The sequence below is a fragment of the Lottia gigantea genome (assembly GCF_000327385.1).
Source record: "Lottia gigantea unplaced genomic scaffold LOTGIsca_42, whole genome shotgun sequence".
NCBI lineage: Eukaryota > Metazoa > Mollusca > Gastropoda > Lottiidae > Lottia > Lottia gigantea.
Window position 1 is genome coordinate 571,275 of NW_008709463.1, and position 61,236 is coordinate 632,510.

At 35.0% G+C, this 61,236-nt stretch overlaps 3 protein-coding genes across 3 annotated transcripts; all 3 read right to left on the reverse strand.

Moving 5' to 3' along the window:
- Positions 1-29,192: 29,192 nt before the first annotated feature.
- LOTGIDRAFT_163820 (hypothetical protein) lies at positions 29,193-30,437 on the reverse strand (the record flags this gene model as incomplete). The annotated part of the gene is made up of 2 exons (XM_009060375.1): positions 29,193-29,672; positions 29,784-30,437. 2 exons carry the CDS (start codon positions 30,435-30,437, stop codon positions 29,193-29,195), a joined length of 1,134 nt encoding a protein of 377 aa, XP_009058623.1.
- Positions 30,438-34,161: 3,724 nt separating this feature from the next.
- LOTGIDRAFT_233624 (hypothetical protein) lies at positions 34,162-42,351 on the reverse strand. Its single transcript, XM_009060376.1, has 13 exons — positions 42,272-42,351; positions 41,310-41,621; positions 40,571-40,861; positions 39,053-39,334; positions 38,243-38,575; positions 37,476-37,637; positions 37,158-37,173; positions 36,787-36,821; positions 36,536-36,595; positions 36,068-36,124; positions 35,850-35,915; positions 35,394-35,471; positions 34,162-35,041 (listed from the first exon to the last, which is right to left on the reverse strand). The coding sequence occupies exons 1-13, from the start codon at positions 42,339-42,341 to the stop codon at positions 34,914-34,916; spliced, it is 1,890 nt and encodes a 629-aa protein (XP_009058624.1). The 5' UTR covers positions 42,342-42,351; the 3' UTR covers positions 34,162-34,913.
- A 2,002-nt stretch (positions 42,352-44,353) lies between these two features.
- LOTGIDRAFT_163822 (hypothetical protein) lies at positions 44,354-60,395 on the reverse strand (the record flags this gene model as incomplete). The annotated part of the gene is made up of 18 exons (XM_009060377.1): positions 44,354-44,503; positions 44,778-44,903; positions 45,296-45,424; positions 45,859-45,970; positions 46,616-46,860; positions 47,062-47,260; positions 47,522-47,874; positions 48,231-48,373; positions 48,647-48,719; positions 49,088-49,207; positions 49,683-49,790; positions 50,029-50,232; positions 50,907-51,068; positions 51,312-51,365; positions 57,505-57,698; positions 58,239-58,487; positions 59,711-59,742; positions 60,355-60,395. 18 exons carry the CDS (start codon positions 60,393-60,395, stop codon positions 44,354-44,356), a joined length of 2,694 nt encoding a protein of 897 aa, XP_009058625.1.
- Positions 60,396-61,236: the final 841 nt, after the last annotated feature.

Genomic DNA, 61,236 nt, shown 5'->3' on the forward strand with positions numbered 1-61,236 from the left:
TTTCACTCTCGATTTTGCCATGCTTTGAACGAGATTTTTGATTGACGGATTGTTATCGAATGCACAAAATATTCATTAACAGTAATGTTAACTCCCAGACATGATTACCAAGATGCAGTGTGAGGTAAGATATTCCAGGCGGGTGAGCCTCCTCGCTACCGACACCAGCCGCAGTACGGGACATGGTTCCAAAAACCTTTGAGCTCTAGATACCCCCGTTTCTCTGTCAAGGCGCCTGTGGAATCCCCTCATTAGCAAATTCATGAGAGAGAGAGAGAGAGAGAGAGAGAGAGAGGGGGAGGGTATTTTAACCACAAGCCCCGAATTGTCCGAACTATTCTCTAGATAATCCACATCAGATATTACGGTGGTTACTTTCGCGAAGACCTCTGAGGTACATTGTTGGTGTTCGTTTGTACACCAAGGGGAGAATATAATACACTACAGGATGGAAACTCAAGGACCATTCATTTCATACCATGTCTCAATCAAATGTAATTAGCATTTAAAATCCATTGGCATCATAATAAACTGTGTAGAAATGAAATCACATCGTATAAAAAGCAAGAATCAAGAATCCATTGACAAACGGCAATGGTTTGCAGCCTTACTCAAACATAATAACGAACCATATTAGTGCTGGAGCATGTTTCGAACGTGATTCTCAATACATTAATTCTATTTAGCGGTATAGAGAACTTCTTCAGTTTAGTGTAACATTTAAATAGTAAATTACCAACAATGAAAATAATAGGATCAAATGTTAAATAGTCTTCTACATTACTTGGAAATGTTAACGTATTAAAAATTCCAAATCCAATTTGGTTTGGAAATGATTAGCATTTCGCATTAAAGTTCATAGAAGTAATGTGTCATATGTAGAAATGAAGTGGGATCAAATGAAGTTCGATCATGATTTTTAAGATGGTATTAAAAGTTTATGTTTTGCTCCATCGTAAATTGTTTCGAAAGCAGTTCGCAAAAGAAAAGGCATAAATGGTTACCCAGTCTTCAAATGAATTCGGTAACTGAAATGGCTAAAAGTTATTAAGTCACGTGGTTGTGTCCCTTTTCCGAATGAAATTCCCACGTTATACCGCAGATATTTGCTTGTGATAATAATAATAATTTATTGTATCACGTCTGATGGGCATATACTCTACAAATTATCGCGAAAAAAAGCACCACACTTTTTTCAGAAATGCGAGCAGACTATTAACTAAATTCCTTGAAGATTCTCAACTTGTGAGAGATTACATTCTTTCTCACATCGTTTGGAAATAGAAAACCTAATTAAGTTCGATTATTGGTAGCGTATACGTTTCATTTAAACCCCCCTTTTATAAACGGGAATGAGATAGTGTTGGTGGTTTTTCTTCCTATTTGCCGGAAGCTATTCGTTCAGATTTGTCATCGATTCACACACTCTTGTAATAATTATTTGATTTACTCCTTTTGATTTGTGTATTTACGCTGGGGAAATGTTTATTTGAGTGTATAGATTTTTAAGAGGCAGTGGAAGTGTGTACAATGTGTGGGAAGACAGTTGTTGAAGCACCTAATTGTACAGAGTGTATCAGAAATGTCATGATGGGCCATCTCGCTGGTGGTTGTTTTAGACAGATGCAGCATGCAACGCCAAATTAGATGACATACTAAATATATTTAACCGTGTTTGCAAAAATTGCAAATTAGACTTGACCTTGACCAATTTTTCGCGATTACTATACAGTTTAAATGTAGTAAAAGAAGCTTCTCTTGTATCCATAGAGGGCGCCTCTTCCACAGTACAGTTGCTAGTCCGGACCTTAATTGGAGACAATTTGGCAATACATATCCACTGTCAACGTCAATAATAAAGGCAATTCCAATGTATGTTATTAGTATATTCCGGAGATAGCAAGACATAATTAGAATTTTTAATTTACTGATAAATCGTCGATATGTGTTTACTTAGTAAATGATATGATATTAGATATGTAAATGTTATTAGTTTTGAATAAATAAGGTTCGTATTACCAACTATCATACACGACAGTAAGTTTCTGATTGGACAGAATATAACGTGGGAATGAGGAATGTTATTGACGTTTATGATCAGCAAATAATATACAGACAGGGATTTATGGGCTCTTTAGATTCTTTATTACAAGTATATACATATAGATGGTAGTTATGTACTATTGGCTGCAAGGGCCAAAGTATCTTATTGTAAACTGCATGGCATGGCTCATTTTACATGAAATAAGAATTTACTATAGCCCCCCCCCCCCCTCCTTATGTTCCTCAGAAATGCAACTGGCTCCTTAAAACTATTATACAAAGAATATTTTGTCTTTATGGTAAATCTATTCACAGGGGGTTATGTGTTATTTACTGACAGATCAAAAAGACTCTTCATTGTTCATCTGCGTTGCTCTGCGTTGCTCCTGTTGCATTAAATGTACTGAAAAATAGGTTGTACACGTCATTCCTTCGTTTACTTATGAATGATATACTTTTCGTGTTAAAAGTTCATTAGCTGCTACCAATGTTTCGCCAAAATGTTGTTTTGAATTGCGGCTTTTGTTTTGCGGTTTAATACTTGATTTATTCATGTACAATATATTTTCATATATTCCAGACGTGCACACGTTCTTACACTTCAATCTAATTACATCAAATTATGATAATTATAAAAAGCACGACCCGTGATTATGACACTATTTTTAAAGATGTACTTTTATTTAATAGCACCTCGGAACATCTATTATCTTTTCGTGGAGAAGAATGATTGGATTTAATGAATGACGTGATAAATCACCTTTAGGCTACCAGGAACTATCACAAGCCGATACTTCATCATTTCTACATTCTACTTATGTATTTCAGGCTATTAATTCATAAAAATGCGGTCCATTATAGCCATAATTCACAATCCGGGGTACCAGTAACCTTTTGAGGGAGAAAAGTACAACAAACCATCATGGGGACACCAGTACCACATCAAACAACTCTCCTAACATCAATGCCATATTGGGTACCTTCTTACCCTAAAACAGGTGTACGTGGGAACTCCAAAGCAAGCTTAAAACATCAGCAAACAAAAAGCGGAACAATCTACCATACAACCGTGCTTGTCAGGACAAATGTCGACCTCACGGAATGTTCTGTATAGGAAGTGTTATCTTTATACCAAATCTAAAAGTACAAGATAATGTTCCTTTTTCCATGTTTTATGATCGGGTATAAAGAAGCTATACACTGAGAGACGGAAGTTGGAAGCACAGCGTATTGATTTGGAATTTATAATGCACGACTGCAACATAAGTTTTCAAAACCATCTTAAAAGGAATAAACGAGAGAGCATTTTTGAAAGGCGACAATAATCCATACCGTTTCTTTAAACCAAAATCGGGATCAAATAGGACGTAAGACTCTATTTCACTTGAAATATCATTAAATAAACCATGTACTAACCGCAAAACGAAACCCGAAATCCAAACGACATACTAACGAAACATTGGTAGCAGCTGAAATTTCACATGAAGAAGTATATCAATTATCAGTGAGTAAGTATTTCATAATGAAAAGTTATTTCAGGTGTCTAGAAGAGTACGAATACACACCAGAAATCTCAATCAATCAATGTGATACATCAGATCAGGTGCTAATATCACAACGTAATGAATGAGCTTCTTCCATGATCTACATGGAATAAAATCACCCGAGAAAAGTATATGTACGGGCATCAAATTTTGTGAATTTGCGTACCTGCAACACTGTGCTCTCAAAACCATATTAAACGGAATAATGAGTGTGTTGTGGATACCATACCGTTTTCATTGAAACATAATGAATGAGCTTCCAAGATCTATAAGGCGTTAAATAGAATTAATAACCTGAATATTATTGACAAACCAAGCAAATCATTAGCAGAAACATATTTCCGATTATCTGAATCTCGTGAAAGATCAATCATAGAATTCTGACAGTCAGAAACTGAAATCGGTTGGAAAGATACGGTGCACTATGGCACTACATGTGGCAGGTGATGGATGTTTTCGTGGCCTCTGTGCACTATGCTATGATTAAAAGAACCACCTTCAGATGGACTGTGATAAAACGAAATGGATGGATTAGAACTGTTCGTCATAATCTGAGCCGAGAGTAATAATTAGATATGGTTTGAAGCTGATAAAGAATGAAATATTTTAATGTCTAGGTAAGTTACAGCAGAGCAATTGTAAACAAGATGGTAGCAAGATGACCAAGAAGACATGAACTTAAGTATAATAGTTACCTATAGTTGGAAGCTGTTGTACGAACGAAGACGATTTCAAAAGTCGCAAGCTTTAATTTGTTGGTAACTTACTTACCATTTCACACACGAAGACAGAAGCTGACGAATACAGGTGGGGTAATATAATTCGGAATGATTTAAGTTACGTCAGAACAATTGGAAACAAGATGGTAGCCACCAAAGAAGACAACTTTAAACGAAAAAGACCGATCATTAAAGGTTGCAAGTTCTAACTCAGAATAATTGTCACCAAGAAGGCATGGGCTGATCGTTTTACTAACATGACCCTTTCTCACCAGCGCTAGAATCCTCTTAACTTCCAAACCAACAGCGTATAATCACCCAATTGAACCAATACTACTGCCAACTTCTACACAGTTTGCGATATCAACATCCGCTGGAAGCGAACGTTAACGTGCTTTCTACCAACTAAATCATGTCGGTATATTAGGCTTCAGTTTGGACAACCATTGAGAACAATGAATTACAATCAGTGTAATGAGAAACATCCATTTCAGATGTCTGCCACAGCTTGACAAGGACATGTTTATGTATCATTCGAGATCTATAATCATGATATATGTAGTTGATCATTCCATCTAAGATATTCACGAACTTCGGCTGTATCAAATGTTGGATTGTCATTTGAGATTTTGAGGCATGAACGTTTGAGACTTTCGCATTTAGTGTTGAATTCTAGAAACGCCCACTCACGTGGTCATTTATAGTAGGCAAATCTTCGAGAAACAATACTCTAAAACATAAATAAAACGGAATAATTATGCATTGCTTCTATCTTAATATTTTCTGGGCGTTTGCTAGTTTGATAACTTTCTTCTGGGCGAGTGAACGAAACTACCAAATCTTTGAAACATTACCAAAAAAAAAACCAAACACATAACCTTATAAAAGGGCCTTGAGATCCATATTATTTTCTGGACATCTCTTGATTCAGAACTTAATTTTATGTGAATGGAAGTAGCCATCTGGCAAGCATCCTATTTGTGAAAGTCAGAATCCGTCATATGATCGATCAGGTTGCTCTTTGGAAACGGAATGACGTAGGCGTTCGACTGTCAACATTTGAGGTCATGTTTCAATAATAGCATTCCTGCTTTGTGATTGATAGTCGTCATGATAGTACAGGTCGGTCATTAATGATTTTATGGATGATATTGGTCTGGTACAGAATCTCGGCATCAGCTACCGTATTCCTTCAAACCAATGATATTCATAATGGTGATGAGATGTAAAATATAGTGGTAGATTGTATATGGTCGCTTAAACCATGAATGATAATGATTCTTAACCATATTTGAATAGTTTAAAGTTGGATTTGAGCATCTCTATGGTATTCTGAACAAATATTGTACTGAATTGCTTTAAAAAATAATATAATATTTAAACAATATTTTGGTTGGTTTTCCCATAATTACTAAATGCCATTAGTCACAAATGTCGCGACAGGACCCCAGGCACAGCGACGAAATCCACAGCAGTGCTGCAATCATGTTGCCTCTCCCGTGCACTGTCTGCAACTGACCAAATTAAGTTAAATCATGTACTTTAACGACACTAAACAGAACTCAGATGTTCTCACAATAGATCTGATGCAATACATCAAAGACACCGACAGGATGTTATTACAACAATATAAAAATAATGTTGTAGACGAATTTAAAGAGGCAGAATGAGGTTGCTTGGTAACATATTTTGTATACATGTATATGAATTCAGGATTTGAAAAGTTATATGGTTATGTCGCTTAACTCATAGTTTATAACCACATATAAAGGTATAATGTAGAATCAGAAAATTCATACAACAATCGGAGAAAAATATTATACTCAATTGTTTCAAAATAATACAGAAAAAAACAAGTAATATATTTATATAATAGATTAAATATTGGTTGTTTGTATAGCTCGCTTATCTCATGTATGCCAAATGCTATTTGACTCATATGGAAAGACTGATATAGCATCGGAGAATCTATTATCATTGTGTTAGTCAGAACACCAACTGGCTTGATTCGTACAAATAATATGAAGTTTCGTAAAAAGATAATGAAACGAACTTGATATTATTTAATTGGACATGATAGCTAGGTCTGTGGACTGTAAAAAACATGATTACCAATTGCTTAAGAAATGATATTGGAATGCGTACCGTAAATAAAATAATTAGGCTATTTAAGAACCAGTTGCTTTTGAAATGATATTTAAGAAGAAGAATGAAATCGGGCAACAGAAATTCGACATAAATATAATGTTAGTAAACACAGCATATAGACAATACACGACATTGTTTTACTACAGGATATATATATACACATAGTAAGACGCTCAATTTGCCATGAGGACCATCGACTTAGAGTGATTTAAAAAGAAAAGAGGGAACATGAAAACGATAAATTATGTTGTTATCAGCCATGAGCTCGGGATTAGTTTGAGTTGTTACAAGTAGAAAAACGTTGATATATCGACGTCTTCATTCCCCTCTAACAAATCAACCGACGATTCAATTCCATCGGGGCTGTCACCGAACATGATCGATGCCACTTTCGTCCCACGATAGATAAGTTACTGTCGACTTGCTGTTTTTCTAACACTACTTTTCATTTTCAATTTTCGTCGCAGTGTAGATCGTTTTAAAAGCATGATTGGCAAATTAAGCGAAATTGCATTCAAAGGCGAGATATTAAGCAATCTTCAACTGCTCTTATCTGAGTGTATCTTCGACTGTTTTTTTATGAGCAGGATTCTTTTAAATCTATACCCATTCGAATCTCCATCACGAATCTGAGCAACCCCTCAATACTCACCAGCAAAAAGTATCCTATAGGAAGATATTCAGTGTGAAACTATGCCAATGGTTAACCTATTTTCAAGAGCCACGAATTAAATCCTCGACAGGGAGAACCCGGAATTTACCTCCAATTTCCTTCCAACCGGTTTAAATATCAAAGTGTTTTATTTTATTTTCACGTCAGGGACTCTTAATAAAACCAATAATTTCGAAAGTTTAATTTATAGCTACATCAGAATTGAGAAAAGTTAACACCCTGTAATTTGTGCATCTATACAAACAAAAACGCGTAAAAATTGCAACAGAAGAATAGTTACAGTTATTATTTTAGACATATGTCAATCGCAATCATTGTTTTCATTTGTTATCCTTTTTTTTTATTAAAATGTACCGAATAATACCGTTTCAATGAAAGTACTCTCGAATTTGTCATACTTTGGAAGAGGATTTGAATAACTGAATTGTCTTTCTTGTACGGACTTTTATTCACAGCACTTCTGTGGTGACAGTTTCTAGGAATCAGAGCAATTCGAATGAATTCGCTTTTTAGATACATGGACATGCAAAGATGACTGTTGGGTTACGTGCTTTAAGTATAGTCGTTGAGTTTGATAGTAGCCGTCGCCCATCTACATTCAAGACGTTTCGCTCCTTCGACTCTTCTCCGAGACGGACAGTGTACAGTGGGGGAAATGCTGCTAGGAATTTTATTCAATTCTCAACTGTCAGTGAAGCTATTAAGTGCTCAGCATGTAAAACGGAGCCTCGGTCGAATGACTAGACGCTTTTAACATGTCAGTCCCTCCAACCTGCATCACTGATATTGGAAAACCTGTTTGAAAAATTTGAGGGTATATCTCGACCTATAAACCCTGGACTCTCAGGTTATTAAACAAACGTCTAACATGGAAGAAAATTGCAGTAAATTTCATATATAATTGATATATTTTTCACGAATTTTCTCCCAAGCATGGAATTTAATCTGGAGAAACTGTAGCATATTTAATTCACCCGTTTTTTCTTCTAGATCGCTGAATGTTGTTCTAACTGTATTAAAATAACTCACTGAAACGTAAGCTTAGTCCCTCTCCAGAGAGGATGTTCTTTTTAATATAACGCCTCTATTACTGATTTTTGTTTCAATAATTATCAAAATATGTCAAATTAATGTGTCACTATTCTGTATACGTCCTATTGGGAATGCACCGTTCTTACATAATGGCCTGCTATTTACACTCGGTTTCATTGTAAAGATACCAAAACCCTTTGATCTTGCTAGAACTTTAATATGAAAGGAGTTTTTATTTCCACAAACATAAAGCATATATTTGAGTGTCGAGTCTGTAATTGCCATTTTAATTCAGCGATCCTTGCGTGATAGTTTTTCATCTTGCTATGTACATTCAAATAAAAATGACAATACAACATTTTTGAGTGGGTAGTAACCTTGTCAAAGTCAATACACGCCTTTTAGGATAATTATTAGATGAGTGTCATTTAAATCGTTAAAATGGCACAAAGTTAGCTCAATAATCAACTTTGGTCCTCATTGATTTCAGCGCATTCAACGATTATCCAATACTAATGAATTGTCACACTTCACGTCAATATTTACATAAGAACTAAATAAAAGTTAAAATTCCCCTATAGTACTTCCTTATGTTTGCTCAATCTCGTCTAACTTCCGGTGTTGGACAAACCTCGCCCTATATGAAGACCTAGTAGTACTTCCGGTTTATAATAATATCAAACTGTGGTCACCATGGGGATGTGTTTACCTTATTTGTGGAGTGTTGAAATAAGGACTGAGTAATTCCAGATCTTGACATACTACGAGCGACTCGTGAACTTTGATATTCCCGTGGCGATTACCTAATCTGATATACAGACATACCTGGTTGGTTGGTGTCAAGTTAGAGTTCGCTTCCAGCTAATGCTGATATCGCAAACTAGGTAGTTGTTGAACAGACATACATACCTGCCAAGCCAGTACTTTTATAGGCCTTGAACACCGATCTGTTTAGAAAATGAACCTCCCTTTCAAGAACATCCATTTATCTGAGATCTGCTTAACTTTAAGTTTCCTATGGACAAGGCAGTCTACGGAATCGAAAATATACGTTACCCTTTCGGAGCTTCCACATAGCTGGTATTTATAGGAACGGAAATATATGCCCATGAGTGCCAGATTGTCAAAAATGTGTATGAAATAATTAATATGTATTGCCACTTTCGATTGAGTATTGTATGTTAACCCGGGTCAAGGGAGTATTGCTGACATTTATAGACCAATACAATGAAATATTATACCACTCTAACACTGTCCACAGGGTAATTGATGACATTCTCAGATTGATGAATACTTACAATGTTTTATTGAATTATAATTGTTTCACTACGTTGTCGAAAGATTGATACGATAGGGAATGAAATGGACGTCCAAAAGTGTCCAATGGTGAAAATTGTGCCACAGGGGAAAGAATATTTTTGCCATTTCCAATTTAAAATACATAGCTTATAACAAACGTTGTCCTCTGACGCTCATTCCCAGTTAGCCTCATCCATATGCATCACCACCCACCACACAATATCTAAAACTAAATGTCAGAGTTTGGTAAAGAGCTGACCGTCTTGTGTCTTTCGTATTAGGCACTAGGTGTATCTTACCATCGAGAAATACATTTAACTATAAGTCGAAGAGCAAAATGAGTTAAAAGGAATGACAATGACTGGTATACATATATAATGTTTATCAAGATTTTTTTTAACGATTTTGGTATTTAGTTCAGTTAGTTTTCTACGTATACATTAAGAATTACAGTTTGAGAAAAGAATTGTGTACTAAGTGTATCTCGTCACCCAGCAATAAGATAAAATGAAAGTAGAGTTTAAGAGTTAAGTAAGGTAATGGCAATGGCTGGAAGACATCTTATGCAATTTTGGCAATCTGTTCAGTTCGTATGCTTCGTATGCACTATGAATTAGAGTTTGAGAAAAGATTGAAATTTCGTCAGTTAGTCAGTCAGCACTAAGTGTATCATGTCGCCCAGCAATAAGATAAAATGAAAGTAGAGTTTAAGAGATAAGAGTTAAGTAAGGCAGTGGCAATGGCTGGTAGACATCTTATGCAATTTTGGCAATTTGTTCAGTTCGCATGCTTCGTATGCACTAAGTGTATCTTGCTACCAAGCAATAAGATAAAAGAGATTGTAAGAATTAGAGTTGTGTAAGGGAATGACAATGACCGGTATATGTAAAGTAATTATATTAAGTGATTTATTACATCAGTTTACTCTCTAGCTTACCCTTTAATTCAATTACTTTGACTTTATAGAATCGTGTCGGTCATAAGAAACATTACTTCTACAATTTTAAAATCTTATTCTTTTCAAACTAACGAATTGATGCCAATTTCTAACCAGTCTACTTCCTTCAATGGGAATTTCTTTATCAAATTACTTCGTCAGCATTTCAGATGAACGTAGTAGACTTCTCTAGCTTCCAGCCGTTTTTCTCGGCGAATGGGTTATGTGGGTGCCTCAAGGAACTGGTGCGGTTAGGGCAAATGATAGAAAATTCATTGTAAACATTTATTTGATCAGTCTTTGGGTAGATCATTAGATTTTCTACAAAGGATGTTCTTTTAGGTATATTCAGATAATAAATGTTTCAACTCTTGGACTATATATAGAACTATTGGCTTCCACCACACAGCTTACTTTGAGCACTCGGGAAACAATTGCCTCGCCATTTTATCGGAGAGAGTCGTCATTTCCCAATATTGGCTTTAACTTGTCGATAACCGCCACTTTCTATTTGATTTACCCAAGTGTACAATCTACTTTAAACAAATATACTTGATGTAACGACCAGAAGCAATAGGTCGGTTGAAAATTTTGTTTTCTAATGAACGTGGGAGAGAGCAAGTATAACATTCATGTTAATAAATAAACCAAGTACTGGCGATCCGAGTCAAAACAAAACCCAAAATACAAAACAACATATTGGCGAAACATTGGTAGCAGCAAATGAACGTTTCACTTTGAGGAAGTATATCACGAATTTTGAAAGTATGCAAAATGGTATTTCTAACAGAATTGATAATTGGTGGAAGTTAGTGTGCTTTTGACAAGCGCGGAAATCCCAGAAGAACCTCTGTTTGGAACATTGATGATTATCAAACCAAAATTGATTATGTTCAGGCCCTATATACAAATATCAAATGCGCACAGTTGCATACATGCGTAAATCAAGTACTAACGATTCAAACCACAAAACAAAAACAAAAACATTGGTACATTTTACCTGAGAAAGTGATCATAAATGAATTAATATTTCATAATGAGAAGTGGTATTATTCAAGAAAGGGAATTTGTTAGTCCATTCATATTAACTTTGAGAATCGTATCGAGGGGAAATGATGAACATGTTTGAAATGTGTCAATCAACTTGATGTTCTTTAAAACTCATATTTTGACTATTTGGTCGAAAAGGCAAGTCTGACACGTGGCAACTTGTCGTCAAAAATGTACTTGTTTGAAATGTGTCAACCATGCTACGTATATATTGATATTTAATGTTTTAATAACATTTTATTATTTGTGACTTGCAAGTCTAATTTGGAAGTGTGTGTGGTGTACACAATTCAAATCCATACAGGGAAACCTTAGCCTCCGTTATGTTTTTTAAGACTGTTTTAGAAGGAACCAAGGTTAGATCTTGGCATAAATCGAGATAAGAACTTTAGAAATTGAATGGGACAATAAATTGAGGGCATTTGTCTGTGCGTAATCAAGATCCCTCACCAGTTGGAAATCGATAAATAGTAGTATTATACCACTGTTATAACAATACAAATTTGTACAAGCAAGACAATTCCGTTAATCAAAATTTCGATAACTACACGACTTCTGGTGGTGCTTAACTTCAATCACCCTCAGAAACATGCCAATTCTGAGCTTCGATGTAGATCACCAGTAGATGAAAATTATAACTTTTCAACGCAAGTACTTACTTTCCTTTCTATACAATAATATCACTCAATACCAATCCAGAAATCATTTCGTCTTTGTTGGTTTGTCAGCCCTTAGACCAGTCTAACAACCACAAATTACGTGTATGTGGGCTTGCTCACTCATTAAAAGTGGCTAATTGTCGACGAGGAACCACGAAGATGTCTGGCGGTAAACCCCGTCTTTGTCTCTTTTCCAATTTAAGACTATTATACAGAAAATTTATAAACCAAGTACTAACGATCTGAACGATAAAGCGAAATCCAAAACAACCTATTGAAAAAAGAAATTGGTAGCAGCTGATGAACTTTTCACATGAGGAAGTATATCAATCATAAGTGAGTAAGTATTTCATAATGAAAAGTGTTATCAGGTGTCTAGAAGTATTATATTTATCAAATTTAAGACTAACGACCCGAACCGCGCAATAAACAAGGAAATCCAAAAGAAAATAATGCCGAGAGATTGGTAGCAGCTAATGAACTATTTATTCATTTTCCTTCGAGAAAAAAAAACAGTTTAGATTTTGTACAGTCAGCTATATAGCAAAGTATATATATTTTTGTCTAGAACGTGTGCTTAAGGGCATTAATGATGGCAAGCTTTTCGGTCAAACACGGGTTACTTCATTTGGTTTTATTTGTATAAGCTTTAGCTCTGCTATCAATAGATCAGGATATTTTGTAATTATTATTTTTTAGTTAAAAATAAAATGAGAATACTTCCTCTAGTACAAAACCATGATGGCGCCAATGCTCTTTCATTTCTCCCACGATCTTGAAACCTGTGGATTATTGTACAGATTGCGAATATTATTACTTACATATCTTGTCTGAAGTCTTCCAGTTATAATTGAGGTCCATATCAGAACATATGATCGTTAAACTGTCAAGTTATACAAATAAGTCGCCTTTTATCAGAGACAACCTTGACGATAATTAAAGAACTACTTACAGAACTACGATATAAGTTGTACAACCATCAAGAAGCACCAAATTCACTTGATTATCTCAAGGTGCCCTAATACCATAGTGATTACCAGTTGCTAATGGTTGCGAATAATGAAAGTGATCTTGAGTTCCACTCATGTTGCACAAGAGTTGCATTCAAAACTAAACAAATATAACTACTATATACGCAACTTGAGGTAGGTATGGAGTGATCGTTTGCCTGTTGTACTAAAAATGATAATTTCGAATTCATTTCAGAAGATGTACACTTGTTATCAGATGTGAAAAATTAACTAAATGAATCAACAGTCTACTGCCATTATGTAACAGGCAACACGGTCCCTGAAATTATTTTTCAAAATTTATCTTGCGTATTATGCACTAGTTAATATAGTAGAGTAGACTCGACTTAAGCTCTTTCAACTAAAAGCAAGTTATTTCTTAAAGTCTGGTGGACATTTTCCCGTGAAGTAGCTGGGTATTTAAATGGGCAAATCGTTACAAATATGTATAGCTTCACTGTCACTTGCAGAATAGAAACAGAATCAAGATTATGCTATGTTCAAATATCAGATACCATATACCAGACGACAGTCTATTCTGTTTGTAGATGCTTACATTCAGTGTCATTTACAAAATAGAAACAGAATACAGAAAGCTTTGATCAAATACCAACCGTCAATACCGAATGACAGCCAATCCTTTATGCCTTGAAGAAGAATAATAAATAATAATTCAAATTATCAGTAAAATAAAATGACCTTTATCATGTGAAATTACATCTTAAAAGTCTTATTATCGACATATGGCCCTGTCAAACCTTGACAATTTAGCCAGCGTGAGGCATTATATAAGAGCTTCCTTAAAACGCTAGTATACGCTGAACAATTGACGCTGGTCAGGTTATACAAAACCTACTCATAACATATTCGACGGACGGCAACGTATTCGTATTTTTCATCATATATGCTGAGTACACACTTGCCTTAATTGCCAACGAGTAAGAGGGCCATTACGTCAGCTTATTCATCTAAAGAAGTACTACCAATTTGTCATTGTTGCTAGGCCCTGTGAGAAGATTATTATACCAATAAGAGTGTCTGTTGAAATTGCCGCTAACAAAAGCATAAAGATCAAGTGGTTACTGGCGAGGACATCGATGACATAGAGCTAGAGACAGATGTGGGCGACTAAAAAACACATGATATAAACAGAGTAAAAATAGTATTGGCAACAATAGTAAGTTAATGCGAACCTACAAACTGATAGACATCGTTAGCTGTTCCTGGATGATCAAAGGAAGGTATAATTTCTCATATCAAATTATGGACCTTCTCAAGCAATGTAAACAAACCAAGAGAATCAGGTAGAAGTGAATGAGCAGAATAGTCATCTAGGGTCATTCAAGACAATCATTTGAAATGAAAGAAAGAATGCGTGAAAGAAAGCATCTCCGACTTCAGAAAAAAATACCTACTACAAAGTAACTAAACAGTTACTATATCAGAGTCCACACAGTCGAGATACTGCAAGGAGACGTGAAAGGAGTTACTTAACGAAAATAATACTAGAGACCCTTATCTAACTATAATTTATATTGGCAGTAGTCAGGCATTCAGGCATATAGAAATTACTATTTTATGTAATAAAAAAATTAATACAACAGTGGATCAAAGTTATTTTCTTTTTATCACATTGTATCCTTGTGACTCTCAAATAAACAGACTTTTGAAACTGTTGCTAATATTGGGGTTGGGTTGAGGGACGTAAAACTTCAGCATTAACTACTGCTGCAGGAGTTTCAAAACTCGGTCTCGGCAGACACACACAAAACCGCGCACTCTTTCAAAGGACACACGTAATTAAACGCTATTTGGTTATTTTGGGTGATTGTTATTACCAATGCTAGAGGGTAAAGGCATAATTCGGATATTTGGTGGTCTACTTAATATAACGTGATCCTAATTTTATTGTCAATAGATTACGCCACGGGGATCGTGGTGTTCCATTCTTAGTTGATGTCTAGTAACCAAGGACAACACGATGACATTTGAATTCGATACAATCTAATGTTAAGTATTACAAGAAAGGCATTCGGCAATACCAAAAGAGGATCCGGTGTTAGTAGTTGAGATAAACGAAGACCTAAGGGTACCACAGTCCTTGAACAGAATAGATGACGTACTAAATGGTCGACAATTGATACTTGTATTTCAGTTTTGTCTTCTCAAAACAGAATAAAAAACACAACTGCAGAAAGAAACGGGAAATCCTTAACAAGATATTAGCGAAACATCTATTATTGTTCCATTAAAATTAAGGATCAACCTGCATCAAAGCAGCTCCTTAAAATAGTCTATAAGCTACATAATAACACTAGAAATCTATTTTTCGTGCACTTCATTCAAGTACTAAAATTAACAGTTTCCAAGTGTAATGCTAAGTGGGAAAAAACAGTTTCAAGTCCCAATCAACCCAAACAGGCGCAGAAATGTATGACGTAAAAGAGAGCAAGGGAGGGACAAATACTGTCGAGTTGGGAAACAAGTATAAGCCGCTATGGTTGATTGGGGGAGGGGTGCAAGTACCATTACGTTCGTAACCAGGAATTGGCTGATATACAGAAATTCAGATCAGTATCACCCACACGCTTATCGTATAGAATTTTAACAATATGAGTCTTGGTATTCAAAAGATCGATTGAGTGAAGTACTATCAGATGAATGGATCGGGTAAGTACTCTACGTGACAGCCAGAAAGAACCATACAATAATTAAATGTTACGCGTGTTACTATTAATGCTCGGCGATTATCGGAAGTTTTCTTAGTATACCTATCACATCATTACGTGTTCATGCCCACCCATTATTCCCAATCATGTTAAGATATATATGTTTACGATATATGGACACAAACATATAGAAGACGACGGGGAAAACACGTCGAAACGTTGCATAAAACTTTAACCAGTGATTGTTGTTCCATAAAGCTGTGTCTATATATCGTACTCACAATTGCTAAATGCCGTTCAACGACTGTATATATGTTTGTGTTCCTCGAACAGATGTTAGGTCTAGTAACATTTGACGAGTTAAGTTTTGATGCACCGTAGCCTTCCAATAACATTATATGCCATCCGACTGAAGATTTAAATGCATAACTACTTAGAATTTAATAAGAATTCGTACCACATTGATGTCATACATTAGACTTCCAATTCACGTTAACCGGCAACAATTGGGCAATATCAACTAATGGCATCAGTAGAGCTACGGAGTTATCAACGGGGGCTAAAAGACACAAGGCATTTCAGACTCAACGACCCAACTGCCTTTTAGATATTTTTCCTTTTTTACATAAAAAGAAAATGTCAACACTTCCAAGGTACACTACATGAATTAAGTAACTCCCATCTAAAATCGAATTAGTATTTAATAGGTAATAAACTGGTTCTATTAAATGAAGTTAAGTTAGTCTATTAACCCAGTGACCAATAAATCGAATTATAAGTTATTGAATTTCTCCTCACGTCAAATTATTGTCCGTTTTCTATTACCAATGCACTTATATACACACTGGTTACAAAATTACAAACATCGCCAACAGAAACGTTGCTGGTTCAACAACTGTGGTTTTGATTACATTAAAATCGAGAAACTTTACAAAGCTAAAAAATGGTGCCCTGTGAAACCGTGGTTAACAGTTAATAGCTTTTTGAACTTTCTGTATTTATCTTCAATGCATTGACAACCTTGAAACACTTCGACAAAAGGCCAAAAGAACTGCCCGAACTTCTAACCCAGTGACATGACCGTACTAACGTGTAATCCGTTCCTCACAATGTCAAGATACAACGAATTTGTCTTTTTCCTTGACTGCAATAACCACCTTAACAGTCTTTCTGACTGGCCTCTGATTTTGCTGTATTTAGGAGCGTACGGTTTAACCAAATCGCTGCATTCTGTGACACAAGAAAGGTCGCTATTACAGTCAAGGTATAAGACGAAGTTTGTAATAGCTTGAAATTGTGAAGATGGATGAACGTATGAAAGGTTAGTATAGAACGGGAAACATATTAATTGTAAAATCTGTTGGAAGCCAAATTTTGATTTGAGCTCTACAGTGTACACATGGCAGTTCTGGAAAAACTGACAGCTGAACGCATGAAAGGTTAAGGTGGGTTTATACCGAGCGCGAACGCGACCGCGACTTTTCATCAGTTCAGTCATTCAAATAGAGCGCGAACACGAACGCGGAAAACCGTCGACGGCTTTCAATGCGGATCGCCTTTTTTGTTGTTAAACAAAGTGTGACAACAGTCAATTAAAAAGTAATTAATTAATGAATTGGTCCAATGTTATTTTCTTTATAAGTTCCATACCATTGATGAAACAGGAAAAATCACACACCTGTCAGTCCAACCTTCTCTCCGATTCCCTTCCAAATATCTTTCTTTTTTACTGTCTCTTTTAAGTTTTTTCAGCTTTGTCAAACAAAACTGGATTCTTTTCAACTTCTAAAATCAAAACTTCCGTTTTATCCATTGTTTGTACCCTACAAGCAAATTGGAAAAGCCATGTGCACAAGTTTCTATGTTAGGAAATGATGCAATGGAGGTGGTACAAGCAGATTGGTTGATAGCAAGAAATCCGCCGCGACTTTCTGAAAAATTCGCTCTTGGGACAATCTCGGCGGTCGACCGCGCGAACAAATATTTGTTCGCGTTCGCGTTCGCATTCTATTTGAACGGTCCCACTATAAAATGATGAAACCATTCCATGACGAAAAACCGCGTTCGCGCTCTGTATAAATGCACCTTTAATGCACCTTTAGTATGTCAGTAGCCTATGATGATGAGTTATTGGGACGATAATAACGTGTATTGGTCTGATACTAAATACATAATTAAAAACTAGTTAACTTCTCAATCTTTCATCACACCTTATTTTCTTGTCGTATATCAGGGGAATACAAAAGATCATGATCTACAGCCACTGATAATAAGACGAGAACTAAATTAAGTCGAATATTACAGCCAGGAATAATGGGGAACTGTTGATGTCGTGTCATAAGCGAAAACATATTTAAGGGATTGCAGAAAGGTTTTCTTTATTTGTTATGCGTATCGGGGACACTGGTAGCATCAATATGACGCCACTAACCCTAAATATCCTTGTATCACATAAAGCCTTTCGCGATTAGTGACGTTATCAAACACTTAGTGTTAGTGGAATTGCAGGAACAACAGACAATCCTCTTTGCAATCCTATAAACTGTTAAGTCTTTTGGATACCGAATTTGATTTAAACTCCACTATGAAATCTTCAGCGTCCCATGGTTGTGGGCTACTATATAGTCTTTGGCGCTCTAGAAGTTGATTTTCATTATAACATATGGGCTGATTTTTATTAATATAGTTGTGCAGGCGTTCTTGTGACCACTTTTCCAACAAAAGAAAAACAAATCCAGTTCGTCTTGCTGATTGTCTGATCAGGTTTGAGCTTCACTATAAAGTCGTCGGCGTCTCTTGAATGCCGAATTTGATTTGATTTACTAATGGATTTCTATTCAAGTGGTTATGAAGTTCTGAACTGCGTTCAGTTGACCACTTCTTCAAACAATAACAAAAGAAACAGATAGTGCTGATTGCCGAGTTTGATTTTGGCTTCACTATATAGTCTTCAGTATATCATGAATGCTGAATTTGGTTCGAGATGTACTGCTAAATATTAGTGGCTGTTAGTTCAATACAAAACATTATTACTCATACTTCTAGAATAGACTGACGAGTCAACAGAAGATTTAAATCGAATATGTTCGAAATGACACTTTCATTTTTTACAGCATCATAACTGTTTAATACTTTAATCATTCAGAAAAACTATCGAATATGTTCGTCATCAATTATCAATTTAACTATTTAGAAAAACTATTTTTATCGATCTAGATTTTTTTTTAGATTTTTTTTAATTTCGTTGTTTATACGGTCCACACCTTATTTTAAAATCACCAAAGCATGAAAGAAAAGGAAAGTTCTCGAGGTCTTTTATCTTCTGAAAAAAGACATTTAATCTAGAGCAGTAGTCTCTTAGAGAAAGTAGTTTGCTTACTATATTTAGAAATGTCAATATTATTTTTTTCATCAACAAGACAAATGAATCATATTGACCGTCAATATTCCTTGGTATCTTAATAGAGCTTTCGAGTGCTTTAACTTAATGATTATTTTGTTATTACGCGTCCTTCACTGGCCAATCTGGAGTAGGTTTTTAGGTTTTGCTGTTCACAATGAAAAGTAACAATATCAACTATAAAAGGCTTAACAATAGAACTTCTGAAATGCAACGTGAAAGGAAGGCTTACGTGACAATAAACATTCTAGCATATTTTTAGAATTTTACAAGGTTAGAATATAAAAGTTCGAATTGCGTTTGTAATCTAAATGATGGTCTTTCTAAAAACTTAAAAAGTGTTTGCCATCCTTTGAAACAGCTTTTACATTACTGAGGTTATAATTGTACGCGAATAATACCCTTGATATGACAACGGTCTAAATTGGTGTTGTTTTGGAAGGTTGTGATGAATTGTATGAGAAGTGAGGTTGTGAATCTAAAAAAAGGCATCTGCAATGCTGAGATTGAGCTCAACAAATGTTAAGACATATAACAAGAACAAGGGAATATATTATGGTATAAAATACTTCTTTAATATCAAAGTACATAACGTTTCAACACAATTCACACTTGTCGTCATCAGATATAACAAAAAATATTGAAGAAGTGTGTTATACAACAATATATTCCCTTGTATTTTTGTTATATGTGCTCTGAACTTCTAAATATCGTTTAAATCTTAAATATTGATAAACTATATACCTTTAAGATAGTTTTTATTGAATATATGAGAAAATTATGCAAGGTAGCAGTGCGATAATAATATAGATATATACAGGTTCTAAGTTCTAAATCTTCCCCTCTCTAAAAGGAGAACCTTTGAAGCATACAGCTGCAACGTGGATAATAACGTATAGCCTTACCTTTGTATTGTTAATAAGAAGCTTCAACTGAAATCCAGGTATAAAATTTAACCGATTAATGTCATTAACAGCCATGATAGCTGCATCTTGTTCCGATAATCCGTTAATCCCCTGCTTGCATGAACACCCGACATCAAACAAACCGCCTATATACAAAGTTCGATCCTCCGGCGAGCCCTGATAATTCGTCAAACAATCAGAACCGCAGGTAACTCTAGGTGATTCCGCCGTTGACGGAACAGTGTTATCACGTAAGTTGTCCATAAGAGTTACATCATCCGAACCAGATATTAATTTACCAATTTCATGTAAGGGCAATCCTGTTCGAAAAATATGATTACCCTCCACAAAATTTGGAAGAAAGACGTTTAGGTAGAACTGTGCCCGGAACACAAGACATAAGTACACTGTTTTACGAACAAACATGTTTTAAGTTGAGTCATATCTATGGAACAACTTTATATCCTGTAAGAATACAGAGCATGGCGATCTGTATTACACAGTGTACGCTTCTATTTACTAACAGACACATTCTGAACTTCTCCTACGACCTTCTGTTGAATGGATTCACGAAGAGCTGTCAGACAAATAACAGAGAAAAATATCAGTGGTTCTTCCGACTTTTTTCGTACCAGACTATGAAATGGTGCAACAACTATTTGGGAGATTTATTCCGTGAATTTTTAAACAGACGAAAGCATAATTTGTTTTTAAAAAAAATATCATCTGTTTTTCCGATTTTCACGTACTAGAGTGTGATAAATGGTGCAATCACCTTTTAAATTTATTCAGCGAATTTCAAAACACACGAAATCATAAATAATTTGGATTCACAACGTCACTGTGTCTGATAAGTTCTTAACTCAATCACAAAAGTGAAAAATAAGCGATATTTTCCCCATTGTACAAGAATATTTCCATTAAAAACAAAATATCCACGTCGTATGTGTTGTTCGATGTCAATAAGGTATCTGACTGGCGCCTTGCATAGTATCTTTTCAAACAAACTTCAGCAAACTTTTAATAACTTTTAGCTCGAGTGACACTTCAGATCTGCTTCATTTCATTATCATCAGTTCTTTTAGCAACTTTTCCTCCAATTTCGTATCAAGTGCAGTTTTTAAATGACACAGTCTCTCATAAGAAAGGATGAATTGACGGGTAGATCGTGGACTAAGGACCGCCTGGGAGAAAAGTGTCACACCATAACGTAACTTTCAGCCACTTTCTTCGATCGATTCTCGGTGATTTTCTTTCAGTGTGTCGACGGTAGACCGCCAGTCAGTGTTTAGACGTTTCTATTGAGTTTCACGAGATTTAAATACAGCAAATTGATCAGTGTATGTTTAAGGGGTTCTGTTGGTAAAGATATAAGGAGAATTTTCATTCAACACAGCTGTTGTCATGGTTGAAAAAAAAAAACAATTATATTCAACCTCGATAGATATTTTCTCAAAACTCACAAGGGTGTCTTTAGTAATTTTAGTAAATTTTAAACCAAAATTTCGACGCTTAGTAAAAATTACAATTCAACAGAGCATAGTTGAGAAAAAGATATGATACATCTGAACCTCGACAGAGATTTTTAAAGGTTAGGTTAGATTAATATTCACCAGGGTGTCCTCAATACGTTTTGAACTAAAGAGATCCACGCTTTGTTATTAGTCAAAAGATTTAAGGAGAAACTAAATTCAACAGAACTGTCAGCATGGTTAAAAGACAGAGATGTATCTGAACAGGGATTTTTAAAGGTTACGTTTTATTCTCTTAACATTCACATGGGCGTTCTTCGTAAATTTAGTAAATTTTAAACCAAAAACTCGACGCGTAGTAAAGAGTAAGATTATATAGGAAGAAACTCTTGTCAACAGAGCTTTCGGCACATTTGTTTATATACGGGGCATCGGAACCTCGACAGGTAGTTTGCTGTATGCGACCAGGAAACGGTTTCAGGACAGCGGCATAAGTTTACGTTTTTATTTTTACAATTTCAACAGTGTACAACACTCTATAACTGAAAGAATATGACTTGTCCAAATCACCATTCTGCAGAAGTAATTGTTGACGCGTGAATCGTTTCATTCAATTGAGTAAAGGGACGTAAGCCAACGTATACCGATCAAGGTTTTGAAATGCTTCCTTGATATAGTCATAAAAACCAAATCTAACACTATGGGGTGTGAAGTGAGTGACACAAAATTATCATCACAAAGCAATAACCAGTAAAAATGCGGAAACGACTTCAACCTTGAATTAAACAAAATAAACATTGACGTAATACTCTAAAAATATTTTAAAAACAGTATTAATTCTCACATACTTCAAAATGTCCTAACACTCGATTCGTGTTCCACCCGTTTATGAAGCATTACTTTTTTAATTTACACGAGTACGGCAAATGTAAGTAACTGTAGAATTCTTATAATCTCGTATATATAAGGGCATTTTGGTTTTTTATTTTGTAAGTCGAAAAAATGTTTTGATCAAATTTGTGAAGTCTGTACCCAAAAATGTAGAGAAATGGTTCCTTACCCCATCTTAAGTTTTACCTTAAAAATCGAGACGTTATTTTTTTAACGCCTAAATTTTAAAAACAAAAACGTAAGTTTACGTAAGCTTTTAAAGTTCGTTCAGTCTCGGCACAAATAAGGAACAGACTGACTCAATAGGGGGAACAACAGTCGAGGCTGAATTCAAAATGCGGCAACTCTGCTGTGGCGTCTTGTCGTCATGGAGTGTTTGAGATGACCCCCCCACCAAGTTCATTAAGCTTGTTGGAATCTGTTAATCTACTGTTGGTATTGTGAAGGTTTCAGCTAATAATAAGTACACACCCAAAAATGTTATTTCATGCTGGAAATAATGATCGACTTATTCAGTTTATGTTTTGTGTAACACTTCTTTTGAATTGGTAGTCGTTGTAGTATATCAATTGCATTGAAAAAGTTGAAGTGTGTAATGCCTGATAAAAATATATATTTTTTACTTAGTTGAATTAAATGTTAGTGTCAATAGAATTATTTGTGTAAACGCAATTGAGTGACAGACAGTAAATGTAAATATATATAAGTAAACTGATATATTTCCTTATTGCGTTTTGTAGTTACGACGTGGTTTCAATAACGTAATAATGTCAATAAGGACGTAAGATGCCTTTTCTCCATTTAAGGTAATGTTGTTTAGGGTCAACAGAGGCACCGTGTATTATAGGCTATGAATGTTAAAGATTCCTCGACACTTAAATTTCGTCAAAGAGTAGTCTAATGCCGTTGCACCCTGTATGACGTTTCCCGTCTTCATTAGCCCACATGGGTACAGAAAAGTAGGACGTATAATTCCATTTCATTTCTATTTTTAAAAGTCCCAAAAATGTTAGTGGGGCTTATGTGTCACATGGGTCTGTTCATAACTATAGAAGATAACAAACTAACAACAGACAAATACGAATTGCTTAAGGACAATGATCTCAAAATTGATTTTCGGAGAATCTTATACCTAAACATATTGGTAAGATTGATTTCAGTCAAGTATATTAACAAATGTTTGTTTTGATAGCAACAGTGTCGCAATACAGTACTTCTCAATGACTGTATATTTATTATGCCACGAAAGCATTTATTTAACCCAGATAGATTGTCTTATATAAGCCTTAACTGTTTAATAATAACCCTTATTGATTTCAGGGTTTGGAGAGTAGCCGTGTAACGCTTCGTATTAGGCGTATATAGAGTATACATGTATTTGGAAGGAACCAGAGTTTGAAAATGGTATCGAACAATCTTGCAAGTTGATATGCCATTGTTGGAAAATAAAGGGTTCCAATACGAACAGTATTCAAGGAAACTTTTAGTTGGAAAAATATTTAAGGTAATTTTCTGTTGGAAAAATATTTAAGGTAATTTTTTTGTTGGAAAAATATTTAAGGTAATTTTTTTGTTGGAACGATATTCAAGTCAATTTTGAGTTTGAAAAAATATTGAAATAAGGTATGTTATTATTCAAATTTGTTGATTTTTTTAAAATTTTAAGAATGTAAAAAAATATCAGTATTAATCTTTTATTTTTCAGTGTGTTTGGAAGGCACTTTATAATGTTTTTGATTTTGAAAATTGGAAAAAAAGTTATTTCGATTAAACAGTGTCGTTAACAGTTCGATCATCTGTAACAACTCAAGATTGTGTTTTGGATTGTAATTGTAGTGTTATAGTGAAATGGGAATAGGTCAGAAGCAAAACTATGTGACTGTGTTGATCTTAATCTTCAAAACGGTGCAAGTCGTAGTTTAGAACCTTCAGTGAATAAACAATCCGACTTTCAAAATGGAACATATCTTCATCATGATCAGATTCTGGTATAACAGATTGAGGAATATTATGATTCAAGGCGTTTTACTGGAAAAAAGAAATGGAATCCAATGGATATCGAGCAGTTTCTCCCCTCATACCATAATCAACTACTAAACCTTCAGACATTTAGTGGTAGAGATCACATTAAATAACGGACACAATTTTATGGCATACTACTCCTTAGTTTTATTACACTCTACCTTTCAACAATCTACATTGTCATCTTCAGGTGAAGTCACTTCACTATAGTGTAGTAGTATGTAATAAAACTAGGGAGTAGTATACCATAAAATTGTATCAACCACTATATAATTACAACAATTGTTTCAGACGTTCCAGTACCCAGTTGTTTTTACATGTTCATCTAGTTTTTTTTCCTCCTTCCTTTTTTTATTTTCATAAAGTCCTCATCCCGTTTTTTTCATAAAGTCCTCAGTTCGTTTTTATTTTCTTTCATGAAGTCCTCATCCCCTTTATATTTTCTTTCATGAAGTCCTCATCCCCTTTATATTTTCTTTCATGAAGTCCTCATCCCCTTTATATTTTCTTTCACAAAGTCCTCATCCCCTTTATATTTTCTTTCATGAATTCCTCATCCCCTTTATATGTTCTTTCATGAAGTCCTCATCCCCTTTATATTTTCTTTCATGAAGTCCTCATCCCCTTTATATTTTCTTTCATGAATTCCTCATCCCCTATATATGTTCTTTCATGAAGTCCTCATCCCCTTTATATGTTCTTTCATGAAGTCCTCATCCCCTTTATATTTTTTTTCATGAAGTCCTCAGTTCGTTTTTTTATTTTCAGATCCTTAGTCCTCTTCTATTTTCATTACTGTCTTCAAGTTTATTCCTACTCTCATTTTATCTGTAAAAATTTATCATTTTAACTCTTATTTTTATCTCTCGTACAAAACTTATCTATAGTTTCTCTCGGTTTCTTTTCATCTCATTCCACTCAATTTCTAGAATTAAAATTACATGGTTACATGTTTTCCCAACTGTCTGCCATGGGTAGCATGGCGTATTCTGATATCCTCTGTTTCCATCGGCTGGCAGCGTAGAGCAGTGTCAATCTCTGTTATCTGTCCAGAGCGAGTTTCGTAGTGGTGAAAAAAGAATCTGTATATTTGTATTTCATTGTATTGATTAGGATTATTTTCCTCATTTTCTTCTTGTGAGAATATGAACTACAAAAAATTGACTTTTTATATACATGTATTTGTATAATGTACAGTAATAAAATATATTCACTGTTAAATAGTTTTCAATACATCAATTGTAGAGAGATATAGAAAATACCGCTGTTAATATAGTGCTCAGTACATCAATTGTAGAGTGATATAGAAATACCACTGTTAAAATAGTGCTCAATACATCAATTGTAGAGTGATATAGAAATACCACTGTTAAAATAGTGCTCAATACATCAATTGTAGAGTGATGTAGAAATACCACTGTTAAAATAGTGCTCAATGCATCAATTGTAGAGTGATATAGAAATACCACTGTTAAAATAGTGTCCAATACATCAGTTGTAGAGTGATATAGAAATACCACTGTTAAAATAGTGTTCAATACCTCATTTGTAGAGTGATATAGAAATACCACTGTTAAAATAGTACTCAATACATCAATTGTAGAGTGATTTAGAAATACCACTGTTAAAATAGTGTTCAATACCTCAATTGTAGAGTGATATAGAAATACCACTGTTAAAATAGTGTTCAATACCTCAATTGTAGAGTGATATAGAAATACCACTGTTAAAATAGTGCTCAATACATCAATTGTAGAGTGATATAGAAATACCACTGTTAAAATAGTGTTCAATACATCAATTGTAGAGTGATATAGAAATACCACTGTTAAAATAGTGTTCAATACATCAATTGTAGAGTGATATAGAAATACCACTGTTAAAATAGTGCTCAATACATCAATTGTAGAGTGATATAGAAATACCACTGTTAAAATAGTGCTCAATACATCAATTGTAGAGTGATATAGAAATACCACTGTTAAAATAGTGCTCAATACCTCAATTGTAGAGTGATATAGAAATACCACTGTTAAAATAGTACTCAATACATCAATTGTAGAGCGATATAGAAATACCACTGTTAAAATAGTGCTCAATACATCAATTGTAGAGTGATATAGAAAAACCACTGTTAAAATAGTACTCAATACAACAATTGTATAGCAATATAGAAATATCACTGTTAAAATAGTGCTCAATACATCAATTGTAGAGTGATATAGAAATATCACTGTTAAATTAGTACTCAATATATCAATTGTAGAGAGATATAGAAATACCACTGTTAAAATAGTACTCAATATATCAATTGTAGAGAGATATAGAAATACCACTGTTAAAATAGTGCTTAATACATCAATTGTAGAGAGATATAGAAATACCACTGTTAAAATAGTGCTTAATACATCAATTGTAGAGCGATATAGAAATATTAAACAGAACTTGAATCATGTTGCTTCTCTGAGTTTCACGGTGGATTGTATAATTTATGTAAATTGTATGTATCCTTTATGGTACATAATGATACAATACAATATCTTATCATATCCTATAACTACACTGTATGAATGGGTCGAATTAGATTAATGCATGATTAAAGAGATTGTAAAGAGGTTTTCTAAACCTTTTATGTGTATCGAGACACTGAATGCGTCGATTTCCATTTCAAGTTTAGTCATAGGTCTGTGTTTCTTTAACTAAAACTAGGTGGTTTATATTGTTTTATGACTTTCGCAAAGGTTGCTTTTAAGTATATCGCCTAACCTGAGAAGCTGACTATTGCCGTCTGATAATTTAAACCATCGCCAACCGCTGTTAGTTTTTAATTTGCTTAAACCGAACGGCAAGTCGGATGTTTATGCTAAAAAAGTAATCTAAAGATGAAGTCTGTCCTGTCGCCAATAAAATATTTAGACAATCGTATCCTGTAACTTTAAATTTCAATAACAAATTACTATTTATATTAGAAATCTATGCGATCATTAAAGCAATTGGATATGGCCCATGTAAATATTTTTTTTAAATAAAGGGAGATAACAAATGATCTCAAAACAAATCAAACAATTAGAAATCTATGCATATTAATAATAACTTTATTTGGCAAACCATTTAGCAGTCATTTAAAGGCTGGCGCACACTTACCGATTATTTGACGCCGGTAATATGGGTGTCGAAAAATCGGCCAGTGTGGGTTGGTCCACGACAGTCCTATGAAAAAATCAGGAATGATCGGGAGATAACTGACAGGTTTGGCATGGCACGTGCTGCTGTGACACAGTTAAAGAATACAATGTGCTTCTGAATGACATGGTTTACGGTAGCTCAACAGATAGCCAATGGAGACACCCCAGTGGCGATAAAAAAAATAGGCAAGTGTGCGCCGACTATATGTCCCGATAATTTGACGCCGTCGAAAAATCTCACACCGTTAGGACAGCGTCTAAAAGTTGACATGTGTGCGCCTGTCTTAAGCACTTAGATGGTTCTTCTGTAAAGATTTTTGTAAATAAAGGGAGATAACAACTAATCGAATAGCAAACCAAACAATGTCATTATAACTTATGTGAAGAGACAAAGGTGTTGTTTAGATACATGCATTACCTGCCAACAGAGCCTTATTCCATTTCATTCGTTTCGCTTTTTATTAGCTTTAATTTCTATGGAGCCATCAAAGTAAAAGCTAATAAAATAGAACGAAAGTTTGTTCCAATTTGAATTAGACTGTCCGCAACAAAATAATATTAGAACGGTCATAGGGTACATGATTTTGTTAGGCTCTGTCCTATAATGGGTACACGAGATGGAAGTTTCGTACAAGATCACATAATGTGGTAACGATTATGACAAATCAAAAGCAAAATTCATGAAAACGATAGAACTTTAATCGTATTAAAGATATAAATAAATACATACATATACAAATAATCATTTAAATAACTAAGTTAGCACCTTAATTTTGGCACTGTTTGAGATACCCTCGCTTGAAGAACAATAGTATCACAGAATAATTACCGTCACATTCTGGCCTTGCCTTTCATCCTGCAACACCGAATCTCACGACCATACAAAATCAATACGAACTATGCAAGGCAATATCAATCTATATGCCTCAAATTTAATTGAAATTACAGTTTTTTTTAACCTATTCCATGAGATGTGAACTTACAATTAACTGATTTCTACAATTAACAATTAAATGTAGTTTGTTCTTTTATTTGTTCATTTCAAAGTAAGCCAGTTGATTAAACCGCAGACAAAAAGTAAAAAGACGGAAATGGAATATTTAGAACTGTCATTTCACGGATTGTATAAATTAACTAATGCCTATCTTTTTTAAATTTAAATACAAAAGGCCAAAAGGAAGTATTTCATGGCACACGTCCAGGTAATTCATAACTTCACACGAAAAAGATAAACAGAACTGCGTGACATAATCAACAATTACAAAAGGCGTTACTCAAGTCTATTTTAATTATAAGATATCAAATTCAAATCGGCTGTATTTATTTGGCATCCATACCCGACTGTCGTGTTTCAAATGTTGATATTGGGAAGGTTCATTGAGTCTAAACATACCTCAAAAATTCGTATTTAACATTTCGATCATGTGCAAGTCCTCTACACTCAATTTGATTACCAACACATATACTCCCTTCGTTATTCGCAGGCGTACGACAAACACATTTACACACTATAGCACAATACTGCATTACACCACTAATACACCGACAACTCCGCATTCGTTAGATCCACATAACATTCGGCACCAGTTAATTTCGGAGCGTTCAAATTACAGTTACATTCATGATGTGTTGCGGCGATACGATCATAATGGTTACCGTTCGTATGACATAACGTGATGTAACACGGATGGTATTTCATCTCTCCGTTGTAGGCAAAACGTGGTGAAAACAGCAACCAACTGTACGATTCTCCGGTATGGTTAGGAGACAGCACGTAAATGTCTCTTTGAAGTAGCGTTGCGGCGCCGTAAATTTCCATCGTCGTACTCCATGTCGACAGAAGTCGCATATCTTTGATGTGTTCCTTCATCGATGAATCGTCATCTAGAAATTGTTCGAATTTTTTAGGATATTTTTCTATGACGTCCATCACAGCCTGGCGAACCTCCGCGTGGAATTCTTCCAATCCGTATACCTCCTTACTGAGGGCCCGGAAAAAACAATTCCCATCTCCCTGAATATAATCAATCTGTCGTCCATCGGACTCTAATTTAGATTTGAGGTAGGCATATACAGGGTATCCCGGAGTCGATTCGATGTGTTGGACTGGAATTTGCTTCTATACTAACGCTTTCGTAGACGCAGTCTGAGATGTAGAATGTTGACGTGCAGCGCCGGATTGTGAAATCGGACGACTGGCGGAAGGTTGAACGTTTCTAGTTAAGGAATCGTTTGTCTGTAGCACTGTAAGTGGAAGTCTATCAGAGACTGGACGCGATCTTTCCGTATGACTGTCCACACGACCTTGATTTGTAATCCGTTTAGGAGGGCTTCTTCCGACTGGCTGTAAATTTCTCAGTCCATTGTTGTTATCATTAGGTCCGATATACTTCGGTTCATCACAGTCACTATCATCAGACACATCAATGTACCTCGGACAGGGGGACGGTCGCCTTTGAATTTCACAAAATTCTCGCCGGGGTTCCCTTATCACTTGTATTGGAATGATTCGAGCACGTGAGTCATCAAAACCACCGTTCCGTCCTCTAGCAGACGAACTTTCTTCATTCAGCCTTCGAAATCCAAAATCCCCTCCGACTTCTCGATGGAAGTGATCTAACACTCTACGTTGCGTGTCCGCTATATGGTCCATTCCGGGCCGAGGAACTCGTGAGAAAGCCGGGTGGCGTCCACGGCGTATAGGTGAAGTTGCCCATGGTTCATGATTAAAATGTTCTACAAATGGCGAATCAAACACTAAACTACTATTCAATCGCATGTTGAACTCGTCGTCGTTGAAAAATCTTGTGTATTTACGACTGTTTCTTCGATCGAGTAAAGTAAAATTGTGCATGGCTCACCTCACTGACTGCCTTTTATATGAATCCACACACTCACCGAATAAACGAACCACTTATCGCCAAGCTGTACATAATCAAGTTGTTTAGCTATTAGTCATCTAGAATAACCCAGCAATAACAGGTCAACTGAGTTGTTTTCACGCCAAGAATAGTTCAACAACACTGCGCTATTCGGGAATCCTCGAGAAAAATTCTCTTCTCAATCGTTGTAAACAAGTGATCACGTGATACTATTATGACGTCATGTTACTATTTACGTCGCTTAGGAGTTTTCTCTCGTGTAGCTGACTATACTTGGATATGTAGTCTCGATTGTCACACAAACGAAGCATGAATACGCCAGTAGACTCGTACAAAATGAATAAGACAACAGATATTCTGATCATCATTCCAAATAATATGGAGAAATAGACTAAAACTCGGTAATTCGTCTGTCTCACACGGAGATGAATCATATGATCTATAAAGGATCGTGATTGAACCTTAACCCACAGTGCGAAATATGAATCGACATATCAATGATAATGAATCAAAATAGCTTAATCAATGCTTATAAATATAATATGATCAAAAATCAAATGCTTAAGAATATGTCACCCTACAAAACAATTCGTTATATATCACAATATCCAAATTAAAAGTTTTTGAAGTTTTTGAATATCTAACCCTTCCAAAGAATTCGTTTCGTATGGCTTTATAATAAAATAAAAGCTGCATACGACTTATTCTATGGATCATGTTAACGGTATAGATGCCAAGTCAATTCAAAATTTTACACCAAACCTTACGATAGGATAGCGAAATCGCTCAAATTATTAGGCATTTGAAACGTCAATGATAAAATGGAATTCTGATATTCGGACGTTTCATTGATTTACGTTACGGCAATATTCTTTTCAAAAGCAGGTCACGAACAATAACTTAAATTTCAAATGACATAAGATAACTTATCGGCCAAAATTTCTCGAAAGTTACGACCTAATTCACTAGATATACAATCTATATAAAAATAGTTTTTCAATTCAGTGAATACAATGGCCAATAGCTAATTAGCATAATGTGACCTAATAATAAGCCTAATGTGCCCCAGGCTTATCAATTGCAGTGTTAAGTTTAAATGTACATAAGGAGGCCTACACGACGAATACCCGCATTCAGTGAGTAAAGCGAATCAGTTTTGAAAACTGATCGAGTCACTCTTGTAAAGTTTCGAAATTTGGGTGTCTCCCAGCGTGACAAAATATAATTTGAACTTTTAAAAGGGGAACAATACGCGTTAGGTTGTTTCGTAATATTTACGCAAGAGATAATACGTACGCCATTTGATACGTTGTCAACCTTTTTATTATTAAAGTTAATTCTAATTTTTATACACACGATAAAGCTCAAAGATGAAAAAAATTAGGGGTGAAACACCATTTAATTTTTTATTTTCATTGCCCTTGTGTTACTCATTCAATCCCTAACGAATGACATAAATATATATTTTTAACGAGAACTTTCTTATTTGAAAGTTTGGTGTTACAAACTGTTTGCTACAAACTGGAATACACAGGTTTTGCGAACATACTTGCGAAACGTAATTCGTTCTATTAGGTTTTTAAAGACGTGATCGCCGAGCATTACGAACGAATGAAGGTTTTACCAGAGATCAGTCAAAATAAATTGTAATAAATCATAAAGCTTTAAGAAAAGAATTCTTAGAAGACATAGCACTGGCTTTCTATACATAAATATTGAATTCTATTCTTTTGCATTTTATAATCAATTAAAGTATGAATAGATCGAATAAAACTCGACCCTGGATTAAACCTTGGCATTATTACGAAGATATTTATGACAATAGACCAAAATGCAGAACCCAAATATAGATTTTATTTTTACAATTCAAAGTCATACCTAGTGGGACTATACCTAGTGGGACTATACCTAGTGGGTCAAGGCGAAATTCAGGTAACTAAAAACTGAATTAATGTTAATAATTACATAACAGGTTTGGTTGGTATACTCCAGTACTATCACCTTATATGGTTGTCGTTTCTTGACTAATATCTAATGCCTGTTTACATTTTGTAAACACATAACTCATTGAGGCTAATGTCTTTTTTATATTTGAATGTTAAAGGACTTGCTGTAAATCTCAAAATATTTATATCGCTAACAGTTTACTGTTATACATGAAGCCTTGAAATTGTCATCACCATGATAAAAATGGTATGTAACCACCCCTTCTTTGTGAGTTCTTCAACGAGGGCTTTACTGCTTAATGTTCATGAAGATTCCACGTACACGTTGTATTTACCTATCGTTTGCTCAAGATTTCACGAAAACGTACACGTTGTATTTACATAACGTTTGCTCAGTGGAAGCAGTGCTGTAAGAACTGGCTTAATTCCAACAGAAACTATTTACTAGCGGGCAGCTCAAATGAATGAGAAACAAAACTGATTGAGTTGCATATAGGCACACTGCACCATTTTACCAGTCTTCAAAATCCAAATTCTTTCACAGGTGGAAAACATAAAATAACATACCATACTTATCACATACACAAATCAAAAAAAAGTAATATGAAAAATGTTTCTAGTATTGTTTCAAAATTGATAACATCGAGATTTTTATCTTAAAACTGTAAAATTTATATTGGACATTATTTGACTCGAGGATATGTCGATAAAAAGTAATGAATTAGATAATATTTTACGTCCTTGAGTTTATGTCAATCACAGTTGAAATGACTAAATTTGGTTTGAATTTTTATTGCAAACAGGATGACACTTACGAAATAGTTTGAACTTTGTACCAAGAAATGATAAAATAACCGAGCAAATTTATCCTGGTTAATTTATGATGAGGATATACGAATCTTTTGTGGGCCCTTATCACCACTACCACTTTATTTCCATTATCGTGAAATGAAATAGAGCTTTACGCCTTTCTGTTCTTCTCATATAGGGCTAATAAGAACAGGCATCGTCATGCAGTGGTGTATCTTACAGTAGGATTACCCTACTCTTTTTGGATGAATTTTATGCTTGCACAGTCTGCGGCTTCCGGTGTATTGTACCATCAAAACGACTAAACACCGTTTCCTCGTCAGCCCATCCGACCTGCATCAACGAAACCGGATAATATCACTGATGATAATTGCTCGTGATAAGTGCTGATAAGTTTAGTCACTTCCGTCGTTATGGCTCTGTTTATTTCAAGTAATTCAGGCTACGTTGCTTAAAACAAATATGGTCTCAAATGAACCCAGCCTATTTCCAACCCTGTACTTCAGGTTTAACTAGAAATTGTATTAAATACAAAATACATGTTCAGCTATCAAATATGTCGGGTCAACAACATATATTTAATACAGACAGAGATGAGAGGTGAAGAGTGGTATGTACCGAAGGGTAAAAAAAAAACGTCTGAAAATTTCTGAAAATGAACCTTACAAGACACTGGCACTTGCATATTATGTGGTCTTAAAAAAATCTCTTTTAATAGGCTACTCTACTGCTTCTTTTCGTTGTCTGAGAGTCCAGACGTCTTTACTAACCTATATTTTAAATAAGGATTTATAGAACACACACCTCTTGACGTTCAGTATAGTAAATGAGATTCCATTCTACCAGCTAATATTGCAACAATAATGAGTATTAAAAAATTTTATTAAAAAAATTAGAATAAATTTTAAAAAATGAGACAGACGATATCAAATTAATAAGAGGCAAAATTATAATAAGAATATTAAAAAAAATATAAAATTTTAAAAGACTAATAATTAAATAGCATTGACAAATACTGATGTAAAGATTAATGAAAACACGAATAAAATTAAAAAATGGATAGCGGAATAAATTAAAAAATGGATTTTAAAAAATTGGATTTCGTAATCTTGGAAGAGAATGATATATTAATAACAGTTTAAATGTTTCTGTGTGTGAAAGCCTTTTACCTGTCCTCATTATCCAAGTCGACCCAGCTGCTAAATGGATAAGGATGATCTGGAAAGATCAAGAGGTTTGGCCAAGGACCATCTTGAGGACAGAAGCCTCGTGCATCACGTTAAGCTGTCCTGTAAGGCAAGCAAACTGAAGGTTCACTTAGCTTCCAAATGTTTTCCGTATGGTCACACATGATAATGGTACGCTGCAGAAGCTTATTTGGCACCTGCTGGACTGAAGTGATTTTTTTGGTTAAATCTTAAAGAGGCCCTCACACCATAGCGACTATCAATTGAAATATGGTTGCGAATAAGAATAACGAAATTCTCATGCATACGAACTCTTGAGTTGTGTTGAGTACTCATGGTAACTTTCATTATTCGCAACCAAACGTAACTGGTAATCGCTTGGATATGAGGGCACCTTTAGGACTTGAAGCACAAACGCCAGAACGTCTTCCTAGTGAGTCATTGGATCATTCATATATACTTGTTCGTGGTCTTCATTGTTGGATTTGAATTGTTTTTGGATTTCTTCATTCCTTTGCATAGTCTCCCCACCAACGTACATCTCATCTGATGTTCCATCTACAAGAGAAATACGTCAACTCGAATTACGACGTCTAACACTTTTACTTTTTGTTAAATAGGAATGTGGAAATAAAACTATGGGTTCGTTATTTGTGGAGTCACGAATTTGGGATGGATACAAGAACATATTTCCCTTTACAAACCCAAGATTTTTTTGCAACATCTTCAAAAAGTGTTACCATAGCTGTACAAAGGGTGATTGTTCATATCTTGCCCCTCAAACCTTTAATTTTGGTTTGGGGTACTACAGTAGTATTTTCAATTGAATTTTTCATCCTGATAGAACTACTGCAGCATTGGAGTAGACGCTTTGCTATATAAAAAAAATAGGGACGATATCTCAGCTTACCTCTCAGACCATTAGTATCTTGGTTTCCACCTTGGTTGTCTGCATCAGCACTCACATATAGCTCATTTGGAATTATTTCTAAAAAGATCAAAAAACCTTGAAGTTGTCACTAACTAAAAACAATACCAAAGCAATTCTTTTAGTTGCTCCAGACCAGTGTTCCGATATTCAGTCACCATATTGAAATTCAAGCTATAATTACAATGTACAAACTAATATATTGCTTTCGCTTGTTTGCGCTTGTAAGCTCTTGTTTGCGTTTGTGAGCTCTTCTTTGCGCTTGTGAGCTCTTCTTTGCGCCCGTGAGCTCTTGTTTATTGGATAGTTTGGCCATAATTAATCAGATTTTCATTTTATTTGCATTAAATTCAATGCAATTATTTTCATCTCAGCCGAAAGCAAAATATGGATGATATAATACCCGTTTATTTTGTTTAAATTGTTTGAAATACGTACCCATATTTTTGTCATGTGAATCCTGTGTCGGTTCTGATGGAACATACAGGTCATTTGGGATTATTTCTGAAGATATAAGATTATTTAGTCAACACTTAATAGCGTGGTGGTACCTCTAATTGGAGAAAATATAATCATCTGGTATTCCTCATTAATTCTGTTTTGTTTTTTTTTTTTGCGTTAGAATTTAATGTTGTTTAAGGTTACAGCCTACTTACCCATCTCATTGTCCTGTGGGTCTGAAGCATGGTACAGATCAAATTTTGGTATTATGGCTGAAAAAAAACAACAACAATGTATAGTTTCCATGGCATGGGAAAGCTCGTTTTCATTTTTTATTTTAATTATCAACAGCGTATTTCAAACCATAAACTATAGGTCGTGATTTATAAAGACGATAGATAACTCTCGGTGTGTCAAAACGTTTCATAACAGCAGATAACTGAACGGAGGGCTGATGACTAAAAGCAAGACTTCTCTTTGGAGGAGTTCACTAATATATAACTTTTACTCTCAATTTTGACATTATTTGGACTAGATTTTAATTAACCGAATTGTATTGCTTGTACGGATTTTTATTAGTTCTTCAAAAACTAAATGCAGGTTCTGGCTTTCAACTAACAAAACGTTTGGTTGGTTTTGTACGTTACTTTAATATAGTATGAGAGATATTAAAACCGTCTTACTCATCTGGAGGTTGCTGTCGTTTTGATCCGAAGAATGATACAGTTCATTTGGTATGATTTCTGAAAAAGACGTAACTATGATTTACTCATATCCTTAAAGTCCAATTAGGAAATTTAAAACTAGCTCTCCTGGCCCCGGGGTCACGAGAAATTTCTCAGCTAAGTTTTACTCAAATTCATAATGCCCTTCGCACCAAGAAAAGGTAAAATTTGTAGATTAATGTGAACTTGACATCGCGAAGATTACTCACCGACGTCTCGATCGTCATACGTTGGATTCGAACACCTGTAAAATGAAGATACTTGGACGGAGATGAAATTCTGATAAAACTATTTATAAAAAGGTAGATTGATATACACGCATTGAATGTGATAAGTTTCTTTAAAATCGTGTTCTTGATGAAGGCCTAGAGTAGGCATTTATGTGTTTAATGCAGTCAGGCCTAGGAGTAGCCATTCAGAATACGAGTTTCAAATAAGGCTTTAGCAAAACATAAGGGAGACAACTACACTTTAAGCTTATGTTGGCCATAAGCCTAACAAGTTAAAAGGTACCTCGGTATTTAATCTATACTTTCAATGTACCGATGTCGAATCAAGTTTTAAAGACAATTTACATTACCTGTGGACCAAATCATCTGAAAGAAAATTTTTAAAGATTTTTAGAAAACATTTTTTCTTTTTTTTTTTTTCAGCCATCCTTGTTGATCTACTTCTTTGATTATTAACAGATTTTTGAGGGTTCAAAGAAAAGTTGTAACCAATGTCCTGCTTTTTTGCAAAAGCACCACTTTGCCTGCACGTATATTAACCCCTCTACATAGATTAATTTCATTTATTGATGGAGCATTGCTACGAGCCCTAATCGGCTTTACTTTTGACTTTTGAATTTAAGGTACATTTCAGAAAAGCATAAGCTCTTCAGAAATTCGACTCTTACCAATTGTATCCATACTTTTCGTGGAGGATCTTCGATGAACGACTACTACACAAATCGCAATAATGACGATGACTATGAGCACTATAAGTGCGGCAACGGATCCGATTATAATTGGAAGACTTTTCTTTTGTTCTTCTGTGTCAATTATTCCCGGAAAAGGTTCTGAAACAAAAGACAAAAGATTATGACGTTAAGTTAACTCTTCTGTTGAACAAGCTACATCTAACCAAACCCTAGTGAAATTATGACGACTCTTCTAGACTATGCGATGTCAATCAGCAGCTGGGTTGGACGATTCGGTATCTTTTCAGAAGTGGTTATTAAGCTAATGACGTAAATGGCAAAGAACTGTGTCATCATTATCTTGTCTAAAATAAACAAAACAGATTTCCTGCGGGGAAAACGACACAGCAGAAATAAGCCGCTGACGGTGAGATTTCAGTGACTCGTGACGTATGGTTGAGCTGAAATTTTGAAAGAGTCGGTATGTGAAGGTCCTACTATGCTGCGACAAAAATATTTCAGATTTTTATTAAAATTTTTGAAATTTATGTGGGCAAGATATGATCTGCAGGATATGTTGAATGAACATGTACTAACGATCCGAAACGCAAAACAAAACACGAAATCCAAAACAACATTTTGGCGAAACATTGATAGAAGCTTATGAACTTTTCACATGAGGAAGTATATCAATCATAAGTGAGTTTCCTTATGAAAGTGATATCCTGAAGAGTAAGAAATACTACAACTAATAATTGTCTTACCTTTTACAGTGAATAATATCTTGTAGCCTAAAGAAACATCACATAATTCATGCAGATTACACACGTTGAAATAATACTGTCCTTCGTTCGTAACATTTTGGATCGAATATTGAACCACACTAACTGATGCATTTACAGTAGTTCCATACCATTCTATCTCCCTGTACTCCACTTGGACAACGTCCATAACACTTAATTTGTCCTGTGTGTCGCCGGGTTCTATAAGCGTAACGGATTGGACGTCCTCGGTCAGAAATTCTGACGTCATATTAACATTATCTCCAGTGTTCATTTCGATTTCCTGTATCGTGTTCTCAATGGCCATTGGTGTCACTGAAATAAATAAAACACACTTGGCAAAAGTTAGTTTGTTAGAGCAAGAAGCATGCTTATAACTTGGTTTTTTGTTAAAATATTTAATCAGCTTATATAACGATGTTTTCAATGAATGGCCTTTAAAAAAAAAATAAGCATGAGTCAAAGCCTTCGTTTAATTGAGGTTTGAGGTACCAATTTACAGAGTATATTTTGAAAAATGTATACCATTGTCAGAATGAAGACACGTGATTTTTGCCCCCATAAAACAAGGATAATTTGACCGTACAATATTACCATACGTCAGTTCGACACTAAAAGATAAAGTCAGAACGACCTTTTTCTTTACAAAGCTGACCTATATATCATGCTCTGATTTGTTAAAATCACGTCATTTGAACCTGGCGGTTATACAAAACAATTTAGATTACTATGGACACGAATAAAATATGAAATTGTTATCAGGTTGGGTTACACTCTAAGCAGTAAACATACCTGGTAATTTGACCGCATGTTCAGCAGAGGAATTCAATTTGCCATCTTGAGGTATACCATTGCTTAATAAGCAAACATATTTTCCATTATCAAGGGCAGTAACTCCGTCCAATATTAAAACTGAAGAACCACGTGTTTTGTTGCCCTTTAAAACTCTAACTTGTTGACCATTGACAAAGTGATGCCAACCATAAAATGTAAAATTATCGGGATATCCGTCACCTACACAGGTTAAGTTGATGGTAGAATTTGATTCAGAATGGATTGATACTGTTGGGCGATCTGAAATAATTACATTCGACTTAAATGACTGTAGTCCAATACATTTACTTCCTCAGGTGATTTTACTGAATCAGCAATAACAAATTCATAAAACAAACAAAATTCCTTAAATTCTCACAAAACATTATCCGAAAAAATAACCGAACCCAACCCTAAACCTGAACCCGACTAATTACGTCTTATCTAGTAGTGGCGATTATCTAGAATATCGCGATACGTTAATGTTGATTCTATGAGAAAGGAACATTAAGATTTTGTATTCTAAAACAATGATATCGATATCTGATATTGAACTTTATCAGCTGGTAGAGAAAATATTGAGATGACAATACAGATAGCTGAAATTGAGTTTATCAGCTGGTAAAGTAAATATTGAGATGACAATACAGATATCTGAAATTGAACTTTATCAGCAGGTAAAATAAATATTGAGATGACAATACAGATATCTGAAATTGAACTTTATCAGCTGGTAAAGTAAATATTTAGATGACAATACAGATAGCTGAAATTGAGCTCTATCAGCTGGTAAAGTAAATATTGAGATGACAATACAGATATCTGAAATTGAACTTTATCAGCTGGTAAAGTAAATATTTAGATGACAATACAGATATCTGAAATTGAACTTTATCAGCTGATAAAGTAAATATTTAGATGACAATACAGATATCTGAAATTGAACTTTATCAGCTGGTAGAGAAAATATTTAGATGACAATACAGATATCTGAAATTGAACTTTATCAGCAGGTAAAATAAATATTTAGATGACAATACAGGTATCTGATATTGAACTTTATCAGCTGATAAAGTAAATATTGAGATGACAATACAGATATCTGAAATTGAACTTTATCAGCTGATAAAGTAAATATTGAGATGACAATACAGATATCTGATATTGAACTTTATCAGCTGATAAAGTAAATATTGAGATGACAATACAGATATCTGAAATTGAACTTTATCAGCTGGTAGAGAAAATATTTAGATGACAATACAGATATCTGATATTGAACTTTATCAGCTGGTAGAGAAAAATTCTGTGTCCCAGTAAGTTCCAGACATGATGATGAACACAATAAATTAACTGGCACGTATGCAGAAATGAGGAAGTGGAAGGAAAAATATTCTGAAATATTAAAGAACAGATATAAAAGAAAGAATGATTTCGATTAAGGAATGACTCGATGAGGAACACTCAATGCAGAACATAAGAGGCTACTACACTTACACTGAACATTGATGTCTATTTGAGCCTCGCTCATACAGTCTTTTTTCCTTATTTGGCAACTGTACATGCCAGTGTCGCCTCTTGAAGCTATTTTATCAAGCGTCTGTACTCTAGGCTTCATATCAGAACCATTATTATAATAAATAGTCCAAGAGTAATTAAGATCTTTATTACCAGCATCATCATCATCACCATCAGCAATGGCATGACAAGTAAGACGTAAGTCGCCTCCTTCAACTACGTTACTAACATTTCCTGATATCGAAGCATTGAAGTAACAGGGATTTAAATCTGAAATAGGAAGACTTTTTGCAGCTATAATTCAATTCTTACAGTTATGAATTGTATATAATGTTTGTAATTGTTCTTTGGGGGAAGGTTCTTTCGTGGTGAATTTGGCTGATTTGTTTGGTCAGGCCTGAATTGATCTGGTTGTATCTCATGATTTTTACCATTGTGGTCGTGGCGGATGTCGCGCGCGATACCGACCATAGAGGAGTCCCTTACCACACAAATTTTACTCTCGATTTTGCCACACTTTGGATGAGATGTTATGCTAACATTCATGGTCTATGTCATTAAAATGTTCAACCAATCAAAGGTTCATTTTAAGGACAGATTTCGTAACGGCAGGTGAGGAATTCTATTAATTGTTGAAAGTATTTGAATTTGCTAAAATATCATTTTTAGATATTTGTGAAAAATTGAAGTGAAGCGAAGAAATACTTAATTTGGTTACCTTTAACTTTGAGAGTGAATTCGTTAGACGTGTCTCCTCTGCTTTCACATTTCCAAACTGTATTGTTATAGCTATCATCTACCTTTTTAATGAACAAAGTTCGTGTTGTCCAGGAACACCTTTTCCCGAAATCACCTTCGCCTTCATTTATTAATTTCAAATTGCACCAAGGGTTTCTTTTAACCACAGCAAACTTTGTTCCATTACGATAGAATGTAGCATCGCTTATACCCCTCAAACCACCTTGAGAGCATTTAAACCTCTGTCTTAATCCATAATTAACAGTTGGTATACCACTCAACCTTATCCCATCTAATCATGAAAGAACATAATCTGTTGTCAAAAACACTGCTCAGGGCAACAATCGGTATTTTCGGGGGTTGAGTTGTGCATTGAATGATATATAAATAGTCTTCAGAAGTACTAGAACTGCACGAAAATTACATTACGGATGGTGAACGTGCCCCTTTAATTTCCAGATAAGTGACATACTAAAAAAACTAAGGCGTGTCATTTACTTTCTCACATTCTATGAAGTCATCTCTAATAACTACGCAGTTTATTACGGTTTAAACAATACACTGAGTAGGACATTGATAAAAAAGTGGATCTCTATAGTCGAATATATGTCGAAAGTCGTTATATTTTCTACTTATCCTATATGTAACTACTAAACTATGCAATTATTTGTACAAGTACTATAATGCACCTAACAAGTACGATAATCGATTCTGTAGAAAATAGAATTGTGCCCGCTGCGTGAGCGGACCCATACTTCGTGCGTTCACTACTAACATTATCTACTGTATCGATAATCCCGCACCGTACACTGTCTATTTGTGGTTAAAAATAGGCAGCACAATGTACCGACACTTTATCAACACAATTCGCTTCTGTAATACAGAATAAAGACCCACCGCCACGAGCGTATACCTCTTCATCTTAAGATTGAAAATACTCACGGTAGGGTATCAGGGTATTCGTCAAATATAAAAAGACACAATATACTAAGATGTTAATTGTGTCCGCCATTATATATAATATGGTCCTTATTACAATTGAATAATAGTTGAATTATGTTAGTTTAACATCCTGGTTTGTATTTCTTCCTCTTTTCTCTTGTTCAAACAAATTTAAAAGGCGAAATCCCAGATATAGGCAACATCCGAGATAAAAGTGACATCACTAATATTCATATTTATCCCATGCAAAGGTCAAAAATATTCTTAGACAACGCATGAAATACCGCAATATTTTACAAAACAAAGCTGCTTAAAAGATAGAAATTATAATTCTTAAAGGGATTTTAAAGTTGTTTTCTAAAACAGACATCTGTAGTTCCGGCAATTCCACTAAGACTACTACTTGTTTGACAACGTCGCTAATCGCGAAGGGCCATATGTGATAAGGCATATTTTGCGATTAGTGACGTCATCAAAAACTTAGTGTTGGAATCTTATGACATGTTGTTCATGCAGCAATGCGATTTGATCGCTATTGTGCGAGGGCCATTATTGTAGATGAATCCGCCATTATACTCTTTTAGTCCTCCAAAATGAGGATTACATTAAATTCTTCCTCTTCTCACAAATTTAAGGGCAACATCCCATATGATCGGTAATATTCATATGTAAATGGAATAACAACGCATGAAATAGTGGGGTATACTTCAGAACTGCACGAAGAAGAAAGATTATCAGCAAGAACCCAAAATGTACAATTATTGTCAAGCAAATTGATCATGAGGGTTCGATTTAAAACATAAACGTAAGCAGTCCATTTGATTTGTTGGTAATAAAAAAAGTAATGGAATCTATGCAGAATGATCTGCCGGGCGTTAACATCCTGGTTCGTATTTCTTCCTCTTTCTCTGTGGTTCAAACAATTTTAAAAGGCGACATCCCAGATATTGTCGTAATAATTAAATTGATGGCATTTAGGCGCATAAAATACCGGTATATTGAAAGAAAGAACGACTAGTAATTCTTAAGCAAAACAATTCCGTTAACCAAACACCTCGTCCAAATCGGAAGTAATAATTGCATAGTACCATCAGGTGTTTCGAAAAGAGTAAGCATGTTCTACTTCGTGCCCAACACCCTGCACCACTATAATGATCAAAATCATGAGATGCAGCCAGATTAATTTATGACTAAACAAATCTGCCACAATGCAAGAAGCATAAATATCTGAGTCTAGTCTCTTCTGTTGCAATTCCAATTTTTATTCCTTAAACTGTATTGATGTATTTAAAACACCAATATGATATGATAGGGTGTCACAAACACCTTATTTCCACCTTGAAATCTTGCAATCGGATAAAGTTCCACAGAATGTAGGATAACAAACGACGAACATTTATAAGTTTATTTTAAATAACAAATTATACAATGATAATATTATCTTTCTACACGTATTGAAAATTCAACATTCATTCATTTATTATAGCAGACTGCAATCACCAATAAATTTTACACTTTATACTGTCACTTTCTTGAATACCACTGTTCTCAACGAGAAATAGATTGGTTGTAAGAATATGGAACAAACACATTCTTATTAGATTTGTCTCCGTTAGCGCTTCGTTGAAAAAAGGATGAAGACTATTGCCTGTCAAATACATGTACATGCATTCAAAAAACAGTTTGATTTCAAATCACGATTTTTGAATCAATACATTCACTTTAAGTATTACGGTCAATAAATTCCACAAGCATGCAATATACATCACTGTAGATAGAGCCTTGGTTCCCAACCTAGGTAACTTCAACCACTACACCAAGGGCATCCGATACGCGTCCCCTTGGCTATTCTCTCTCCCAGGCATCCTCTCAGAAAAAACAGTAATCACAATTATCGACCTATTTTAAAAGTCATTTGTCTCCGCATACTGGTTGTGCCTTTTGTGAAAGAAAATTTTGTTCTATTTTTCGCTTATGACTTTCGCTATGTAACAACAGATGGCGTAAAAAATTAAGGGGTATACGGAGTCCAAATGCTTGTTTAAAACGGTTCAAAATAGTCTTATCTATTTGTTGCTTCTCTCAATTCACTGTATTTATATTGTCACCGTTTATTCCTTCAAATCCAATGGATCTCGTCCCATCTCTGTTGTAACCTTCAAACCCTATTGGAACAGATCCGTCCCTATTAAAACCGTCAAATCCTATCGTTCCCGGGGCACTGTACGTATACTGAAAGCAAAATTTAAAAGAAATTGTGTAAATGAAATGAAATGAAATTAATTTGTACATTCTACTTTCTGCTCCTGGTTGATCTAATAAAAACGGGCAACGATAATTCTGTGGTGACGATGACATCATTTTTATTAATTTTTACTCTGGTAAGGTCTAGCACAAGGGGTCACTTGCTTTCATAATACGGGCATATTCCTCCCTCTAGTACTCACAGATAAGACATTTGTTACCCAAAACCTTCAAAGACCGACCTGGAATAAATTTTGCTCACCTCGGAAACAAATTTATCGTTGTTATAGTTTTCGTAAGGTAGTGCTCTATCATCGTTTACTGGTCTTTCATTGGGTGTGCTACTGACGATAGTTTGGGATGTTTCTGTCCCACGTAGATATGTTCCCTGAAAAGAAATTCAATGATCAACACTTAAACGAAGCAATTCCGCTACCTTCACGTTTAAATTCCGTATCACGTTTTACATGTTGATGTTAGAGCTGAATCCTCAGAGGTCGTTATTTAGTTTAACTGCTTTCGATCGTAATACTAAATCTGGATCATAGAATCTCAAGGTTCCGTGTAACGTTCAGCTAAAGGATACAAGGTCTGAAACGGAAACTAGAACCCACACGCTACCAAAGGAACTGGTAAACGACCACGAAGGGCAGTATTCCAACCCAGCGTTAGTAGTGATGAATTGACGTTGTACAGTTATACACGATCACTTAGAGTAAGGTCTGAATGCGATGAGCAATCATTACAACTGGTACTAGAAGTACAGGAAGACAATCTTACTTTCATGTTATTTCGTCTATAATACAAAACTTCAAAAACTCCGAGTAATATTGAGAAGACAAGACCACTGATTAAAATATAGAAGACACCAGCAACATTACTTAATGATAGAGACTGTTTCCCTGTGTCCTAAAAAAACAAATAAGTCAGAAAACATTGATACACTACCATGGTATGCATGGCCAGTTGTCAAAGCATCTTGAGCAGATTTTGTTTGTGTGCATCTTGTGGGGAACAACCTTGAAACTTGCCTCTGCACATACTATTATTGCTTTTAGTGCTCTAAAAGAGGTATGTTAGCTTTTATGTTAGTCTTTGTAATGTGTATTAACACCATTCCCATTTCTCATTGGTTTTCTGATTTTTTGGTCATTTCAAAGGTACATGATCAGAGTATGGAATGCGAGTTGATAACTGACTTGCGTTCATCTCAATCTGGAAACGTATTATATGGATGACTGAACTTCTGACTTCGTATGGCCACCATTATTAAACATTTAGCAACGCAAGTGATAAGAGTCGCCTTGTTTTCGACTAGATGCCGCTGTGGTACAATGTCCTACCTTCGACCCACCGTCCATACCACATTCACCCTTCTCGTACCACCATCGTCTATGTAAGGTATGTAATGTACCATCCTCTTTTAAAGTTAATACAGCAAGAGTGATCTTGTCCCTGAAGGAGAAAACATTTTAACAGCTGGAAGACATCCAAATGGACAGTTAAAAGGTTCAATGGAAGAACACTGTTAAAGTCCAAGAAAATCCTGTTTATTCAAATTTCGTCCACGATATGGCTAAATCGAGAGTACCATCAATATGCCTACAATAAAACACTTGTTGTCAAATCACAATAAAAAGTGTTTAATTAGTCCATTAAATGTTTAACAGACATAAAATAAATGATACAAGCTTACTGACGGGTGCTACAGGAACATCATTGAGTTTCTAAAAATACACTTATATCCACATTTCACTAATTCAAAATACGTTTTACTTTTAGTTACTAACACTACATTTCTCACAAAAGATTAATGCTCAAATATGTAGACATAAGTGGTGTACAACTTAAAACAACCACGGTGGCATCAATACAAGCTACTGTTGACGAACAACCATGCTAGAACTAAAAGAGAAATTATCTACGGACAAGCTGGTGAAAAGGAGTTTACCATCTGCCATCAGTACAATAGATTATTTATCCACAATAGAGTAAATGTATAATATATTTAAAAGAACTGTCCGGACAACACTTTCGAACTGGAGCTTCAATATTGCTTGGAGATGCTGATGACGAAAAACCAATGCTACAAGGACCTACCTCATATCAGATCCCCGAGGAGTTGCTATACCAAATCCTTTAGAATTTAAATTGGGACCAACTTTCATAGTGTTGCATGGTTTTCTGTTGTTAACATAATCATTATTCGACGATTCTATTAAAAAGGCATATTTTCCTTTGGAATTCCGCACTTTATCAATTCCTTCTTGTATACTTTCGACCATGACGTCTGGTGTTGTGCTCATGTAATTCCACATTCTAGCGTAGGTAGCTACGGCAGAGTTCTGAAACGTACAATATTGCTTGGATTACTACAAAGCGGTTAGTAACACGGGTCGAGCAAATTTCACCCCAAAACAAAACTCCATAGAACAAGAAGGATGACTTATAATGGCATGATGAACATCAAAATCTTCAAAGGATGTATTCGATTGTGTGTCAAATGTTTCGAACGATGACACTGTTAATATCATATCTCAACAAACCTTAAAAAATTCTTTAGTGGTTCCTGAAGTGATCATTCCATATTTGATTTCAGTTTGTTTGGACAGATCGTCAGCTGACTCAATAGGTGTTAACATTCTTTCAATGGTTAAGAAGGCAGCAAGGTTAGCGGTGTACGATGATATCGTTATTAAAACGAAAAACCACCAGACACCTCCTATTATACGCCCTGATATAGACCTGGTGAAAACAACGACAAACATAAAATGTAAGACCATTTTCTATGATATATTATAAATCTGTGGTTTGCCAGTTATTTTTAAGTGGCTGGTCAGTTATTATTTTGCTGATCCATGGGTGATTCTGGGCCTGAAAGCCACAATTTGTCTATTAGGTAAAAGACATAGATATCTTCTTGTGCAATTACCTCGTATTTGTCTCGATTTCACATAACACCTTTACTTTGACTATCTACGACACAAATCAGTTCAGTATACATACCTCGGACAAGCGTCACTTCCTTGGAACATAAGAGCGCCCATGGAGAACCAAAATGAATTCATCAATGAAAATTCATTTCGGAAACTTTCTAAACCATTCTCAGTTTTTTTCCATTCAACTGGACTAAACCTGCTGACCAAGAACAACCCAACACTAACACCAACATAAGCTACAATTATACACATCCAGATCTGGAAGGAGAGCGGCTCCATAAAGGAGAACACACCGGGCTTTTGTTTATCTGGTTGTCGGATCATAATACTGATACCAATGTTCATAAACGGTTTGGAGAAATCTACGTTTCGTTCTCTGTCGGCTGTAATTGTTAATGGCGCTACGGCCAAGTGGGCTTCCTGAAATATAATCAATTTGAGATCACAAAAGGAGCATTGGATTTCTGTTGCCATGAGAGTTGCTCCAGCTAGTAGAATGATTCCTTGTTGTAATGCAAATCAGGGCTGTGTCCTAATTGTGAAATGCAAAGATCGACATTACGCTGTTGATGTGTTTCAAATATAAATAAATGAAGGACCTTCTTATGGCTGTAGGTTCTAATCTCTATAGGCGCGCTTGTCATCTTCACTAATTATTCCAGTCGACCCAGCTGTAGATGAGTACGGATAATTAGGGAAGGATCAATGCCACAGATCCTTTGTGAACATATGTTGTTATCATTTTTTCCTTTTAGCATCCCATCAATCATACTCACATGCCTGATTAATTCACCAATCATACCATTCCATTCTTTAGTTTTCGGATTTTTAGAGCCGTATTTCCTGTCTTTAACGAGTCGAATTTCATATTCAAAGCCTAATAGTTTAGCTATGTGATCACTTAAATCTTTAGCATAACCTTGTAAAACAAAGTAAAGGTTATCATTATTTTCCTACAAATGGCAATGCTATAAACAAGTCTTAGATAAAAATGGTCTCAATACGATAACTGTTGTCTCCCTTAGAACAAGATATTAATTTTGTTATTGTATAAAGCCAATAGTAAGAAAAAGAACATACTAAATTTTACAAACGATGTTGTTATAAGAATACTTCTAAGACTAAATAGTTTTGCCGTTTAGCTTTTAGTAAAACGAGGAATTACTTGAACCACGTCTCCCTTATGATGTACCTGAAAATCTGTCGTTGCCAATCAATGGAGTACCATCATCATCGTGCGTTTGTTCCATTAGAAATGGTGGGGACTGAAACACAATTAGTATCTTTACAGGTAATAGGTGGGAAGCTCATAAAATACTAAGCGTTTACAAGTTTTATGAACTAAATTTCTAACTACCTATATATATTATAACTCCATATAATTGCTCATTATATCACAAGGACAAAACCGACCTGAACACAAGCAATATTTTCTACTGCATATAAATGCTCCCCAAATCACAAGGGAAAACAGAGGCACGTGTACAAGAAACAACCAGCAAGGAAAATGACCAAACGTCTGTCGACTAAATAAGTGAACAGTCGACATGAAATGAACAGAAGTTCTGAAAAGGATGGAACCGAATGGCGAGGTGACAACCAGAAACTCATTTTGAATCTAAATTAAACTCACCAATATGGAGGTTATAACTTTTGTGGTAGAATTATTCAGCGGTCTGTAACCATGTCTGTTTTTATCTCGACTGCCATCATATATACTTCTAAACCCGATTCCCGAAGACCACGTTCCCAGCTAGATAACAGTTAATATATGGAAGACTTATCTTAATATCAACATCCTTTTACTTTTATACAGTAGAATGCAATCAATGAAATGAATGGAGTTTTACGTCCTAATTTAAGACATTATTGGAATATATGACTTGTATTGGAACTTAATTACATTGTAGTCATAACATATGAGTTTGATTAGATCATAAAACCCGGAATTACATAATGTCAATTATGAAAAGTGAAATCGGCAAATAAATCCAACGACAGACATAGGCATAGACCCCAAAACTATATCACGGGTTATGAGAGGATATGGTAGAAAATCTCCTATGAAAAGTCACAAAGCCATAAAAAAAAAGTATTGCCTTGTATTACTGTTGTTGACAGTGTCCAAGAATACATTAATTGGGGAGCTGCATTTCTTTCTGCACGCCTCCCACCCCTATCTTTGCATAACTTTTAGTAATCATAATTTCAGAAAAGCACAAACTCACCTTATAAGGCCCAGTTTCCAAATTGACGGTATAAACCCCTAGTTTATAATCCTGTCTAAAACCCTTTTTATCAAATGTTAACTGGCCAGAAACTCCAGGGGGCTTCCGCTATCAAAATAAACAATAACACATTCAAGCTTTTTGAAACTTTTAGATATCAGATTTTGTCGAAGGGAGTTCTTCGTTGCTTGGTAATAAAAAGGGCATTTGTTTTTATTCAGATTCAGAGGGGGGATTTTTGGTAGCTGTTCATTGGAAGGAAGTGCTGGATACAAGTGGCTATACAGGTTTGACTGTATTTCATTGCCAAGATGCAACAATGATTCAACTATTCTCTGAAACTTACCGTTCGTAACAGTTTATAAATTGTATTGCCATGCATCCATGGTGTAGGGGGGTCGGTGGTACAGGGCACTCCGCGAGTTCTGTTATAATTATATACATGTTTCCGTCTGAATGTATATCTAAATACATCCGTATCATTGTCTAACATGGACTCGATGGCATCATCAAGGGAGAGAACTGCATCTACGATTAACGCTGCACTGGACTGGAATGGAGCAAAAGATATTTTCAGTTTACGTAATCTTGCGTTCAAAATGTCTAACATAAATCTAATAAAATTAATATGGTTTACTTTTTTGATGTACAAGAACAGTAAGCAATTTCAGTGATAGGAAAATGAAAAATGTTGCCACCACTAAAAATATATATTTTCATATAAATCTACAACAAGAGAACTTTTTATACGCGCGACCCCCCCCCCCCCCCCTCCCCCATCCTTCTTCCAAGAAAATAAATAAACAAATATAAGAACAACTAATAGATACAAACTCCAGAGGACGTCGAGTTGACAAGTTGAGCACCAGACGTTACGGAAGTGAGAGATGAGGAGCATGCATTACTAGACTAGCGACACCCGCCACAGTTGGCCTACTCATCATGATGCAGTTCTAATTCCTGACCTAGTGCGACTTGACATTATGAAATGCTTCCTCACTGATGCTACTTTTTGTAAAAAATAATTTTTATGATCAGTTTCCTCCCTTGAACTGTTAAAATTCTATATACAAATAAATATTTTGATCAGTTACTTCCCTTGGCGTAAGAAAGTCACTAAGTCAAGTCGTTTTTACCTTCATATTTGCAGTGTTTGTTGTATATGTTGAGCAGTTATGGCGGGCTACTGAAGGTTTTTATTTTATATTTTATACTCATATTTACCGGTATCGTTTCTCTCCTATCAAAGCCTGATGATGTTATTTTCATTTTCTTCATCTCTCTATAATATTCTCGATTGTCGCTGTTCTGATCGTCTATTAACTGAAAACCAGTTATATTGACTCCACCATGTCGATAGCGAGACAAATTTAAACTTTTAAAATCCTGAAATAATATACAATGGTGTTTTATTTCCTTCTTTCCTGAACCTGATTGTATAAAATTCTAGATGATATACATGTATTTACAGATTGTATAGTTTGTCAATAACACATGATTTTGCCTGGCTTTTAGCTACCCAAAACAGTTTTGATCCACACGGATAGCAGAATTAGTCTTTCAACACTAAATAGACATCATGTAGAAGTAACTTTGCAACTCAAATAGCCAAAAAGTAACTGTACTTACCAATGTTCCCAGTAAGTAATTGTAGCCGTATTTATTCATTCCAACTTCAGGAATCTGGAAGCAGAATAGTAATTTCGATATCAAAATAAATCAAAAAAAGATCACAGCAAAGTCAAGTGCTATCTGAAAGAAACCTTTATCAATACCAACAGGGATAAATGGAAGTTTTATATCCATAAATAAAACAGGGATGTCTGACAGGACTTATCCTTTATTTTAAAAGACAGTTGATTCGAAATTCGAAAAAAAATAGTTGTCATAGTTATCAAAAGTTTCTGGAAAAGAGTAGCCTTAACCATCACCAGTGTTATGTTTCCTTTGCTAACGCCGACATCGTTGTAATATATTTACTTCTCAATATTTTATAAAGTTATGAACAAATTAATCTCAGCTAATATTGTCAATGAAACCAGAACAGTTTAAAAGACATGTTTAATTAAAAGAAGGCAAACTTAGAACTGACCACATGTACTATTACACATATGATTGGATGATTCACAGGAAGTTATAATAATGCCCTAACAACTGTGGAATATGAATGAATTGTAACAATGTATAACTTTATGATGTATATTGAAATGTCAGTCAATATAAAAGGTTATTCAACTGGGCTAAAACATCAATATACTACAGTGGTCTTCACTAATTTAATTGCGGAGCTTGAAATTAAATGGACGTAATTCAGTTAATGAATTCACCATAATATGTCAATTTTCCATAGACTATAATAGTTATCAAACATCTCAGAATAGGAGCTGCGTTCTGACCCGCCTTGACCATCAGCAGTATTATACATGCAATCTTAAGAAATTTAATTGTGGAAATTAATCGGACGTGATTCAATTAATGAATTCATCATAATAGGTCATTAAGATTGACTACGATCATGAAGTTAATAATACGTCTGAGCTGCAGGCAGGTGACGGAATTCTTTAACTTCAAAACAGGATATCCTGTCAGTTATCTTCCTGGAAATATCAACTTTGAATTTAGTTGGTAGTGGCAGCTGTCACTTACACTTTATAAGCTTCTTAAAGATGAGTCGTTTGTAAGACTTCATGTTAATACCGGTATAATTAGTCTCCTGTTTGTATTTGAGGTCGAAGCCAAGGTTTAGTGGAAAATATCAGATACCAACTCCAGATGTAATCAGTAATCAACCAGTGTTAAGTTTTGTTTTTAAGTTTTATAAAAAAAAAACTTCCCTGGGGCTAGTTCAGGAAATATTTCCTATTACTAAATGAAATGTGGAAATTATCATTATTACTTGAATCCGAAGACAAAGGGAGTGACTAGAACCTTTCCATTGTAAAATTATTTTTGATTCACGCAAGGTCGATATTTCGAGTAACTTCCTTTATCATATATATTAAAAAAATGGAATCGGTTTAAAAAGTTACTGATTTCTAATTGACACTGTGCAGAGCGCATAACCAAATCAGTTGTCTAGAGCATCCAGTTATAGTCCATTTTTAAAAAATATCGACTTGGAATTGAACTGCAAAAAAATGTCAGAATGCAGTGATTTAGGAAGGAAATTTCTGTTTTAGTCACACGCAATTCGCGTTACATCGTAAATTGTGGCAGTAAAAAATGGCAAGCTGAGCTATAAAGACTTCACTTAATGGGATAAAAGCTATAAATTTTCGCCTTTAATGTGCAATATAGAGTCTTCAATTTTGATAGTTATTTCATGGAAAATTTCGTCTTCAACATGAGTAAAGTTAAATGACTTTAAGCTATTGCTATGGAAATAATATGGAATGTCACATATATGACATTGAGAGGCAGTGTTGCTCTGATTTGTGATCAAACGCCAAATCTGTCCTTCGTTGACTTGTCCATCAGCTTCCAATACCGTTTTATCTTGCCTATAAATATTTACAGATGCGGCTATTTTGTATTATATAGAATAAAGAATTGTTTTTCTGTTTTATTTAAATGTGCTGTGAATACATTAAGTACACTCCATGGATAAAATAAGCGTCAGAATTAGCATGTGAAAACCGGTTATTAGTGTGAAAACCTGTACATGCAGTCTGATATTATACACAGCGTTAAAAAAAAAACCATTTAACAAAGTTGAAACAACGATCAATACAAATGCGAGGATATTAACAAGTCTAAAATATTCCCTGTCAAGTCAACTAGCTATTATCTTAAAGTTTATTGTCAGAAATTCGCAGATTTAACATCAGCCGTTTAGCGGTTCTCTATTAGCTTCCTAGTAATTGTCTTTGTTTAAACATTTTATCCGTGATTCATTGAGTTTGGAATTGGTACCGAGCTGCAAATAAAGTCTAATTGCTGAACACAACACTACTGCGATATGACCTTAACTCGAAGGAACATTCGAGTCAACGTGGGATCGCAGCAAACAACACTGATGCGTCATGACCTTAACGCAAAGAATCGTTAGATTTGACGTCTGAGTGCAGCCAACAACATTGGTGCGTTATGACCTTATCTCGAAGGAACATTCGAGTCAACGTGGGATCACAGAAAACAGCACTGCTGTGTCATGACCTTAACGCGAAGAATCGCAATGCCGCAACATTGCAGCTTTATGGCCTTAAAACAAAGGGAAAGGAGATTGAACGTTGAACCGATTCTGTGATGTCATTCACACCAAGATAACCATACATAGATGCAAAGATTTGTTCTAAAAAGTATAATTCATATAGCACTCCCTCTCAGCAGACCTTAAAATATCTTCTAAAAAATTCAGCATTAGTTTAGTCTTCTTAGTAGTAATATTGGAAAATGCAAAATTGAATCTATTTATTATAGGTTTGTGAATGGTTGGAGAAAGAAGTTAATACCAATTTTCATGAATCTGCCGCGAACTTCTCTTATAATACAAAATTCCCGTTCCAATTATAAGTTATAAATGAGAATAAACATGGAAAATCCAAGTGATTTACAGATATGGAATAGTTATGACACCTTCTTGAACTGATGGCAATAAATATTGATAATCTATCTATTAACCCGAAGCCCAAATTCACAAACCAAGCCAGTTATGTCGATAATAGGTCGAAAATCCTGATGATTTTAACCTTCGACATCCCACTAGTTATTTTAGCCTTGACTCTATGAAGTGATCGTTAATGGACAGATCATGGTATCTTCAACCAAAGAAAGACGGTTAGATGTGGCTTTCTTAAAGATTATTGCATCTTCAACCAAAGAAGTTCGTTCTGATGAGCCAAAAATCTCCAATACGTTTCAGACCATCTACAGAGGTAATACCGATGTCGTGGCCGATTTCCCTATTTACACACCTCTTGGGTTTGGCAGTTACCAAAAGCTCAATCACACGAAGAACAGAAAATTAGATATATAGGGACATTAGATATTTTCACAATTTGTACCTCGTAGATTTATTTTCAAATAGTGTTTATAGACATATAACTCGAAGATCGCTATTTCATGACCCAGAGAAAATAGTGACACTCTTTAAAATTCGTTTTGAAGGGATATTATCCTTCCTTCAGACGAGGTACTAACAGAATATGCAGTTAAATAATTTGGAGAAACGAATTTCTAAGAATCAACACAACAAAGCCCCAACTGTCTAAAAACTTTGTAAACTGTCTTTCACAAAAAAAAAACAAAAAAGGAGAAATTTTGTCTACTTCCTTAAATAGAAAGGATCGTTTGAAAGTCTGGAAGTTTGTAAATCGTGGTGGGTGGTTTCTATTGATTGTTAGAGAATCTATTAGTCAGATCAGACACAAAGTGATAGTAGAGTGTCGAGAATTCCTGGCCTAAACAAAGATACAAATATCAACCTATTATCTTGACTAAGTGCTACCCGAGGTCAAAGAGTATTAATAAAGTTTTGTCGCTCTTTCCAATGATTGAAAGTAAAGAAATCTTAATACATCTCACAAACTATCTTATTTATGGCTTTTGATCAAGTCATCAAAACGAACATTACCGTAAATTGAAATATTATGTTTCTGATTTGAACTTCGTGGGTTTTTATCTAACAGGTTCTTAGCGCTTTAAGACTCGGATTTTTACAATTTATGTTTTTTAGTATTGCTGGTTTCCATGATTTGTCTAGAAGGTGCTTTAAACTTGAAGATTACAATATTGAGAAATGAGTAAATTTATTTGAGGCCTGGTCCGAATATTCTAAATAATTTCAGCATTTTGTAACGAATATATTTTGCCATGATAAGGTTTTTGTATGAATTGCATTTTAAGATCTAATCGAGTTAGTTTCTACGAGATGCTTCCCAAAAAGATTGCGGTGTAAAAAATGTTTTTATTGGTGCAATAATCGGCAATGCTTAAGTTGCAACATTCCTTATAAGCTCCGAGTGTTTTGAAATCACATCACAGGGATTGGAGCTTATTTGGAATTTGTAATATTCGGATTTGTTTACTTTTGGGGGTTTCCATATATGTGTGCGTTGGTCATTATTGTTTTTATCAATATTCATTTATAAAAAAAAGTCTGTTTTGCAATATATCTCCATATTAGGCAAATAAGTCTGTCGAGTTTCTTTAAAGGTCACGCAAATTTATCTTTTCTCATAGCAATGTAATTAAGACTCTGAAGCACGGCTACTGATCAAATTAATGCTTGTAACGAGGTACTGGTGTCTGGAAAGATCGAGAACTGGAAGACGTCAATTGTCTAAAATTATAAAGCAATCTATCTTTTTATATTAGATTATATATTCTGTTAGAGACAAGCAAATTACTCGTATTATTAGCTCTTTTATTTTAATATTCAACAGTTTAATATTTAATCTGCACATGTTTATCTCGGATTTTTTTATGGATAGACGATGCATTCGATTTTTAATAAAAGAAAATCTTGCATATTAAATTTAGAGTATGGTTTCATGTGAACAAATGCCTCTGCAGTCGAAAATGTCGATCATGATATGAGACTGCTTTCTCGTTTTAGAAACATACATTGTATAAAAATCCGTACAAGCATGACAAATCCGTTAATCAAAATCTCATCCAAAGTGTGGTAAAATCGAGAGTCAGAGTTATATAGTAGTGGACTCCTCCAAAGAGAAGTACCATCAGGTGTTTCGAAAAGAAGAAGCATGTTCTGACACCCGCCACTACCACAATGGAAAAAAAACATGAGCAACAACCAGATCAATTCATACCTGTCAAACAAATCATTATCAATTTGCATATCTTTCTAGTACAGGGGTTTTCAACCTGTGATTAACATTTTGAATTTTTTCGGGATCTTTGTAGTTTGATCTTTATATCAGTTCCTCCAAGAGTGCGCCTTGTAGCAGAGTTCAAATTCATGAAGCATTTTAACTTGAACTAGAGCTTTAGGTTTAAGCTGATACGTTGAATAAAAATATTACACACCAGCAGAGTCATCATGTATATGTATCAATATATTTGATCATTATATTTTAAGTAAGAGAAATGTTTCTCTATTATACGGAAATATTGACTGAAGTAGTGTTAGAGATCGGACAAAAGAAAATAAAGGATAGCTGAAAACAGCGGGAAATGTCACGTTCTTGATAGTCCGCTAAACTTGTTTATACATCAATGCATCAAGCCGAGATATCAAGTCAGATACATCATTGATTGAAATATGCTATGGACTAATGAAATCTCGTAACTTCCATTGGTAACATGTTAGCACCTCTAAAATACTTCTAATCGCCATCAAACCGAAAATGACGATTTTATCGACGGTACAATGCACTGGACAGAGAACTATTTCTCCTTTCAAGGACCCCTAGTTCTGTCATTCTGAAAGATCTTCATCACATCACCCAATTTGTCATCTTTGTTTCACGGATGCTTTCTTTTTTTTTTTGATTACACAGATTTGTATGTTGTAAATAATTATTCTATTATCGGGTATGTGTCAACTGCTATAGTGGATTAACATGTCATTCACGATCTGAAGAAATTCCTCTTTTCATGTTGTTCTGTTAGACTGTTCAGACCATAGGATCAAAATTTATTCTAAAATTCTTCTAACATGGTAGCCATTATAGAACAGGGCATTTGATTGGGTGGATATCGCAGAAACCTTGAACTGGTGGTGCAAAACGATTGCGCCAGATCACCATAGCAAGTGGAGAAAACCAAACACGACACATCTGCATTTTTACACAGACGGTAATTTAATTTAAGAATCGAAGTACAAACATTCTTTGTGACAAATACATTCGACTTGCCTTACCTGTTTTAAAACTATCTTATAAGCTTCTTCAGAAGAAAGATCTAGGACGAATGATTTAGTAGCGTTGATATCTCCACGATCAATCTGGCGGAGATCTTCATGTACATGGTGTATATCGTTAAATCGTTTCACGTTAAACCAAGCTATACTCGCATTTCTCATCGATTTAAACATCTTCTGTAAGCGAATCATGCCTGAAAGTAGGTAAGTGCATAATAAAGAAAATCATTTTCCAGAGATGCACATAAATAGATCAGAAGATAAATGATCATTGCGTCGACAATGTGAGGATAACTTTTCCTTAATATACAATTATATTTTGAAGTGTAGCTAGACCATTTCGTGCGAACAAGAGATGATTATTTCGGTTGTCAACAGGAGAAACGAAGAAAACAACAATTGTAGACTTTAAAAACCTATTATAAATGAAACATAAATATTTGAAAACTTAAAACAGAACCTAAAAAACACACGTTGTTACTCTGACTTTTACTCTATGCAATCTTCAGACAGCTGACCTATTTTCAGCCTGCGTACCTACTTCTACACATAAATATTATTCAACTGAAAGTTTTGTATTGATGGAAATGCAGGTTTATACATTGTTTATCCCTTAGTGTAACTTAATCACAGTTTCGTTGACTGGCATTACAGATCTGAAATCAATGGATGATGACCAAGATAACTTTGCACCAGAATGGGGTGTGTTATATATTTGCCAGTTTGAATCTTACCTTCGTCCGAATCGTATAAATAATGTACATGATCCCACTCGAGAAAACTAATCATCTCAATCAAAGCTTGTGTAAAATCTGGTTTCATATGTAACTCATATTTAGAATGTTTTCTAATGGTATCCCGAGATAGGCTAGGGGTAAGATATGGCATGTGAAATGTCGTAGTAAACGCTTGGACAATATCTGCTGTTTGCATTGTCTTCTGACCAATAATTGCAAATACTCCTTCAGACATCTGCCGGCAAACTGAAATGAATATCTTTATTATTAATCATTGGGAGGGTTGAAGCTCATGCGATTGTAGTGCTGTAGAATTACGTCAAGTTAATTTTCATGTACGCCATAAATGTTCCAATTCATCTCGAAAATAGTACACTTTGTCACCAGGATCAGCATGTTGAATGATCTGGAGAATGAGGCTAAATTGGTAAATATTCGTTTCCGCCAAAAGATGAGGATTCATTCTTAAAAACTACTAACAAGGTGCTGAATGAATATTGCATCCCTCAGAGGAAGAACAGATTCAGCCAACGGTTTCGAGTCTGCAAAGTATCATAAAACGTAACAACTTGTCGATTTTGCGATTGACGCTAAATGTTTACCGATTCCTCTTGGCGAGGAAGATAGCATGTTAAGAGATCACAAGACGAACTGATCTAAAAGAAACATCACAATCGTTTAATATTTTGAATTTAGTTTTGTCATACTTTCGTATTCGCCAAATGCCAGAACTCATGGCATCGATTTTCTGAATTTTTACAAAATAAAAATACACAGCAAATAGCACAAAAAAATAATTAGAGAACTGGACTGCACTGGGAGCTACTTCTGTTCTTCAATCGATGGTGTAATAATTTAATCATTATTTTTCTTAAGTTGTTCACTAGACTTGTCATTTTTCACATGAAGATACGTGTTAAAACATTGCCTGAAGATAACCAAGTCTTTAGAAAGTGCGGGTTCAATGTACAGCCAGCGGGACATCATATTACCCAGCTTCCGTTCTCCTTTGATTCGCTTAATTCAAACTATTATAGAATACATATCACATTGCCTGTCTAATCAGAGGATTTGCGATTGTCAATAAATTTCATATTAGAAATACCAAACCGTTCGTAAAACATTTCGTGCTGTTCTCTGAAGGAATTATGTCATTTCACATAACGATGTCTTTCAGAATACCGTACCAGACCTACCATTAATTGGTAAAACGTTTTGTGCTGTTCTTCTGAAGGAATCGTGTCATTTCACATAACGATGTCTTTCAGAATACCGTACCAGACCTACCATTAATTGGTAAAACGTTTTGTGCTGTTCTTCTGAAGGAATCGTGTCATTTCACCTAACGATGTCTTTCAGAAGACCGTACCAGACCTACCATTAATTGGTAAAACGTTTTGTGCTGTTCTTCTGAAGGAATCATGTCATTTCACCTAACGATGTCTTTCAGAATACCGTACCAGACCTACCATTAATTGGTAAAACGTTCTGTGCTGTTCTTCTGAAGGAAGATTTCACAAAATAATATGCTAAACATGTAGTAATAGATATAGGAGATGCCTTGTTGACAAACTCCAAGAGACGCACAGTGGTATAAAGTGTCCGGAAGTGTGAACAAAAAGAAAAGAGAACATGCTTCACAAAGTAATGCGTTATCAAGTATGAAATGATCGCCTATATAAGCATCACTGTTAATGTTAATCCCTATCCGTTACGATGTTCAAGTCTTATGCTTCGTTGATGCTAATGGTCATAATAGTAAGCTAAGGCAATATAAAGTTAGCAGGAAATTGAGTTTACTCATGAAACTATTCGCTATCTCAGGCGCCTCATAAACTAAAGGATTTCGTCTAGACTTGCTTATTAATATACAAACTAACGATGTTCATATTTTTCTGTATGGCCTGCTTGTTATTAGAGAAAGCATGTTTAAATGTACGATAAGTAGGTGCAAAACGGACACCTTCTCGACCACGAACACAGGTTGTATTCTTATGCGTCTAGGAATGATATATTCTATTGCTTACAAATCAAGAGGTCATCGGTTTAATCCTAGCAGATGTTGAGGATTTAATAACCAATAAACTGGATGAGTGGGGGCCCGTGGACTTACTGGGCTGGTATGTTTGCTCTTGGGTTGGGCCCCGTGGACATGACTCAACCAGCCCCTAAGGTAGTTGAGCCACCAATTAACGTTGAAATGCTCTGAAAAGATCTCTCCACAGTTACAAATAAATAAAAATAAAGAATAACACCGTACGGACAGATTCCTCCCATTGGGCACTGAATGGTATTGTCTGTCTTCATTCGTTCTTCTGATCGCCTTTAAAAATCGCGTTCTTGCCAAAAATGATAAAAAATAAACTTCGCAGTCCGTCTGTAAAGCCTGCTGAGAATCAAACTAGAAAATTCTGAAAAATCATCACGATTTCATCTTATCCTTCTCTATCAAGAAAATGTTTTGTTTTACGATCGGTTTAACAGTAGGATGAATTTCTCGCTGACTTGGCAAGACTAATTCTTTTTTAACAAGATACCGATCTCCAGGGATATTAAAAGAAGACTTTTATATCGGCGTTTTCCTTCTATTCACATCAATTCAGAAAGGTAATTATTGTCGAGGACGAGATTTATATTAATATGGGTGTAAATTGGAATTGTTTTTACATTAGAGTAAATTGTCGTTCTGAATAGCATAGTATCTAATAATCTACGTTTATTATTAATAAGCATAGGCGGATGCAAAGAGCGCTGGAATAATGCCATTAAATTTGTGTTACGTCGTACAAATGGTCGTGGATTCTAGTCTCAGTCGGTATGTGAATATCTGGTGATCTTGGATCAGTCATCTTTCCCCATAATTCCAGTCGACAACCGTAAATGGGTACAGATAATTTGGGAAGAATCAAAGCAAAATGTTTGACTAAGGATTAGGTTTGGTCTCTATTACAAAATGGTTGTATCTTTCGTTCTTTATGCAATCGATTCAATGTAC

Excerpts from the sequence above, each read along its gene's own strand:
- LOTGIDRAFT_233624 (XM_009060376.1), bottom strand. The coding sequence starts at position 42,341 with ATGGCGGACACAATTAACATCTTAGTATATTGTGTCTTTTTATATTTG. Across the intron at positions 36,596-36,786 it reads GTATGACGATCGAGACGTCG|AAATCATACCAAATGAACTG; the intron begins GTGAGTAATCTT and ends CGTCTTTTTCAG. Across the intron at positions 35,042-35,393 it reads AGATACTAATGGTCTGAGAG|ATGGAACATCAGATGAGATG; the intron begins GTAAGCTGAGAT and ends TTTCTCTTGTAG.